Source organism: Gavia stellata, chromosome 34, assembly GCF_030936135.1.
Source record: "Gavia stellata isolate bGavSte3 chromosome 34, bGavSte3.hap2, whole genome shotgun sequence".
Taxonomy (NCBI): Eukaryota; Metazoa; Chordata; class Aves; order Gaviiformes; family Gaviidae; genus Gavia; species Gavia stellata.
Window position 1 is genome coordinate 3,405,460 of NC_082627.1, and position 69,610 is coordinate 3,475,069.

The 69,610-nt window shown below is 53.0% G+C and overlaps 4 protein-coding genes and 1 non-coding gene across 5 annotated transcripts; 2 read left to right on the forward strand and 3 right to left on the reverse strand.

The window, feature by feature from the left end:
- The first annotated feature begins 3,216 nt into the window (after positions 1–3,216).
- LOC132320280 (antigen WC1.1-like) lies at positions 3,217–11,420 on the forward strand. Its single transcript, XM_059832553.1, has 12 exons — positions 3,217–3,454; positions 3,813–4,127; positions 5,062–5,388; positions 5,474–5,788; positions 6,124–6,438; positions 6,788–6,850; positions 6,935–7,249; positions 8,010–8,147; positions 8,905–9,000; positions 9,425–9,508; positions 9,725–9,877; positions 11,329–11,420. Exons 1-12 carry the CDS (start codon positions 3,217–3,219, stop codon positions 11,418–11,420), a joined length of 2,451 nt encoding a protein of 816 aa, XP_059688536.1.
- A 3,510-nt stretch (positions 11,421–14,930) lies between these two features.
- Positions 14,931–15,003, reverse strand: TRNAF-GAA (transfer RNA phenylalanine (anticodon GAA)). Its single transcript has one exon. It is a non-coding gene; the product is annotated as a tRNA-Phe (tRNA).
- A 6,604-nt stretch (positions 15,004–21,607) lies between these two features.
- On the forward strand, positions 21,608–22,522 carry LOC132320281 (olfactory receptor 14A16). The gene has a single exon (XM_059832554.1). It carries the CDS (start codon positions 21,614–21,616, stop codon positions 22,520–22,522), a length of 909 nt encoding a protein of 302 aa, XP_059688537.1. The 5' UTR covers positions 21,608–21,613.
- A 9,208-nt stretch (positions 22,523–31,730) lies between these two features.
- LOC132320282 (olfactory receptor 14A16-like) lies at positions 31,731–32,723 on the reverse strand. Its single transcript, XM_059832555.1, has one exon. The coding sequence runs from the start codon at positions 32,721–32,723 to the stop codon at positions 31,731–31,733; it is 993 nt and encodes a 330-aa protein (XP_059688538.1).
- Positions 32,724–49,648: 16,925 nt separating this feature from the next.
- Positions 49,649–50,437, reverse strand: LOC132320283 (olfactory receptor 14C36-like). Its single transcript, XM_059832556.1, has one exon. It carries the CDS (start codon positions 50,435–50,437, stop codon positions 49,649–49,651), a length of 789 nt encoding a protein of 262 aa, XP_059688539.1.
- Between the last annotated feature and the right edge of the window lie 19,173 nt (positions 50,438–69,610).

The following is a 69,610-nucleotide window of genomic DNA, read 5'->3' on the forward strand; positions in this document are numbered from 1 at the left end:
GTCACGTCACTGATGGCACCTCATGGCCGTGGGTCTCGGTGCAGAACATCCGTGTGCATCACAGGGGCATCACGGGGGACAGGAGCTGCCCGGCCCCGTGTCTGCGAGGCCGAAGGAGCAGCCCCCGCAGCCCTGGCTGGAGCAGTCGGGGTGGGGGTGGCTCGGGGGCACCGCGGGGATGTGCCTGGGCACGGTGCCAGCAGGAAACCACAGACTGCCTTCCCCGGGCGCTGCGGGGGGAGCGCGGCGAGCGCTGCGAGGCCACGTGGGCTGTGGTTTGTGCACCTGCAGGCTCCAGCTCCCGATCCGCCCGTGGGGAATAACGGCCCCTCGGTGACAGGCTGAGAATCAGGGACACGTCTGAGGCTCTGGGCTGCATGTCTGCTGCCAGGGCAGGGACAGGTCCCAGCTCTGGCTCCTGCGAGGGACCCACCGTGGGGCTCTCTGGGGAGGGACGGGCGAGCCAGCACTCCTGGAAGGGAGCTCTTCCCCTGGCCAAGGACCTTGCCCAGCTGCTGCTCCCAGCACAGCGGGGTCTGTCGCAGGGGCAGGGGCTGTTTCCTTCCCATCCCGACACAGACCCCGGTGCAGCCCCAGCTCCATGGTTCCCACATCTCAGGGGCAGCTGGACGCTTGCCTCTTGGGTTCTTGGATGAGCCCAGCATAGGAGATGCTCAGTGCTCCCAGTCCCCACAGCAAGGTTCGAGGGGTGACAGACCCATTTCCCCTCCACAGCCAGCTTGTCCCGTGACGATCCCCTGCCACAGAGACCGTGACACCCGCAGCGGGACATATATGTGCCTCATATATGGTCATGAACGGCGCTGGAGAAGTTCATTGGAGGGCTGGGCCGTGTCGGAGGGGAGATAGCTCCCGATAACGTCTAAAAAGGTGCTGCTGCTTCGATTGGCTCCTCCTGCAGCTGGGCCAGCATCTGCAGAGATATAGTCCCCTGCCATTGCCTGAGTCCCCGGCAGCCGTGAGAGGGAGTGGGGCACAGCAGGGCTGTGCCAGCAGGGCAGGAGGCTCAGGATGGGCACAGGAGGACTCCTGTCCCCTCAGGTGCTGTGGCTGCTCCTCTGGGTGCAGCTGTGCAGGGGTAAGTGCCGGCTTCCTTGTCCCACAGCTAGGGACAGTGGGCACCAGTGGGCTCATCGGAATACCTCTGGGAATGGGGTTTCTTGGCATGTGCCACTGAGATGAGGGGCAGAAGGTGCTCAAGTCAATTGAACTTCTGCCTTTCCCTGTGCCTCTCTGGGTGGGAGAGGGAGCTGTGGGTCAGGGGGCACGGGGCTGTACAGGGTTTGCTGGGCTGGTGAGGAGACGGTGCCCTGTGCAGGGCCGGGCACGGTGTGCGGGTGGGCATGGGCAGGGGGTGGTTGAGGTGGGAGGAGGCGCCGCAGGCTGTGGGGCGGTGAATGGCACAGCAGGTCTGCCGATGGGCACCCCCAGCCCTTCGCAGCCCATGGGGAGAAAAGAGACCCCCACACTGCCCTGGGGACAGCCCAGAATGGGGAGGGCTCCCACCCAGGTGCCTGTGACTCAGCCTGGGCAGGGGGGACCTCCAGACCTACAGTTTGGGGCTCTGAACTCTCCTGATGGGTCCCATGTCAATGTTTGAAGGGGCTGCGGAGGTGAGGCTGGAAAATGGTGGCGAACGCTGTGCTGGAAGAGTGGAGGTGCAACACCAGGGCCAGTGGGGGACCGTGTGTGGTATCTCCTGGGACATGGCCGATGCCGCAGTGGTTTGTAGGCAGCTGGGCTGTGGGTCTGCTCTTGAAGCTCCTCAGTACGGACACTTTGGGCCAGGATCTGGCCCCATTTGGATGGATTATGTTCGCTGTCGTGGCACCGAGTCTGCCCTGTCTGACTGTACACACGACGGATGGGGTCAACACGACTGTGTTCACAGTTGGGACGCTGGAGTGAGGTGTTCAGGTAAGGGGCCAGCCTGTTCCCCACCTCTGTGACTGGGATGGGGGAAGGGGCCTGGTTGTGCCCTCAGGGAAACAAGGGTGTACTGGAGAAGGGCCTGGTGGGGCCCGTCACACTGCCGAGCTGGGACTGTCATTGCTGGTTTCCCCAGTCCCTGAGGACACTCCAGTGGGAACCCACCACTGCCTGACCCCCAATGCGGCTCAGCCCACCCTCCATGGGTGCCTGGGGCTGGGAGATGAATGCCCGCCCTGCCCCGCAGTCTCTGTTGGTTCCCAGCTTTCTCCTCCTGTTCACACAGGAGCTATCTGGCAGCACCAAGGAGTAGGTCCCCCCATGGCAGAGGCATCGAGAGCCACTCACACGGCCACCCACAGCCCCAGGGAAGGGCCCAAGGTGGCCGGGGAATTCTGGGTTGTGTTCCCTGGCTAACACAAGTCCCCCAAAGCAGAGGGGCTGCTCAGAGGAGAGGAGCACTGGGCTTGGGCAGCAGAGCAGCGTGGCCTGTAGCTACCTCATTCCTCTTCCAGGGTCACCCCAGGAGAGCCAGCCCCCAGGGAAACAACCCTGTGCCGGCAGTGCTGACCTGCTGCCCAGGCTCTCCTGCCTACAGCCCCTGGCTGCCCTGTGCCACAGGACATTTGCCAGCACTTTCTGGCTCTCCTTGGTGCCAGTCCTTGCATTGGGAGCTTGTATCAGTCCAGAGCTGCTCCTCTGCCCACTCTCCTGCCCTCTGCCCAGCTGTTGGCCAGGGCTGTACATGCCTGGCAGTGCCCTCTGGCCCTGGCTGAGGAGCCCTCCCCGGGTAGGTGCTGGAGCTGGGGGCTGGTGGCGACAGCAACCGCAGGTACGCTCACACGGCATCTGTGCCCTGAGAGATGTCCCATATAACAGGAGTTCCCCAACAGCCCGAGAACCACCCAGGAATGAGGTGCATTTCTGGTGGCTCCAAGGGGTTCTGCAGCCTGGCCCTGAGCTCGGCCGGCAGAGCAGGCTGCAGCAGCCAACAGCTCCAGGGCCCCTCTCCTTGGGCTCAAGTGCTCCGGGTGCTGCAGTGCCTGGGGCCAGTCCTGGGCCGCCCAGGGTCTCCAGGGCAGCAGCAGTTTGTCTGAGCAGTTCCTGCGGCTGGGGATTTGGGAGAGAAGCAAACCCCCAAGTGCTGTGCTGATGTCTGAGGAGCAGCAGGGTGTCCCTGCTGTGTTTGTGCCATCTGCACCCACTGGGAGCTGCTGGGGTCGTTGTGGGGCTCTTTGCCTGCAGCCACCTTGGACATGAGGTGGGATGTGGGCATGTAACTGCCAGGGAGATCTAGGAACGCACAGGAGTTTGGTTTCTTTAGGATTTTTCCAGCTGGTCGGAGGGGATAGTCCCTGCTCAGGACGTGTGGAGATCCGTGATGGGAACCAGTGGAAAACTGTCTGTGACTCAGACTTTGGTCCCAAAGCCGCCAACGTGGTCTGCAGGGAGCTGAAGTGCGGCGCAGCCCTGTCCGTGCCCGGGTCAGCTCACTTTGGAGAAGGTGTGGGTCCCATCTGGGACAGAGAGCTGCAGTGTGCGGGGCATGAACCCCTTCTCGCCTCCTGCCCCAGGGGGTCCCCCAGGGACCAGCCCTGCACCCACGCAAACGATGACGGTGTCACCTGCACACGTAAGGACTCAGGGTGGGGTGTTGAACCCTGCGTGGGAGCTGGGGATGGGGGAGCAGGACAGGGGCTGTGCTGTGCGGGGTGTGGTGACAGAAGGGGTGATGTGGTTGTGTGCAGCCCTAAAAGAGTGCAGAAGGAGCAGAAAGGAAGGCTGTGCCTCTGGCCTCTCCTCCAGCTACGGAGGGTGCCAGAGCACCAATGCACCCTTTCTCATCTTTCTGTGTTTCCCAGAGTACACAGGGTTCAGGCTGGTGAACGGCAGCACGGCGTGTGAGGGGAGGGTGGAGGTCCAGGTGCTGGGGACCTGGGGCACCCTCTGTGCCTCCCGCTGGGATCTCTTGGACGCCCACGTTCTCTGTCGTCACCTCGACTGTGGATTTGCTGAGTCTCTTCCTGGAGGAGGGCATTTTGGGAGAGGCACCGGCCCTGTCTGGACAGACTCATTCCACTGTGATGGGACTGAAGCCCACCTGGGACAGTGCCCAGTGACTGCCCTGGGGGCCTCGCGATGCTCCCACGAGAACGATGCTGCTGTCATTTGCTCAGGTGAGTGCTGGGAAAACACTGCAGTAACTCCATTTGCGCCTCGGGTGTGGCATGGCCATGCAAAGCAGGGGACCCCATGGCAGCACCAGGGTGAATTTCTCCCTGGAGAATACCTGGTTTCACCAGGAGCAATGTGGAGAGCTTTGCCTGCTAGAATGACTGCTCTGCTGTGGGAGAGCTGAGGACGGAACAGAGACAGGCATCTTTGCCCCCCGAGGCGGCGGCTCAGGCCCTGGGGCCACCGCCAGGCCCAGGCTCCTCTGCTCCTGCTGCAGGACAGGCCAAGAACAGGGCTGCAGGGCTTTGCTCCATCTCTCCGGCTGCAGACAGCCCTGACCCAGCCCCACAGAGAGCCCCACAGAGCCCAATTCCCCACCCACAGGGGTTGTCCAGGTGCCCCCAGTAGCAGTAGCACACCTGGGGTGTAGGTCGCAGAGCAGGGCTGGGCTTTGCCCTTGCTTCTGGTCAGCACAAGTCCCAGACTGACCCCCCTCGCTCTGCTCCCTGCCAGGGACAGAGGATCCCAGTCCCCGATCCCCAGGGGTGCAGAGGGGCAGAGACGTGTGGGCTCTGCCTGGTGTCTCAGTGGTGCCAGTGCCAGCGCTGAGGTTGGGCAAGGCTTGTCCCAGCGCTGCCTGTCCCCGGGTAACTGCACCGGCTGCTGCTCCTTCCTGTGGCAGCTGCTCCATCTGGCGCAGCAGGGACCTGTTGGGTGGCTCTGCCCCACCAAGAGCAAAGAGAGTGTCTTGCTCCGGAAGGCTCAGGGACTGGGAAACAAATCCTGTGGAAACGTGCTCCTGAAGCTCCCTGCAGAGGGCTGGGGGCAGGCGGGTGAGCTCCAGGGTGTTGTGAGGGTTCCAGAGCCTGGAGAGGTGCTGCAGATTTGTGGGCTCTCTGGTGCCGCCAAGGGCTGGGGCCTGGCTGCTCTCCGCAGGCTCAGCCGGCTCCATGTCCCTGCGGCTGGTGGGTGGAGGGAGCCGGTGCGACGGACGAGTGGAGATCTTCCAGCACGGGACGTGGGGCAGAGTCCTGGATGACCAGTGGGACGTGCAGGAGGCCAGCGTGGTGTGCCGGCAACTGCAGTGCGGAGAGGCAGAGACAGCCTACAATCCCCCGAAGGCTGAGAGAGGGACGGGTCCCGTGGGGCTGCGAGGGGTCCGGTGCGCAGGGCACGAGGCCAACCTGACCCTCTGCAACACCTCCCTGCCTGCAAGTGCACCAGGAGCAGGGATTGCAGAGGACGTGGGGGTCGTTTGCTGGGGTGAGTGGCACTGCACGGGCCCCCCAGGCTCTGAGCTGGGTGGGCACCAGCCCCTGATGGCAGATGGGGTTTCTTCCCGCTGCAGGGAGCCGGCAGGTCCGGCTGGTGAATGCGACTGGGCGCTGTGCGGGAAGAGTGGAGATCTACTACCAGGGCAGCTGGGGGACCATCTGCGATGATGGCTGGGACCTGTCTGATGCCGCAGTCGTTTGCCACCAGCTGGGCTGCGGAGGGGCGGTGGAGGCAGTTGGCTCTGCTAAGTTCGGGGAAGGCTCTGGTCAGATCTGGCTGGATGGTGTGAACTGCTCCGGGGCCGAAGCTGCCCTCTGGGACTGCCCGGCAGGGTCCTGGGGGCAGCACGACTGCGGGCACAAAGAGGACGCAGGAGTCGTCTGCTCAGGTCTGTGCTGGGAGCAGGGGCATGAGGCAGGTGCCTGGGGAGGCCGGGACGTGGGGAGAGCCGGGAACCGCTAAGGCTGTCCCTGGCTGTCCCTGAGCTGCTGTCTGAGTCCGTCCTGGGGACACCCATGCACAGACGCCCTCGGTCCCACTGCGGGTCTCTGGGGAGCTCAGCCATCCCCAGCAGTTAACGGGGAGGGCAAGGATTTCTGTCCATGCTTGCAAGGGGCAGTTGTTAGCTGTGCCCCTGCCTGGCTAAGGGCCTGGGGGGTGAAAAGGCTTCTCTACGCCCACAGCCCCACACCAGCCCCTTCCCCCTCTGTGCCTTTCTTCCAGAGTTTGTGGCCCTGAGGCTGGAGAACAGCAGCAGCTGCTCCGGGCGCCTGCAGGTTTTCTACAACGGGACGTGGGGGAGCGTTTGCTCCAACTCAATGACTCCCGAAACTTGGTCGCTGGCATGCAAAGAGTTGGGCTGCGGGGATGGAGGGTACCTGGCTACACCCCCGCTCTACCACAACTTCTCTGGTCCCACCTGGTTGGATCGTGTGGAGTGTGGGGAGAGAAACAGCTCCTTCTGGCAATGTCCCTCCGCTCCCTGGCACCCGCAGTCGTGCGATGACCTGCGAGATGAGACCCACATCACCTGCAATGGTAATTCTGAGCTACCTGGGCACCAGCACCACCTCAGCTCCAGTTCCCTGCTAGGCACAGTCAAGCGTAGGGACAAGGCCCACAGGGGCTTTTGCTTTGCGTGCCAGACCCTGCTGCTTCTGGGGACACAAATGGGACTTCAGCTCTCAGAGCCACTCACATTCCCCAGGTTCCCTTTGGGGCTGAGCTGTCAGGGTGCCCCACATTGCCCTGCGTGTCCCCTGAATGACCAGGGTTCAGCTGCTGCCGTGAGTGAGGTGGCACGGGGAGGCACGAGCAGAGCTCAGCCCCACTCTCTGCTGCATAACCCCCTGCAGCACCCCCTTCAGCCCAGCATTTCCTTCTGCAGGGAGACGGCCAGAAACACCCCCGGCCCTAGGGACCCTGTGCCCTAACTCCACAAGCTGCACAGGTAGCTGCTCCTCTGCATGCCCCTCTCACCTGGCAGGGCTCTGCCTGCTGTCCCGCTGCCCTGGGAGCTCTCTCCCTTCTCCAGACAGGGAGAAGATTCGTGCCGTGGGAGGCGAGAACAGCTGCTCAGGCAGAGTGGAGATCTGGCACCGCGGCTCCTGGGGGACGGTGTGCGACGACTCCTGGGACATGCGGGATGCCGAGGTGGCATGCAGGCAGCTGGGCTGTGGCCCTGCAGTGTCTGCTCTGAATGAGGCTGCATTTGGGGAGGGGACAGGCCCCATCTGGCTGGAGCAGGTGGAGTGCCGGGGGACAGAGCCGTCTCTGCAGGACTGCTGGGCTCGGCCTGGGGACAGCGGTGCCTGCCGGCATAAGGAGGATGCTGCTGTGAACTGCTCAGGTGAGCGGAGGGGCTGAGACCCCTCACAGGGTTATTGGCAAGGAGCCGGGGCAGGTGTTTACGCTGCTGGGTCCCATCATGGCCCCAGAGATCCTGAGAGCAAGGCCATCCCTGCAGATTATGGCAGCCTGTTCCCAAGTGGGCAGCAGCTTCTGTGGGGCTGGATGTCCTCCAGCGTCTGCCCACAGGGCTCTGCAGCCCCCCGGGACATCTCCCAGGCTGGTTGTGCCATCCTGCCCACAGCCCAGAGCAGGGCCCTGGGCTCTGTCCCAGCCACCCTGAGCAGCCCGGCAGGAGAGGCAATTTGTGAGGGATATGTCAGGGATGTCTGCACGCGTATGCACGCGTGCACACGCACACACATGGCATGTGAGAGAGGAGGGTCCCTGGTACCCTCACACACATCCTCTCAGCCCAGCTCTTTCTCCTCCTCTGCAGCTGCACCCAGGATGGCAGCACCAACCCCCCGAGCAGGTAACCTGTCCTCCTCACCAGCGTTGCGACTTCTCGGGCTCAGGCTGTGACCCAGAGCCAGAGGGAAGGGGATCCTTGCTGGGGTGTGAAGCTCCCGAGAGGAGGCACTGGGTAGCAGTGGAGGGGGTTGGGGAGGGCTCTCATTTTCCCATCAGGGTGGGAGCTTTGCCATCACTCACCCCTGGGGTTCCCTACCCCCGCTGTAATGGGGGTCAGTACTGGGGTGCCCTGGCCCCCCACCTCTCCCGAGCCTGGTGCTGCCCCTTCTGTGTTCCTGCCCACGCAGATCCCACGCGGGGCCGTCCGACCGGCAGCAGGAGTGTCTCATTGCCCGTCATCATCTGCATCATCCTGGGAGCCCTTCTCTGCCTGCTCCTGGCCCTCCTGGCAGGGCAAGTGCGAAGCGCCAGGGCTGGGCGCAGAGGTGGGTCCTTTCCCCACGGTCCCAGGGGAAGATGCCTCCTGGCAGGGCCAGGGGTGCTGTGGGGTGTCAGTGAGTGGTACAGGTAAAGCTGCGGGGAGGAGAGAGTGTGCTGCCTGCTGTCCCAATGTCCCATTGATGGGCTGGCCATGGGCCGTCGGCAGCAAGGCATCGTAGAGAGAGTGCAGACGCGGGAGGAGCCAGGGATGGGATGAAGAGAGAAATGGCAGAGCTGGGCTGGGGGAGATGGGAACAGAGGAGAAACAGAGGAGGACATGCCACCAGAAGTGCTCTGGACAGCTCTGGAGGGGGCTCTGTGTCAGGGGAGATGCCAGGAGGAACGTGGGGCAGCAGGGTCCATCCCCGTGGTTTCAGGCCCCTGGGCTGTTCCTCCATCCAACCCTGACCTCTTCTCGTCAGGGTATGGGCCGTGCTATGGTTCCATGGGGCAGAGAGGAGGCAGGTCCAGGGGGAGAGGAAAGGTGGAGCTGCTCCAAGCTCAGCACCACGGACCTGACCCAGAGGCCAGAGGGGCACAAGAGCTATCTCTGAGGGGATGGTGGGAGGGTGTCGCTGCCCCAGACCATCTCCATGGGGACATTGCCCTCACTGAAGAAGTGGCAGTGGGGACTGGACAGTGCAGCGGGGATATGCTGTGGTGACAGCCCTGGGGTGGCCCAGGGGAACAGGGCTGGGGGAGCAGAGCGGGATCCCATCCCCTCTCTGCCTGTCCCTGGGCCAGCCCTGCCTCTGTCCGCAGGCTCCGAGAGAGCTTGGGAGCCCTTCCCTGAGGCCGTCTATGAGGAGATTGGTTACAGCCCAGCTTTGGAGAAGCAGGCAAGGTTCAGCCGCTCAGGTGGGTGTGTGTCCCTCCTGGAGGGCACATGTGCAGGGCTCTTTCCCCACTTCCTCACCCAGGGATGACCCCCTGCAGCCCCCTGACCCACAGTCACTGCAGTGCTGGGGCTGTGGGGGCTGTGGGGAGAGCAGCCAGGTCCTTGGCCCAGGCCAGAAGCTTCCTCCCCACCAGCTCTGCCCGTCCCAGCTGGGGACAGCCCCTCACTGCCTGCCCCTGCATCCTGAGGGCTGAGGGAAGGGGCTGTCCCAGGGCATGTCTGGGAGCCCCTTTGAGACAGGGTTTGTCCCAGGGGAGCAGGGTGAGTCCTGAGCCCTCCTCCCCACTCAGCCCTGGCTCTGTGGGTCCCCCGTCCCCAGCAGCACTGACCATGAGCTGGGTCAGCAGAGCGCACTCCCATCACACCCGCTGCACATCTCGCCAGGCTCCTATTCAGAGGGGTCCCTGACCAAGCTGCAGCCCTACCCCGGGGACAGCAAGGAGGAGGATGGTCCAGGGTCAGCACCAGGTAACAGGGGGCCAGAAGGGGTGGATCTCTCCTCCCTGCAGACGTGTGGGGGACAGCAGTGTCACTGAGTGTCACCGTCAGAGTTGGGGAGGACATGGGGAGTCTTCTGTGGTGCTGCCAACAGCAGTGCCTGAGCCCCATGTCCCTGTGCATCCTCCCGTCCTCTGCTCTGCAGGACGTATCTTCTTACTGTCACCAGCTCCCCTGTCCTTTCAGACATCCCTGTCCTGGCCGGAGGTGACCCAGTGGATGGCTATGATGATGCCAGGGAGGCTTCTGACCCTGGGGAGGATCCTGCCCCTGGACAGGAGGGCTGGGAAATGCCCAGGGCACCAGAGGAGGGAGCAGGGCCCAGGGATGCACGTGGAGGTGAGAGGGAAAGATAGCGCTGCTGGTTCCTGGGGTGCCATCCCTGGTGCTGGATGAATCGCTGTCATACTGAGAGCCCAACCTCCTGGGACAGGGGAACCTGGCCTGGGAGTTTTCCTTGGGGGGACCATGGGTGGGAGAGGGAACTGAAACTCTCAGGACTGCTGAGGAGAAGGGAGGAAGGTGATGTACTGATGAGGAGGGGCACACCTCCCAGAGAAGTGCTGGGGCCCCTGGAGCTGAGGGAGATGCCTGGTGCCTGTCCCCAGAGAGCACGGGCTATGACGATGCTGAAGAGGTGTCTCTGGCACATCCCCCTGAGGACACAAAGGCTGTGACAGCAGAGCTCAGTGCACAGCAGTCCCTGAGCCGCGGGCCAGGAGAGCCCGTCCCTGCCGTGCAGCTGGGTGCAGCCGGGAGGGAGGAGAGGTCTGTGCAGCTGGGAGAGCCGTGAGCACCAGGGAACTGTCTCCCTTTTCCACGGGCAGCAGAAACAGCCGGGCATGTCCTCCATTTTTATTCCCCTGCTTTTACATGATTCTTATTCTTTTATATGTTCTTATTAAAAGGCTTTGGGGTTAGAGCCAGAGCTGGCGTTTGCCTGCCCAGGTGTCGGGGTGTCTCCCTGAGGCTGACTGGGGGGAGCAGAGCACAAAGACATGGCAGTGGGGAAGGGGCACGTCTTGGGGACAGTGGGCTCAGGGTCAGGCTGTGGGGCTGCAAGAGCTCATGGTCCCTGGGACATATTCCTGCTGATAAAGACATTTCCAACCTGTCAGCCACAGCTCTCTGCAAGGTCCCGTGATGCATCCCAGGGGGAGCACCCACCTCCTCACCCCGGGGTTCCCCAGTTGCTCTTTCCCCTGGCCCCGCCTGGGCCACACTCGTGCCACAGACCAGAGGTCATGACAGAGCTGCTGTGTTGGGGTGAGCTGTAGCCCCACAGAAGGGAGTCCTAAGGTGGCTGTGGTGCCTTGAACACCCGAGCCAGCCCCAGGGGGGATCACAGCCCATGCATCACCTCCCACAGTGGTCCCTAGAGTTTTCCTGCTGGCAACCCCTGGCCCCAGAGCCAGCCCCTGCATCCCCAGCCCTGGGCGCATCTCTCCCTGTGGAGATGCAGGGCTGGAGCCTGCCCCAGTGGGAGTTTCCCAGGGGATGGAGGCTGTGTTTGCAGTCCCCATGTATGTCATCCACCACTTGGGGGTCTCACCTGGTAACGCTGCTCTCCCGTGGGCTTTCCACAGCCGTGCTGTGCCCAGCGTGGGGCAGCAGTGCAGAGGGTTGAGGTCTCACCACCACAGACATTGGGTGGGTGCTTGGGGGTTGCAGGAGCAAGCACAGGTCTGGGGCACAGTGATGATCCTGCATTGCTCTAGGGAATGGACCCAGCCTGCAGGGCCAGACCGTTCAGGCCCCAAAATGTCATGGAATGGGCTCTTTCTGCTCAGATGTGCTGCCACCTCACACACACCCAGGGCCGGTGGCTCATCTCCCCGAGGAGGAGGAGGAGGAGGCAAACCTCTGCCAGGTTCCAGAGTAAGGGAGAAACCTTATAACTGCAGAGGGCAATGACAGCAGGGAGGTGGCACAGGACAGGCGCTGGGCTCTTCTCCACAGTACCCACCTGGGGTGGCTTGAGTCCGCAGGTCAGTGCCCATACTGGCACCCACCGTCATGTTCAGAAGATATCCCCACCCCCACCCTCCTTCTTCTTTGCTTCACTTTTATACCTTATTTCTCAGAATCTGGGCCCACCGTTCCTGGGCCTGGGCACCCCTGCAGTGAAAGACCATGGCTCACCACCCCATTGTGGTTGCAGGTTTTGCCAGGGGAGCAGCCAAGGCACCATGTCCTTGCCCTCCCGGTCTCTGCACGGCTGTGCACTGGCCTGTGCCTCCCTGTTCCCACCAGCATGGGGTGGATGGTGACACCAAACCCCCCAGGAACAAGAGGTGGGCACTGGCCCCACCAGTCCCACCTCTGCAGGGCTGTGCCTGACCTCGGGAGCTCCAGGTTCCCTGAGTCGAGGCTCTGCTCGAGCAGGGGGTGATGGCAGAGGGAAAAGGACCTGGAGACAGGGTCAGGGTAAGGAATGTCACTCTTCAGCTCAGACACCCCTACCCTCTGGCACCGACGGCTGCTTCCCACGTGGTATGGGTTCTCCACCTGGAGACAGGATAATCTCACACCCGTCCCTCTGGAAAGCCACGGGGGAAGTGTGGCCCTGGTGCCGAAGGACACCTGGGCTGGACCAGCACCCTCACATCCCATCTCTCAGTGCAGCCAGGAAGGATTGCCAGCACCCAGGGTGCTGCTGATGTCTATCCCCTCCCTGAGGGCCACCCCTCACCTTCCCACAGGGGCTGTGCTGCCAAGCAGGGACCCCGGCTGGTGTGTGGGTGGGTCTGTGGTGCAGGGCAGTGACCTGCACTCAGGTCCAGCACAGCTGCCTGCCTCTCCTCTGGGAGGGGGCTCAGCAGAGGCAGCACACACAGCCCTCCTTACCCCATAACCAGGCCCTGGGAGGGCAGGGCAGGCCCACAGCACCTGGAGAGGAGCAGAGCCCCAGCTCCAGCCCTTGCCCAGCTGACCCTGGCGAGTCAGAGCAAAAACACCCCTGAAGATGGAACCCGGAACCTCTTGCGTGGGAAACGGGTGCTCTTCCACTGACCTACACCCCCTTGACAGCTGCCAGCAGGCGAAAAACTCTCCTCCCATGACATATCTATGACAAGCACAGCCCTCTTGTCCCCTGGGTGCCCAGGGACCCTCAGCAGAAAACAGCATTTGAACCCTCCTGAGATGGGGGAAGTCCGGACTGCCTCCGCACTGGGGCCTGATCCTGGCACGGGGATGCACTGCCGAGCATGGCCCCTTCACCGTCTCTGCAGGGTGATGGGGCAGAAGGCGGCTCTTGCTGCAGGCACCGCTCCCACCCTCTGGCCTACCCTGAGCCCCCTCTGCCACCCACGGAAACAACCCTCTGTGTCACAACTGTCCCCAACTCCACATCAGGAGCAGAACAACAGGGTGAGGGAAAGACCCTCCCTGGGATGAGGTGCCCCCACGCTCTGATGGCACCCCAGGGCATGCGGAAGGGGGACATGGGGGCAGAAATCTCACACCCCCCTCATGCAGGCACCAGGTCTCCCCTGCACCCCTCTGCCCCCCAGCACCCCTGGAGATGGGGTGAAGGGCAAACTTCCATCTCCCTGGGGCTGCGGGTTTGGGTTGGGCTCAGGGACCTTCCCATTCCTGCAGCACTGAGCACTGTCCTGAGGGCAAAGCCGTGCCCTGGGACAGCCCTGGCTGGGGTCTCTGGGGCAGGGTGGGTGCGCATGTTCAGCTGTTAACTGAGAGGTCGATGGATTGAGCACACACAGGGATGGTGTCCTCGCGGTGCTACAGCTGGGACCATTGTCTTGCCCAATGCCATAGAATTTTCCCCACGGAGGCCCTGCCTGGCAGAGAGGGTTTGGGGGAATCCAAACCAGAGCACAGTCACTGTGAACTTCTGGAGTGGTTGAGTGGAGTGAAGGGGATGGACTACTCGTCTGTTCTGCTTTGCACACATGGCCCCAAAGCTCAAGAACAACCTCGAAGGACTTTTGGAGCAGTGATAGCTCTGCAGACACCTTCCCTGTGGCTAAGCATTTTCAACCTCGTGCTCAAAGCTGGCAAGACAGTAACCTTGCTTGGACGGATGGTCTCTCCTTCTCCCTCCTTCACTTGTGCTCAGTCAGGACAAAAGCCAAACTTCTCTGAAGGAGAATCCCTGGGGAACTGGCTGAGACATCAGAGCTGCAGGGGTCTAGGACATGCCCATTGCTTTGGGACTATAGTCCAGGATGTGCCATTCCTTGGCCTGACTGGCTGACCTGGGAGAGGCTGAGACTGGAGACAGAGGGGGGTGTGCTGTGTTGCCATCATCACTGTGTTCCTAATGGTCAAGCAGGGTTCCATAGCAGCAGGAGGTTGCAAGAGGGGACCCCAGCATCTTGTTGGAGCTCATGAGCAGGTCTTTCTTCCTCTGGGCAGGGACTGATGGCTCTGAGGGTCTGCATCTGGGCTAGACAGTGCACTCTAGTGTGTGAGCAGGTTGGGATAAGGCAATGGGGGAAAAACTGAGACACTTGTGCTGTGGGCCCTGGGTCTGGTGCTGAGGGGATGGAAAACACAGACACATGTGCGATGTCAGGATGTGCAGAGGAAAGTAAATTTGGAGAGGTAAAGTGACATCCAGTGTTTGAGCTGGGGCTGTTGTGAAGACACTGTGACAGTTGGTGACCTTCTGTGCAGGACTCCAGGCAGCCACTGCTGGCATTTCTGTCCCGACTTGTGCCCTTGCAGCAGGAAGGAACTGATGCAGAGGGATGTTCATGTGGGGCCCCAGAGGGATCCCCCTGTGCTGTGTATGTCCCAGCTGATGCCCAGAGAGGAGCACATATGTATTTCACCGATCATTGCGGCAGGGGGCAATGGGGGCCAAGAAACTCTGCTTAGGACAGCGCATGACTAAACAACACTGGTGCCCAGGCACTACAGTGGATGATCCTCAGCACGGCTTTGTCAACTGTCCTGGGCACATCAGAGGTCTCACTGCGACAGACACCTGGAGGGAGGATGCTGCCTTTCAGGCCTCAGCTCCAGGGAGTGCCTCTCCCTGGGACTCAGGGGATGGCGGCCTCTGGTCTGCAAACTGAGGAGCAGGTGAAGGTGTGTGAGGAGGGGAGCAGTCAGTGCAGCATCGAGAATGGCAAAGAGGAGAGAGACAGGGTCCTTGCAGAGACCCCGCAGAGGAGAGATCCCGGTCACTTTGGAGCAAGGAAGTAGGGACAGCTGGAGACCACCCCAACGGAGCACTGACTGGAGAGTCCTGCCCAGGGGGAGGCTGGGGACTTGTGCTGCTGGAGGAAGGCTCCTTCTAAGCTGCAGATCTGCAGCTGCAGAGCAGGGACTGTACTCTGGCAAGAGGTGAAGGAGCAAGCAGGGCTGGGGCAGGCTGGAAGAAGGCAGATGGGCTCTGCCAAAATCTAAGGGAGAAAATCATTGCTGAAGCCCGGGGTTGAACCAGGGACCTTTAGATCTTCAGTCTAACGCTCTCCCAGCTGAGCTACTTCAGCCCTGCCCCAGCAGCCCTTCTCCCTCTGCCACCCATGCCAGGCCACAGGCTGACACACAGGAGGAGCGCTCCTCAGGAGGCTTCCCAGGGAAAAGCTGTGCCCAGCCGCGGGCAGAGGGAACCTGGCCTCTCCCTGCCTCCAAGGCCAGGTGGGCTCCAGGTTTGGTGGAGGCCAGCTTACACTGGGTGTGCCAAGATGTCTGAGGGCCTTGCACAACCGTGACAGTGGCAAAGGCAAGTAGGCAGATGGGGCATGTGCAGTTGTAAAGGCTGAGGGTGGAAGAAGCGTGGGGCTGGTGGAAGACCTTGTCTCCTTCCCCATGGAAGGTGTCCTCCCACCCTTTTCTCCCTGGCTCAACTTACCTCCTTCGTTCCCAACACTTCTACCTCCTCCTCCCTGAGCAGTGCAGGGGGATGGGGAGTGGGGGTTGCAGTCAGTCCGTAACCGTTCCTCTCTGCATCTCCTTCCTTCTGACACTTCTCCCATGGGGTCCCTCTTACCGCTACAGTCCTTTGAGACAAACCTGCTCCAGCATGGGCTCTCCTCAAGCCACCATTCTTCCAGGAAATAGCCAACATCTCCAGTGTTGGGTTCTCCACAGACTGCAGGGCTTACCTTCTCCACTGTGGTCTTCTCCAGGGGCTGCAGGAGACTATCTGCCCTGGCACCTGGAGCACCTCTTCTCCCTCCTTCTTCACCAGCCTTGGTGTTTGCAGGGCTGGTTCTCACACTTTTTTTCCCTCACTCCTCTCCCACTCTGGCTGTTGTGTCCTTTCTTAAATACACTTTCACAGAGGTTCCACCAGCTTCATTGACGGGCTCAGTTTTGGCCAACGGTGGGTCTGCCTTGGAGATGGCTGGAACCAGCTCTGTCTGGCACGGAGGCAGCCCCTGGTCTCTTCTCACAGATGCCAGCCCTGCAGCCCTCCTGCTACCACAACTTGGACTGGGACACCTGTTGCGTTAAAAGGAATGCAGTAATAAACAAGTAATAAACAAGCTCCTAAAATAGCACAAACAATTCCTTTACCCTTACAATCTTTAACCTTCTGTTCACTCCTGCACTGTTGAATTCGCTCTATTATTTTATTTTCATTTTTCCAGAATTTCTGGGCCCACTCTAGTCCCCAATGGGACGGCGCACATTTGTATTTTTGTAGTAGTTTATCCATGGCAATCCTGCCCATGACACCAATTTTTACTGTCACGTTAAAAGGAATGTAGTTTCGAAATTTGTCTGTCAGAGTCCCAGGACTTTCACTGACCCATTTACCAGAGCCCCAGCAAAAGGACTTGCACTGAGCAGATGCACAAAAATCGAAATTAGTTATTTTATTGAAAGCGACAGAAACAGATTCGAGATTGCCATTGATAAATTCACTAACTATAATAGTGCTACTAATTAAGGTTAATATTGCTAGCAGACTTGATAGTAATACAAGAACCTGGGGATAACTTTCACCCAGAGGGTGAGAGGCGCAGCGCTTACCCAGAGAGGCGTCCCTGCCTGGGGTGGAGGAAGAGAACACAGCCCGTCGACTGGTGCGTCAGGCGTTGAAGTTCTTCTCTCCCACCTTAACAATCATTTTCTCCATCTTTTATCCCCAAAACTATGAGTTTCCCCCCCCGTATGTGACGTGTAGCATGATTTGGGTGGAGAAACGAGTGCTATAGTCATATAAGTTTAGCATGACCTCTATAATCTTCATTAGCATATGCAGGGGTGTGAGGTGTAATATGCATTTCACCAGTAATGAGGCAAAAGTCAGTTATCGGACATGAAGCCTTTTCAAAGAAACAAAGGACCCCTCACATTCCTGTTATTTTACTGTCTTTGCTGACCATAAGCAGGGCTGTCCTGCCTCCATGGGGCCCCCTCCTTATCTGCATCCTGTGTTAGCCAGGCAGGTCTCCACTCCCCCGGGTTGCACAAGAGATAGCAAGGGCAGTCTTAACTGCTCTTTGTGCACAGGAATCCCACCTCATTATCCAAATTCCACAACACCAATGCACAGTGTAAATTGTTGCCTTGCTGAATGACGTCCCCTGCTCTTCCCTCGTCAACAAATGCAATTTCCTTACTGGGGGGGAAGAGAGAGAACTGAGAAGGCCTTGATGCTGTGCAAACATGGTTCAGCAATAGCTACAACACCGGTGTGTTGTCAACACTGTTTTGGTCACAAATCCCAGACACAGCACCATACTGTTACAAATCTGTAATATAAAAACTCATCTACACAATGTATGTGGGTGAGCAGGCACGTCTTTATTGCAGCGCTGGACGCACAGGGGATCGCTCCTCCTAGTGTACATGCCTAGCTTCTCCGCTACCAAAGTTATATACAATCAAAGTATACTTTATCCCGTGAATATGACAGCCTAAGTGAGCCTTCTTTGAGCTCTCCCTGCTAGGCAGCATGGCTGCATGGCAGTGATCTCCCCTTGAGCTGGGACACCTCTCACGGTTACTCCTCGAGGTTGAGAGACCTCTTAGCAAATTCAGATCTTTGGTAAGTGACTGATATCGCACAAAACCTTAGTGCACTAAGATTTGGTATTGGTAGCTTTGAATCATTGTTATATCCTTTGTGCAGTAAGCAATTGAGTGAGCCTGGCCGTCAAACACGTTACGTTTCAAGAAAACCACTTTTGCCGATACCTTTGGCAGTGGTTCTTTAAGCAGTCTAAATTGCCCATCCACGACAAATTGGTGTAGTCAGCAGGATTCTGAATGAGGATCTGCGACAGGAGACCTTATTGCAGCCATGCAATATATAAAGGAGGCTTATGAGAAGATGGAGAGAGACTTTGTTCCAGGGCCTGTAGTGACAGGACAAGGGGCAATGGTCTTAAAGTAAAAGAGGGTAGATTTAGGTTGGACATAAGAAGAAATGTTTTATGGTGAGAGTGGTGAGACACTGGAACATATTGCCCAGAGAAATTGCGGATGCCCCATCCCTGGGAGTGTTCAAGGTCAGGTTGGATGGAGATTTGAGGAACCTGGTCTAGTAGAAGGTGTCCCTGTCCATGGCAGGGGGGTTGGACTAGATGATCTTTAAAAGTTCCTTTCCAACCAAAACCATTCTATGCTTCTATCAGTCTATGATTCTATGACAGTATTATTACCAGCTTCCCTCTTGTTAGCATCAGGCAGGTGAGTAGAGGTGCAGAGAGAGGAGAATAGTCAAGGGCTGAGAAGACAGGTACAGGGGAGGGCACCATGGTGGGGAGCTTGCAGCAATGCCGTGGTGTTGTCATTCAGGTCTTGGCACACAGTCCCTGGGCCCCTTTGAGAGGCCTTGGGGTCTCTGCCCCACACCAGCTCTAGCAGGGCATGGCTCTCCTGGAGGTTTGCTGCTGTGTTTGCCTACTGAGTGGAGTTGTGTTTGGCATCCGGGCACCTGGCATGGCACTAAAGGCTTTTTTTCTTTTAATGGCATTAAAATGAGAGCCCTGAAACAAAAGTCTTCAATGCAGGGATGTGGATGTGTCTTAGCTTTAGAGTGACTCGAGCTTCAGTGAGTACATTGGAGAGAGAGAGACCAGGGTCTCCTCCTGGGGCACTCCTTGGTTTGATCAGCTCAGGGGGACACTTGACAAGGCACATTCAGGTGCCCTGAATGTCTGGTGTGATTGGGGGTGGCCAAGGATATCCCCCTTCCCCCTGTGGCCCTCAGCTGATGCTCAGGAAGGACCTGGGTATGCTCAGAGATTTTCCATCAGAGCTTGCAAACACTTGCACATGTCTTGGGCCACCTCTGGCACCTTGATCATCACAGAGTATCTGTATGCGAGCACCTGAGTCCCTGCTGAATAAAGGCAAGGGGCTCAGAGCAGGGGCTCACACGCTGGCAAGTCTTTTGTGCACACCCGAAGTGAAGCAGGAGGATTCCCAGCTCCTCTGGGTCTGTGGGGTGCATGGGGGGAGTCGAATTGTGCTTCAACGTGAGGGCTTCCTGGTCAGGCGGAGATGCCTGCACCGCCTCAGATGAATCCCTGCCCTGCACAAGGGAAACCAACCCCTCCCTGTCCCTGTCTGTGACTCCTTTTTGTTATGGGTCAAGAATGTTGGTGTCCAGAGGGGAACATTGACACCTGTCATAGAGAACCACACTCGGGTAGGAGAAACCATGCTGCTGGAATCAGTCTCTCTCCACTGTTGGTGATTACTTGAGGTGATGTTGCAACACATTCCCCAGGGGTGACCCTGCTGCCTTTCAGGAGCTGTCAGCCCCAGAGCTGCAGGGACATCTCCAGTGAGTCCAGAGTGGGCAGAGAAGGTGCTGCCTTGGTCTGGACCTCTGCTGCTGAGCTGGGCTGGGCTCCTGGGACGGAGGAAGCTCATGGCAAGCGGGCAGCAGTGCAGAGAGACAGCTCTGCCCAGGAGCAGCTCCTGTGCAAAGCATAGCAGGGCTGAGGGCACTGCCTGCAGGCACCGAGGGGAGAGGAGTGAGGCAGAGAGAAGTTCAAGGCAGTGTGGAGTAGGAGGAGGGAGGAGAGCTTGTTGTGCGACAAATCTTCAGACTCTTCACACGGTAATTGTCTGTCCACAGGGCAATGCACAAGGGTATCCTGACGGGATCTCCAAATGCTGGCACAACGCACAGCTTACAAGATCTATAAGTACAACTATCACAACATTTCTACCGTAGAGGTGAAGGACGTGCTCCAGAGCAGGGATTCCCTGCACCATCAGAAGGACAGGGCGTGATGGCTGCCTTTTCCCGGGGATGGCTGCAGGGGTGCAAAGCCATTTGTGCAGCCAGGGCTGCCCTGGGCTGTCCTTCAGAGGAGGGTCCTTGTGCCCCAGGGGCCTGTGTACCAGGACCAGGATCAGTAGGTCTGCTAGGAGCCTCTTAAAGTGCGTTTAGCCACTGCTCTGCCTGTGGACAGCACCACCTTTTCTGGACCCATCAGGGTTGCTCTGACCTGCGCTTTTCCAGCTGCAAACAGGTACATGCACCCAGGCACTGCCCTGCAAACAGGCAGGTTTCTGTAGGACCAAGGTGAGTGCACAGAGGTTGGAATGGGGTCTGTGAGTGCTGACAGGAAAAAGACATGGCACAGGGAAACATCTCCGAGGAAGAAAATCTCCAGGCAACAGGGATACAATCAGGGAATGAAAAGAAACTAAAACCAGAAATGTTGTGGGAGGGAGAATTCAGAAAACTCCTGATGATCCCCTTCAATGCAGACCCCTTCCTCTGAGCAAGCCCCCTGGCCTCCTCTCCCACCCAGCACAGCCTCTGCCTTCAGGGCCATGGGCTCCAAGGCATGAACCACCTCCTCTGCAGCCAGAGCTCCAGCGGAGCCGAGGTGCAGCTCTCCAGCCATGTGCCCAGTTCCCTCCACAGAGCACAGGGGCTGAGAACATCTGCCCAGCAGTGTTGGTGTCTGGGAGGTGGTCTGAGCAGTTGAGAAAGGGCAACGCTTTCCTGAGTGCCCGGCTGCCTCTCCCCCTGCCTCTCTCAGCCAGACCCTCACTGTATTTCCCCACATTTCTCCTATTCTCTGTGTTATTGTTATTTCATTCTTGCTGTCAGGCTCTGTGGGGATGGGAGTTCCAGCTGCAGAGTCACACACTGATCTTGTGGGTCCTCCTGTGCAGGTGTGTCCATGGAAATGAGGTGTCCCAGCTTTCACTTGTGGGGCTGTGGGCAATGCAGCCTGTGGGGCTGTGGAATGAGCTGGTTTTCCCTTAAATAGATACAATAATTAGAACATTGGCTATCTCCTTGGGGTGTCCTTCCAAGCTGTGAGCTGCCCTCAAACATGCAAAACTTTCCCACAGCCTCTTTCTGTTGTCTGAAAGCTCCAAGGGAGCAGCACAGATATGCTGCTTCTGAGGAAATGCTGTTGGGTTGGTGACATGAGCCATGTGTGTCTGTGGCTAGAAGTGGGGTGCTGAGACCTTGAGAAAGGGTGAGGCATTTAGTGGTCTGCAGTGGACCCCTCTGCTCTCAGCATCATCTGGTGGCTTTTATCAGTATCATGAGAGTGCGATCGCCCTCCATCTAAGAAAGTTGGAAGCCCAGGGTAGTTGGGAACCAGACCAATCAGCTCCCACCACTAAGCCACAGTGAATCCCTTTGCCTCTCATATCTCACAGCCGGTCACTCCGAGTGCAGGAGAAATGCTCATGATTTCTGATTTCAGAGGTCACTCACAGGCCATGAAGGGGGAAGCAGGTGAAAATCCCCAAAGCCCTACAACTTCTTTCTGCCACTCACATTCTTTAACGCTGGGAGTGCAGATGCTGACAAGCCCTTCTGCGTTATGAGTGATTTTATCTGACATACTGTGAATATCAAACCTCGCCCCCCTGCCATGGTCCCATATCCCCACTGCAGTGGGGCTGGGCTGACTCCTCAAGAGACCATGGGCAGAGGCCCTGCTCCAGCACACATAGCCGCAGAAAATGAAGCTGAAGTCAGGAGGCAGAATGAAGGTTTCTCCCAAAGAAGGGAAAAGGGTGGGTGTATGGCAGTGGGAGGGTCTATGAGAAATGTCTTTCGTTTTGCTCAGAGATGTCTCTGGTAACTTGTCACTGCCTTTTCCTCCTTGGACAGGCCCCTGTGTCCAGAGGAAGCAAATGTGCAACAGCAGTTCAATGACGAAGTTCCTCCTCCTGGCATTGGCAGACACACGGGAGCTGCAGCTCTTGCACTTCTGGCTCTTCCTGGGCATCTACCTGGCTGCCCTCCTGGGCAATGGCCTCATCATCACCACCATAGCCTGCGACCACCACCTCCACACCCCCATGTACTTCTTCCTCCTCAACCTCTCTTTTCTCGACCTGGGCTCCATCTCCACCACTCTCCCCAAATCCATGGCCAATTCTCTGTGGGACAGGAGGACCATTTCCTTCTCAGGATGTGCTGCCCAGGTCTTTCTGTTTGTCTTCTTGATGTCAGCAGAATGGTACCTCCTCACCTTCATGTCCTATAACCGCTACGTGGCCATCTGCAAACCCCTGCACTACGGGACCCTCCTGGGCAGCAGAGCTTGTGTCCACATGGCAGCAGCTGCCTGGGGCAGTGGGTTTCTCAATGCTCTGCTGCACACAGCCAATACATTTTCACTACCACTCTGCCAAGGCAATGCCCTGGACCAGTTCTTCTGTGAAGTCCCCCAGATCCTCAGGCTTTCCTGCTCAGACACCTACCTCAGGGAAGTTGGGCTTATTGCTTTTAGTTCTTTTCTACTTTTGGGGTGTTTTGTTTTCATTGTTCTCTCCTATGTGCAGATCTTCAGGGCCGTTATGAGGATCCCCTCTGAGCAGGGACGGTACAAAGCCTTTTCCACCTGCCTCCCTCACCTGGCCGTGGTCTCTCTGTTTATCAGCACTGCCATTGTTGCCTACCTGAAGCCCAACTCCATCTCCTCCCCATCCCTGGACCTGGTGCTGGCAGTTCTGTACTCGGTGGTGCCTCCAGCAGTGAACCCCCTCATCTACAGCATGAGGAACCAGGAGCTCAAGGATGCCCTGAGGAAACTGATTCCATGGACTCCTATTTAGCAGAAGAAGCATCCCAACTCTCCACAAATGACTCCCGGGGTATTCTACACCAGTCCTGACCTTTTTCTTTCTTCTCTTTATTATTATCATCATTATTATTTTTTTGTTATAATGTTCCCACAGTAGTGTTTGGATTCTTCTTACTTCTACAGAGGGATGAACCCCCTCTCTCTTATCTGGAGCCTCTATAGAGGTGTCCAATGCTTGTTGAGTCTGAACCTGTCACGACTGCTCTGTAATAAAATGGGATCTCTTCTGTGCTGTGTGTTAACACTGGATTGGTTTTCCAATGCTGGTGTCAGGAGTAGGCAGGAAAAAGGGCTGTTGCTCAGGGTTCTGCATGACTGCAGGAGCAAAAGCCTCTCAGTCCCCTTGTGACATTCTGGAGATCATGGATTGGATTTAGGACTCCCCTGTCAGTGCCTTGTGCCAGTGGAGGCCATGACTGGTCACTGAGTGACACACCCAAGGCTGTCACATTTTGGACATGGCAGACACCATTGTTCCCAAGGGGAAACTGGAGCTGCCTGGAGATCCCCCAGGCTCTCCGGGGACAGAGGGTGCTCAAGGTGGGCAGTGAATGGAGCCCCACAAAGGGAGAGAGCAGCCAAGGTGGAGTCACCAAAGGTGAAGTGCTGAATTGGTGTGTCCACAGGGAAACAAGGACTGTGCAATGCCAGAAGAGACAGCGTGGACCCGGCAGCATGGGGAAGGGAGGCTGGAGAGTGATTAATGTCACCCTCACTCAGTGGAGTCCCACTCATCTCTGGTGCTGATGCAGAGGAAGGCTGTGGGTCACTTCGAATTGCTCTGTCAGGGCTTGCAGACACTTGTACATGTCTTGGACAGCCCCGGCACCTCAAATGCCACCAGGACTTTTGTGTTGTGCTGGTTTTGGCTGGGATGGGGTTAACTTTCTTCATAGCAGCTAGTATGGGGCTGTGTTTTGGATTGTATGGGGCTGTGTTTTGGATTTGGGCTGGAAACAATGTTGATAAAGCAGGAATGTTTTAGTTACTGCTGAGCAGGGCTCACACAGCACCAAGGCCTTTTCTGCTTCTCACCCTACCCCACCAGTGAGTGGGCTGGGGGTGCACGGGAAGTTGGGAGGGGACACAGCCGGGACAGCTGACCCCAACTGACCAAAGGGATATTCCATACTATATGACATCATGCTCAGTATATAAAGCTGGGGGAGGAAGAAGGAAGGTGGGGACATTCGGAGTAATGGCGTTTGTCTTCCCGAGCAACCACTACGCGTGATAGAGCCCTGCTTCCCTGCAGATAGCTGAACACCTGCCTGCCGGCGGGAAGTGGTGAATGAATTCCTTCTTTTGCTTTGCTTCTCCGCGCGGTGTTTTTTGCTCTACCTATTAAACTGTTTTTATCTCAGCCCACGAGTTTTCTCACTTTTACTCTTCTGGTTCTCTCCCCCACCCCACCTGGGGGGAGTGAGTGAGCGGCTGTGTGGTGCTTAGTTGCCAGCTGGGCTTAAACCACGACAGTCCTTTTTGGCGCCCGACGTGGGGCAGTATAGAGACAGGGTGAAGGAAAAGTCCAGGAGAGGGGATAGCGGTGGGTTGTTCCTTGTAAGGCCCTGTCAGTTGTAGCAAAGTGAGAGTCCATCAGGTACATCAGCATCACGCGGCCATCGAGTGAACCAGAGCATGGGGGAGGGCAGTGGAGATGCCGGTCATGGTGACATGACTGGGAGCTCAGGTTTGTCAGGGGGCAGCAAGGGACAACTGCTCTGGAAGGCACAGGAAGTTGGGAACCCAGGGGTATCCCCAGGTGAGCAGGGAGGGGGCTCACCAGCCTGAGCTCCCAACAAGGGAGCAGGACAGGCAAGGGGCCTCACAGCTGGAGGCAGTTCAGAGTCCAGATCATCTGGCAAGGTTCTGATGAGGGAGCAGGTCCAAGGTGAAGCCAGGAAGTTGATCCACAGGTTGGGGTCAGGATGAGGCCCAGTAAGGGATACTGGGGTCAAGCACAGCCCAGAGCTGCCTCCTCCCCAGCAGGACCTCAAGCAGAGGAGTGTATCTCCTGCACCTCTCCCACCTTGTGCCCCTTCCCTTCTGCCTGACAAAGGGGCTGAAAGCGACTGTGCTGTGGCTGTGGAAGGTGGTGTGCAGAGCTGGGTAAGGTGAAGGCCCTCCTGAGTGCCCGTCTGTCTCTCCCTTGGCAGGAGGATGACACTGTTGCTCCTTGTTTTCCCCACCTGTGTCTGCTGCTCTTGTTCTAGCTCCCGGGCTCTCTGGCATGGGGCGTTCAGTTGCCTTTCAGACACTTAACCCTGTGGGTCCTGCCATGGAAGTGTCTGCATGGAGGTGCCCAAGCCCTCTTCTAACCTGTGGGGCTCCAGGCAATGCAGTCCATGAGGTCTACGTCTATAGCCTACAGCATATGGCTATGAGGCCTACGTCTCCTTTAAACCACACAATCACAGAATCACAGAATCACTGAGGTTGGAAAAGACCTGTAAGATCCTCAAGTCCAACCGTCAACCAAAAAAAAACCCACCACCATGCCCATTAAGCCACGTCCCACAATGCCACGTCCACATACACAATGCTACTGTCTTCTTGTGGGAGTTCTTCCAGGCTGTCAGTTATCCTCCAGAAAACAACAGCTCTCCCTTTGCAATAGCTGTGATATCTGTGATATCTGTGATATCTTGGTTTTGTCCTTTGAGTCAGGGGATTTATGCATCACTCCTTCTTGGTCACTTTCTCCATGGCTGGGCTAAGAAAGGCAGAGGAGTTGGGAGATGTGCACTTGGAAACCGCACTCCTCCTTTTTTAGCACACTACAGTTTCTCTTTTGGGAGGAACTCACGAGTATGACTGCCTTTTAGCTGAGAGCACATGGCAGCAGAAGTCTTATGAGCAGATCAACTCTCCTGACTGCATTAAGCCACACCTCCAAGGCTCACAACTTTCACTGATAGCAATGGAAATGCTTTCTACCCCTGCAGAGAACACCTTCCCAGGGGGATAGGGTCATCTAAGAGGTAATTCAAGGTAAAACTAAGCCCCTCTGCCCCACCTCATGCTGTAGAGACCAGCGTGGGAGGAACTTCCTCTGGGGATGAACATGGACATCAAAGCTGGTCACCTCCATTCCCCATAGAGTGACTGCAGAAAGAGGACAGGCACTACACTGACGTGAGGACAGATTTTGTCTCATTGGAACAATGACCCCTAGAATGGGGTGGGTCACCCCTGACTTCACATCCCGAGTTATCTCCCAAGGCTTGAGTGGGAGCTGGTGGAGATCAGCACAGTGGTTACAGACACAGTTTTAGGCCCAGAAGTCCAACAACCTCCAACTGCTGGAAAGAGGGAGTCTGCTGAAGACCATCAGATAGCACTGGGCCAAAGAGAAGCTCTTGCCAGTCCTGGGCAGGCAGTGTTTTCACTGCAATAACAAAGTCTACAGGAAGTCCAGTGGACTAACTGATACCCAGAGACAGACTTCTCTTGCTAAATGCTGTCAGAAGAGTGCTTTGTACAAGGCAGTCTTTGTTGGGCTCTGGATTGTGCCATAAGTCACAAGGAACCAGATCCCTGAGAGTGAACACACAGGATATTTGAATGCAAGTGCATGGCAAAAATGGCTGATTTCTGATTGTGTTGCACATTCTTTATCACCAAACGCTGACTAGGTTGTTACGATTCTTACAGTACCTGGGAGACTACTGGCAAGCAAGCCACTGAAAACCTCTCAGGAAGCATCATTAGTTCTCTCTGCTAAAGAACAGCCCTGCATGCTGTCTTCTGCTCAGCCTGGAGAAGGGAAGGCTGTCCCAGGGGAGATACCGTCCCTGTCTACAGCTGTCTTTTGGGATGATGTAGAGGAGAAAGAGTCAGACTCTTCTCAGGTGTGCGCAGTGAAGGATGAGAAGCCATGGGGAAAAGCTGGGACATGGGAAATTCTGACTAGACTTAAGAGGAAAGAATCTGCACTGTGAAGTCTATCAGGCACTGGGAAGAGGCCCTCAGAAAGGCTGTGTGATCTCCACAATGCAGGTAGTCAAGCCTCAACTAGATGTAGTGCCACAGGGGTTTTTGGATAGTAATGGGTGACTACCTCATGCAGGGGACAGAGGCACCCATCTGTCAGCCCTACCAACCATCCAGAGAGGTTTGCTGCTTGCTGCGGATCAGGGTCCAGGATGTTGTGATGGAAAGTTCAAAGCTCGTCTTGCGTTCTGACTACTACCCCCTGCTCTTATTCCAGGTGGGCACAAATGACACTGCCAGGGCAAACCTGGACAGGATCAGAAGTGGCTACAGAGCTCTGGGGGTGGTAGTGAAGGGCCTGGGGGCCCAGATGGTGTTCTTCTCAATCCTGTTGGTGAGGGGAAGGGGTGTGAGCAGAAAAGCTCTAGTAGGACAAGTTAATAATTAACTGCGGAACTGCTCTGGAGGACATGGTTTTGGCTTCTACGACCATGGGACCTTGTCTGCAGACCAGCGCCTGCTTGGGAGAGATGGGATCCACCTCACTAAGCAGGGCAAAGCTATTCTTGCCAACAGCCTGGCTGACCTCATAAGGAGGACTTGAAACTGAAGCGGGGAGGGAAGGAGTAAAGAGCAGTCCTCTAAGGGAGTGACAGACAGGATCAATGAGCAAAGGGCGTGGAGTGATGTAATGGGAAGGGATCACAAAATCAACAAAATGGCCTCAAGTAGGGTCACCTCCAGCACTTTCAGGTAAGCAAGAAAATGCCTACAAAGCACCATGAGGGAGAAATCTCTCACACCCTCTACAAGAACTCCACACGCTGGGTTACCTCTCTAAAGCATCTGTACTTTAACACATGTAGTACAGGGCACAAACATGAGGGTTTAGAGATCTGTGTGCAGCTGCAGGGCAACAACCTTGTTGCGATCATGGAGACATGGTGGGATGGCTCCCACATCTGGAGTGTTGCAATGCAGAGAGAGAGGCTCTTGAGGAAGGAGAAGATGGGAAGACGAGGACGGAGAGTTGCCGTTTACATGAGAGAACAGCTGGAGTACATGGAGCTCTGTCTGGGGATGGATAGAGAGCCAAGGGAGAGCTTAAGGGTGAGGATTAAAGAGAGGACAGGGTGGCATTATAGTGGAGGTCTGCTGTAAGCCACACGACCAGGAAGAAAAAGTATGTGAGGTCCTCAAAGGACAGGTAGGAGCAGCCTCACATTCGCATGGTCCTCATGGGAGACGTCAATTACCGCGATATCTGCTCGAAGGACAACACAGCAGGGCATAAGCAGTCCTGGAGGTATTGATGATAAATGCCTCACCCAAGTGACAGAGGAGCCAATGAGGAGAGGTGCTTTGCTGGACCTCCTCCTCACCAACAAGGAGGGGTTTGTTGGGGATCTGAAGGTCAAAGGCGGCCTTGTGACCATGCGATGGGGCTGTAGTAACCACGAGATGGTGGAGTTCAGGATCCTGAGGGGAGGGAGGAAGGTAAAAAGCAATCTCAGAACCCACGATTTAAGGAGAGTAGAGTTTGGCCTCTTCAAGTATTCACTTGGAAGAGCCCTATGAGATGTGGCCCTGGAGGGAAGGGGGGGCCCAGGAAAGCTGGCTAATATTCAAGGATCACCTCCTCCAAGCTCAAGAGGGGTGCATGCCATGAAACGTGATGTCAGGCAAAAATGCCAGGAGGCTGCGTGGATGAACAAGGAGCTCTTGGCCAAACTCAAACACAAGAAAGAAGCATACAAAGGGAGGGAACAAGGACAGGTAATGTGGGAGGAACACAGAGATGTTGTCTGAGCATGCAGGGACAGAGGTAGGAAAGCTAAAGTCCAAATGGAATGGGATTTGGTGAGAGATGTCAAAGAAAACAAGACGACCTTCTTTAAATAGATGGGTAACAAAAGGGAAACTGGGGAAAATGTGGACCAATTGTTCAAGGAGACTGGGGACATGGTGACACTGGACATGGGAAGGGCTGAGGCACTGAATGCCTTCATTGCCTCGCTATAGCATCATAGAATCATTTAGGTTGGAGAAGGCCTTTAAGATCATCAAGTCCAACCGTTAACCTAAAACCGCTAAGTCCACCACTAACCCATGTCCCTAACAAGTCCCAGTAGTTGCCAGCAAGACAAGCCTTCAGGAATCCCAGCTGCCAGAGAGCAGGGGGCAAGTCTGGAGCATGGAGATGTGCCTTGGTAGAAGAGGATCGGATAAGGGAATACTAAGGCAAGCTGGACATACTGAAGTCCCTGGGCCTTTGCTACTCCTGATGACTTCCTTGTCATGTTTTCTATTGGTCCAAGGCTATCCACTGTGGGAAGTGGACTTCAGAGGAGGTAAAATGGACTTAATATATACAGCCGATGAGTGTATCACATCCCCCTGTGTCTGCGTGCAGTCATTCTCCAAGTAAAGCAGGTGGGAGTTGGTGCCCACGTGCTGAAACATGCAGCTACAGACTTCAGTGCAGAAAGCTCTGATTTGAACGAGGCTGCTCTAAGTGCCAGGTGGTTGATGAGAGAAAAGGTGGGGCTGGGGGTAGGGCTGAAGAATGGCCACAGATTGTCAACATAAAGGGTCCTGATTTTTGTATACATTCAATATGGATTGAGGATTTCTGATCTCACAGAATCAATATGGATTGAGGATTTCTGATCTCACAGAATGTGTAAGCAGAAAAATGAAGAAAAGGGGAAAAATTGAATCCTTTCTTACTGTTTGGTATTGACATCTTTTGACTTTGACTGCACTCCTGAAACCTCTCGTATTAACCATATAAGAATTGAAGACCTGAAGGAAAATGATGCACAGAGCCTTGGCTCCTTAGGGAGTTTTGCATGTTAATGAGCCCTCTGGTGCCAAGTTCCTGAACTGTGGATCCTGAGAGATTGGACAAGCCTTTGAAGAAGTAGAAGTCAGCAGCAAACGTCCAAGTTAATGAGACTGTTAGTGGGCTCCACTGAAGACCGTCACTGAAGAGACCATCAAGGGAATGACTATGTGGCCCACCTCCATGTGGAGGTGGCTGTGAAAGCCCTAAATATGTTTCAGCAATCACGATGGCCAAGCCCTGACCCTCGTCCCCTGAGGAGGGGGATCCCTTCCCCCATGTGGCGCTAATGGCTCTTCCTGGGAGCAGTGGGATATGGGGGTGTGTGATGCTAATTGCAGGACAGCAGTAGGGCATTTCCTAGGCTCTGTGGAGTGAGGGTGAGGAGGCAATGAGGCTCTGGGCTGTATGGAACCAGTGTCTTCTCATGGCTGTCAGTGGAACAGACAGTTGCCATAACAGGGACGACAAAGACTTCAGTTCTGTTGTCCACAGTCCAGCCTCTCGGCCATCCCCACCACAGATGGTCCTACACTGTCCTATGCCTCTGCCTGTTTCCCTGCAGATTTTAGCCAACCCGCTGCTTCCCACCTTGCTCTGACCCCATGATATCCCAAGTTTTACTGATGGCGTTCTGTCCTCACTGGCTGTTGCTTCAAACACAAAGCTGAAGATTTGCCAGTGCCTCTGAGTTCCCCACAACCTATCCGGTTTCTTTCAAAGCCCTCATGATGCTCCTCTAGCTCCCAGGATGTCCCAGCCCCACACTTGCTTGAATCCTTTATGTATATCCTCATCCCAGCACTGAGATGCACATCGATCTTCTCCTGCATCCTTTAAAGTCAACGCTCAACCTATTTCACTTCAGCATGACAGCACACACACCCACACCTCCCCTGCTATTTCAGGTCCTCTTCCTGCCCTTAGCACACTCACTGCTGGGCACACACCGCTCTCCCCCTGCACTCCCATGGGTCTCACAAACCCTTCCCGCTTCCCCTGCAGTTATGGGACCTCCCTCTGGGAGGGTCATGCATTTTCCAGCATCATGGATGGTTCTTGTGGTCCATCCAAGTGTGGGCAGTGAAGGAGGGGAAGAGAGCAAGGCCAGCTCATGAGGTGTGACTGAACACAGCCACCCCCAGCAGCGGGCATTCCCTCTCTGCCAGGGTGAGGCATGCACACAACATGGAGACATCTTCCTTATCTTTGCTGTGCACAAGAGGGGACTTTCTTCATGACACCTTCCCAGGAAAAACCTCCTCCTCCTCCTCCACCCGCACAGATACACTGCTTTCCGTTTCTGGGCTCAGGCATGGCTGGAAGGATTTGCTAAAGCCATCGGTCATCACCTTGTTTCTCAGGGACATCTCCCGACCCTCTCTCCCAGGCCTACACATGGCCAATCACTGCTTCTCAGGGCCAATCACTCTTCAGCAGCAGCTGGTCAGAGCTGGCCATTTCCCCCCATGCAGGCACTGAGCCCAGCAGGAGAATGGAGATGGCCTCACAGCCAGACTTACCCATAAACTGGGTGAACGGCCAGCCCTGGAAATGGCTGGTGACAGAGTCAAGAGTGTGAAAAAGGCCCTGGGCCACCTTCCCGGTCTGTCCATGCCACCAAGGGCACAGACTGGCCTCCTCTCTCCTGCACCTGCGCGTCTCAGCTCCCATCCAGGAGCCCTGTCTGTGAACCACTAGCTGCCCAATGTGAGCCCTCACCCTGCGCAGTCATGCAGTACAAGCTGTACACTGATGTTTTTCTCTCGCAGGAACTTTCCAGCTCAGCCCAGCTCCCTCCAAGACCTCCTACCTCCCCTGCCCTCTCTCCAGCCCAGCTCACTCTGGTCTGGCCCCACAGCACTACTTGCCACAGGGTGCTGCAGAGCTCTGGGCACTCATCCCAGAGCCCCAGCCCCTCTGAAGGGCACAGCAGCCCCTGGGGGGCAGAGAGGAGTCAGCCTCAGAGATGGGGGGCCACAAGGACTAGGAGGTCAGTGTCACCCTGTGTCCACTGTTCTTCTCTCCAGCATATCCTGAGAGGTCTGCAGCCCCTCTGGGCCATCCCGTCTCCCCAGGCTGGCACAAGAGTCCTAGTCCTTCTGGTCCTCAAGAGCTCCTGATTCCCCCAGCACAAAGCAGCCTGCCCCAAGCTGGTGCAGCCAGAAAGACGTTTCTATTTCCCATTCATTTCTGCTACGCTGAAGGTGCATCATAATCCAAGAAGTTGCTGCAGGTTCTTTTATTTTCTTAAAGAAAATGTTTTCCCATTTAAACAAAGTCTCCGGGTCACACAAGATGGGTGGATCACTAAGGGGAGGCATAATTTTATGTATTTGAAGACAATAACATAAAAAGTGGAAAAAGGAAAAAAAAATACAGGGAAGGCAGACTTGGCCTGTCACGACATCATAGACTGGGAGTCAGCTGCAGAGGAAGGTGGGCAGCCTATGGCTGCTGAAAGACGTCCAGTTACCAGTTTGCTCAGGGCATCCTTGAGCTCCTGGTTCCTCATGCTGTAGATGAGGGGGTTCAGTGCTGGAGGCACCACTGAGTACAGAAAAGACACCACCAGACTGAGAAGTGGGGAGGAGATGGAGGGCGGCTTCAGGTAGGCAACCATTGCAGTACTAAGAAACAGGAAGACCACGACCAGGTGAGGGAGGCAGGTGAAAAAGGCTTTGTACCGTCCCTGCTCGGAGGGGATCCTCAACACGGCCCTGAAGATCTGCACATAGGACAGCACAATGAAAACAAAACACCCCAAAAACAGAAAAGCACTAACCACAATAAGCCAAACTTCCCTGAGGTAGGTGTCTGAGCAGGAGAACCTGAGGATCTGGGGGACTTCACAGAAGAACTGGTCCAGGGCATTGCCTTGGCAGAGTGGTAGTGAAAATGTATTGGCTGTGTGCAGCAGAGCATTGAGAAACCCACTGCCCCAGGCAGCTGCTGCCATGTGGACACAAGCTCTGCTGCCCAGGAGGGTCCCGTAGTGCAGGGGTTTGCAGATGGCCACGTAGCGGTCATAGGCCATGACAGTGAGAAGAAAATACTCTGCTGACATCAGAAAGAAAAAGATAAACAATTGAGCAGCACATCCCCCATAGGAGATGGCCCTGGTGTCCCACAGGGAATTGGCCATGGATTTGGGGAGAGTGGTAGAGATGCAGCCCAGGTCAAGGAGGGAGAGGTTGAGGAGGAAGAAGTACATGGGGGTGTGGAGGTGGTGGTCGCAGGCTATGGTGGTGATGATGAGGCCATTGCCCAGGAGGGCAGCCAGGTAGATGCCCAGGAAGAGCCAGAAGTGCAAGAGCTGCAGCTCCCGTGTGTCTGCGAATGCCAGGAGGAGGAACTCGGTGATGGAGCTGCCGTTGGACATTTGGTCCCTCATGGCATGGGAGCCTGTTCATGGAGGAAAAGACATCAATGAGTTAGGAATGATTTCTCTGAGCAAAATCTATTCCATTTCTTGTAGAAGTCCCCATATCACCTGTCCCTAATCAAGAAGACGTTTGGCAGGTCGCTTTTGTGAGCTATGGTTGGTGCTGGCTGAGGGTGACCCTGGCAGCAGTGCACTCTGCGGTGGGCTCTGGGGGAGCCAGCGCTGCCCTACAGCAATAGGGAAATAGGAAATAGGTTAAATCTGCTCGTGATATCAAAGAGCTTTTCCCCACTGTCTCTCCCAAGGCACCCAACCCTGGAGCAGAGCTGGGAGGATTTTGTTTTGTTTATTCTGCTCTAGTGGTCCCACCACCCCTGAGGAGTGTTTTTAAGTCAGAAATCCTTGGCATTAGTACTACCCTTCAACTGAAACCTTGTGGGTCCTGAGAAGCAAAGGGGCCGTCCCTTAGTGCAGAGTGAGGACAGCCAGTCTGCCCATCAGCCCTGGTCTCAGCTGCCTTGTGCTGGCACCTCTTTGAGCTGGAGGACGATAGCACTCAAGTGTTCCCCCCAAAAGAAACTGGACACTGCTGAGACCAAAAGAAATGCAGTTGCCAAGTGCAGACCTCCAAATCCCTCACCCTGCCTCAGCGTACCCAAGGAGGAGCTCAGCTCTCCCCTCCCTGCCAGGGGCACAGAGGGCTCACTGCCGCTGCCTGCGTGGAGCCACCCAGCAGCATTTCTGTGGCCTTAGCGCTGACTTGTCTTCTCCATGGGGCTCCTGCGTAACACAGAGATGCCATGGGTGACCTGTGCCCTTCTGGAGGGCACCCTGCAGCCCAGCAGAACACCCCAGGGAAAGAGTCAAATGTCCTAAAAATGGAGCATCCATAAGGAGCATTGGCTCTCTCCCAGCCCTTAAAATGCATTGCCCAGAGCTTCCGATTTAGGTGGGAACTACAGCAGCATGGGCAGGAGAGGAAACATGCATAAATGCCCCAACGCTCCTGTCAACAGAGGCAGGATAGACAGATGGGTACTCAGGTCTTTCTCCTCATGAGGGACCCTGCTGCGAAGGAGTGACTCAGCCTGATATCCCATGGCCTTGGGGCCACAGGCTGTGCTACATCTACATGGGGGATGAGACCTGATGGGGGGGGTGGTGGTGTGTGCTCCAGGGGAGGTTTCTGCACTGCATGGGGTGGCAGGGAGGTACCCAGTTCCCCCTCCCACAGTCTTTCTGAGAGTAGCTCCCTCTCCCTCCCTGCCCATGTCTCTGCTGCCTGGAGCTCTCCCTGCCAGGAGCTATTTCTCTGTCCCCATGTGTCTGCTCCCTGCCAGTGCTCAGAGACCCCAACGCACCCGCTGTGTGCTCAGCTCTGCCCTGCAGACACCTCCTGGCAGCAGGGCACTGCCCAGGGACATATCTGTCTGTGCAGAAGCTAAGGAGCAGCTCAAACAAGTCCCACAGACACCACCGAGGTGATGCTGTCGTGCTGTCTGTAGGCTGAGCAGTGCCTTAGGGGACTAGATGAGGTTCCTTGCAGACCTACCCATCTCTCATTCCAATGCTCTGGGAGTCTTGGTGTCTTGTCCAAATTCAACACCTCCATCACTCTTTCCCTGCCCTCTCTCCTCTCCCTCAGTGCAGGACATGAACTGAGGGTCGGGAAAGCAACTTTGTCTCAAAGAGCAACTTCATTGACCTTCCTATGGCAAAGTCTCCTCTGGAAAGGGTCACTTGGTGAGCTTGACCTGGGATCTCTCAGTGTAACAGATAAGGTGTCTCAGAGTTGTCCACACCTGACAGATCCATTTCCGTTCCCACCCATCCAACTAGTATAATCTTTAGTGCAAAGACTCAGGAATGCACAAGCTGAAGCAGGAAAGCCTTGCCTTGACTGTCATTTTAGAAAGATCCTCTCCAGAAATGTGCTGGGGGTGATGTGGAGCTGTGAGCAGCCCTGACACACACAGCACCCTCTCAACAGCAGAAGGACCCTGCCTGGCTAGCGGTCACTCCTTCCACCCTGAGCTTCTCCCCGCAGTGCCCTGGGGAGCTCCCTGGGCAGGCTGAGTGCTGACCCTGGCAGGCAGCGGAGTCCCTGCCCCAGCTCACAGTGCCCTGGGGTGCAGGGACCCTGCTCTGAAGGACAGCCCTGGGCACCCCTGGATGCACACCCACCTTCACACCCCTGCAGCCATCCCCGGGAGAAGGCAGCGGTCATGCCCTGTCCCTCTGACAGTGCAGGGAGGAAACACTGCTGTGGAGCACATCCTTCTCCTCTATACTAGGGAATCTGTGAGAGTCCTCCTGGAAGTTCCTACAGGCTATGGGATGAACCAGGTCTAGGAGAGTCCTGCAGAATACTTGTTATTATTGCCCTGCAGCTCAGAGACTTACCATATAGAGGGCTGTGAAGATTTCTCTTCCAGTCAACTCTCAGCTGTCCTCCCACTCCACACTGCGTTTAAGCTCTCTCTGCCTCCATCCTCTCCCCTCGGTGCCTGCAGGCAGTGCCCTCAGCCCTGCTGCACTTTGAAGAAAAGCTGCTCCTGGGCAGAGCTGTCTCTCTGCAGCACTGCCCACTTGCCATCAGCTCCCTCCCTCCACCCCAGGAGCCCAGCCCAGCTCAGCAGCAGAGGACCAGCCCAAGGCAGCACTTTCTCTGCCCTCTCTGGGCTCCCTCCAGGTGTCCCTGGGGCTCTGGGGGAACCTGCTGTGAAACAGGCTGAAGGAATCACTGCTGTTCCCTTCCTCAGCTGGGGAGAGACGCTTCTCTCCAGCACTGTCATTTTCCTGCTCAGAGAGAGAGTTCAGTCTAAATATCACCTTTCCTTGTCCCATCAGTATGCAGAATACCCAGTGAGCGTGAGGGATCTCCTTTACCACTTCTGAGGGAAGAGATTCAGCTGAGGCAATCGAGGCATCTCATCCTGGGTTTGTAGTCCTGGGGCTGGAAGTGGTCTCAGCTCCCTTCCATGACTGCCACAAACCCACAGGAGGTGGGATTTCTCTTGCCTCTCTTCAGGTGTGCAAAAACTGACATTTCCATGTGAGCTTTTTGTCTCAGCTCCCCTGCTAATTAATGGTGATGGAGGGCAGGACTGAGTGCTTCACATGCAAATACCTGGTGGCATCTGAGGTGCCAGAGGTGGCCCAAGGTATGTGCAGGGAACTGCAGGCTCTAGTGGAGCATTTCTCATGCACAGGGCAGTGTCCATCTTGGAGGCCATTGGGAAATTCCTTTGGCCAACTGAAATGACAGCAGATGGCCACATATAGGAGAATGAACTTGTCCCCACTCGGTATGGACAGGGCAGCCTATAGAGGTATTTGTCTGCCACAGTGGTGTTATTTTGCACCAGAAGAGCTAAGTTTCTCTCTTTTGCTTCTCCATCACCTATATGTATTAGATCAGCATTGACTATGGTGTCTCATGGTGTCCTGCCAGGGCTGCACAGCCCAGGCCCTCTTCCATCTGGATTCAGTGGCAGCAGGGTTTGCTCACTCTCTGAGCACCTCATGTTGCTTTTCTCATCATCTACATCTACATCTACAGCTGCACCTACATCGCATATCATCTTTTACGTTGCCATCTGCAATCCATTTCGAGCATATCTCTGCCATGTAGCAAAGCCTTTACCTATATGGGGTCTTGGGACTCAGTTCCCGTTTAGTTTGTGACAAGTCTGAGGTGGGCCCCAGCGGGCAGCAGCTGAGGTGCAGCAGCCCAAACGTGCACCAATGCCCTCAGCCTGGGGCACAGACAGGAGGAGCTGGAGCCCCGCGTGCCATCACAGAAGTGCCACATTGATGGAAGAACTGCCAAGGTGTGGTGGTGTTACCGAAAATCGTAACGAAGAAAACCGTCCAAGCCAAATGACAGTTTAGAAAGCCGACATTGGTTTATCGCAGCGCTGGGTGCATGGGGGATTTCTCCTCCTAACATGCACACCAGGGTAAAATCATGACAGGTATTTAGAACAGTTAACATAGTTAGTTATGCCTACTGGTTCTACCCCTTAATTAACTATTGGTTAATACTTTTCTTACTTCATCTTAAAGTTACAGTTCTCTTAATTCACCACGCATGCTCGGAGAGTCGGGGGCTTAACTGGGTTGGGGGCTTTTCTAGCTAGGAGGTGTGTTCTTTAGCATTAGAATGAGATTATAATGAACCAAGTTAACTCAAGGGCACTATTTTGGCAGTCCATTCTATTTTTCTAAGACTTGTCCTTGTGTTAATCATTATTGCATGTTAGCAGAGAGTTAGTGAAGGCAGTCTTTATCTCTAATCGCAGGTGCAGTTGTTATGAAGCATCTTCTCTACATTCTTCTTACTTGTTTTCGACACTTGTTTCCCAAGACGTTCTCACACTCTCTCCCAAGATGTTCTTGCTTGCTTTTAACACTCATTTTTCAAGATGTCCTGTAACTTTCCCCTCTTTGAGACTTGTGGATATATTCTATAATCTCATAAGTCTCACTTTTTACTTAGATTTCATCAATTAGAAGATGATTAATCTTACCACACAGTCTTAGATCTATCTCATTTTCTTATAATCTAATAGAATATGAAATACTTTAATTCTTAACCTAATTCATTAAACATGCAATAATACCATTAATACTATCACTATCGATTTTCTTAACACTTGTCAAATACTATTACTTATCAATATTCTTATCTTATTAAAGAGCCTTGTAGAAGTCATTTTATGGAAAAATCAGTTATCTTATACATAGTTAGTATGGAAATTTTCAGTGATTCAGATACTAGCTCAGTTTGACGTTCTGGTATTATTATATCAGTTTTGCGATGCAGTCAAAGTGATTGTTTGTAGTAGTCATGTTTTGGGTTAGTCAAATTTTCTTAGGTTTCAATCCTCTCTTTTGAAGCAGTCAATTTTTCACTATTTCCATATGTTTCTTTCAATGGCCCTTTTAGTACAGCCTATGCAGATCCCTATAATAATCGCAATCATGATCACCTATATTACTCCTAACAATGTAGCTAACCATCCTTTCAAAGACCACCCACTTAATTCTTGGAGAATTTTGTTGAACCAATTATTTTCAGCTACTTCTCTTGTTGCGCTACTATCTCTTGCTACCTTTCTCATTTTGTCTAATTGTTCTTGCAGATTTCCAGTGATATTAGGGATGTTGATACAGCAGTGTCCTTGGTCTAACTTAAGATATCCACATACTCCTTGTTCCTTGACTAATAGTAAATCCAAGACCAGTCTATTCTGGAGTGGTATTTTAGTGTTAGTTTGAATTTGCTTGTTTACAGTTTGGAATCTTTTTTGAGTGGCTCTCGATAAGGCTTCCACCTGCCAAGTTAGATTTTCTATTAACATTCGATTTTCTAAAGCCATCAGCCCTGGTAACTTTGAAGTCCCCATTCACATTGCACTGCTGTGGAAGGCTGCGTCCAAATATCGGAATCTTCTTCTGTCTCAGTATTTCTTTTAACTCATCCCCAATATTGAGCTTTGATTGGACTCTTTTTCCGTATGGGACATAGGGTCAGTAATCCTAAAGTTATTTGTCTAGTTGTTGTACTAAGTCGTAATTGGGTAGTCCAATATCCATCTGATGTAATCCAGGTTGTGTAGCCTGGGGAAGGAATATCATGTTTGCAATCATTAATCGAAAAATTTTGACTTTTGCAATGTTTCATCCTTGTTAAGGTAGAATTTAGGATTGATATTTTACTAGAATTTAAAACATTGGAGCACATCCAATTGGTTCGGCTAACATAAGTGACTTTCGTTCCCCAATTAAAGCACCAATCCACACTCCCTGTATAGTTCCAGTATCCCTCCAAAGGTCTAGTCCAAGTTTTGAGTTTTGTTCTAAGGTTGTTGCATTCCGGAGCAGTGGTGACATTGGGTACCCTCTTATTAGTGACACAAAGTTTCAGTAATCCTGCAGCCTGCCCACCAGAGGCTGCCAATGCTATTTGGAGAAACTGGGCATCTAAGGGATGTGATCCCTTGGGACATTGTTTTTCTGAGCCTCTCCCAAATACTGTTCTGCTGTCCCCTGATCTCCAAGAAGTAGCATCTTGTAAAACATCGTTTCCTCTTTGTCTACGTTTATTGTCTTTGTCCAAATAATAAGAAACATTGGCCTGTTTAAAGGCTCCTGTGATATTGTCATAGTCTTCTAGTAAAGATAAATTCACTGGTATAGTGCCCCGTGGAATAGGCTGACTGGCCGAGTGAGGGATCGGAATGCATATTGTAACATTGGTAAGATTATGCATTTTGCCAAACCCTTGTATTAAAGTTAGAATGAGGTTTTCATCCAAATCTGTATTGACCTCTTCATCTATATCGATTTCTGCATTTCCTGACATCGCTGCAAGAGATATAACCCAGAACTTCAGGATTCCCATGTTAATTTTAAACGTAAAGGTCCCTTTTGTGTAACTGTCCATTGTGGTGATGCAGCTGGCTTTATCCTGCTGTGATGTATCCACGGAGCGACTCCTTCAAGCTTGACAGCAGTGTAGGTGGTGAGTAAAACTTGAAGAGGTCCTTTCCACTTCTCTTTTAACAGCTCGTCTGACCATGTCTTCAGCTACACCCAGTCCCCTGGTTGGTAGTGATGCACAGGCACGTCCAAAGATAGCGGTGCCCTCACAGAGACGTATCTGTGAAGAGAGGACAAAACCTTTCCCAGAGAGATAACATATCCTTTTAAATAATGTCTCTCTGCAATGTCAGGATTAACTCCTGTTTCAGTCATTTGATAAGGTTTACCACACACGATCTCAAAAGGACTGACCTTTTCTTTAGATCTAGGTTGGATGCGCATCCGTAGCAAAGCTAAGGGTAAAGCCTCGAGCCATTTTATCTGAGCCTCTTGACAAATTTTACTGATTTGTCTTTTTAAACTTCGGTTCATTCTTTCTACCTTTCCACTTGATTGAGGTCTCCATGGGGTATGGAGATCCCATTTTATCCCCAATGCCTCAGTTAGACTTTGAACAGCTTCTGCTATGAAGTGTGGGCCCCTATCTGAAGACAGTCCTATGGGTACCCCAAATCTTGGTATTATTTCCTTAAGTAGCACTTTTGCTTCCTCTTTTGCCTTGTTGGTGTGACAAGGGAAAGCTTCTGGCCAACCTGAAAAAGTATCTAGCGTTACTAAAACATACCGGTACCCATTCTGTCGCAGTAATTCAGAAAAGTCTATTTGCCAGAAGTCTCCTGGACTGTTTCCTCTTTTAGTCACCCCTGGTAAAGGCCTTCAGGGTAAGTGAGGATTATTCCTTAAGCATAACTCACATTTCTTTACAATGCTCTTAATTATTCCAGACATTCAAACACTTAGCACTTGTGGTTTTAATGCCTTGACCATTGTTTCAATTCCCCAGTGAGTTTCTTGGTGTTTTCTATTGGCTATTTCACGCATGATCTCTTGGGTAACTATTACTTGGTGTGAAGGGGCTACCCACCATCCTTCTTGGGTTTTGGTTGCCTTCAGTAGGTTAGCTAATTGATTACCTTCTGGTGTATATTGTGGACTTTTAGGTCCCAAGTTCTGAACTTTTTCTGGCAAAATGAGCAATATTTGACCTTTAGTTGCTTCTTTGGCAGCTTTATCTGCCATACGTTTCCCTATATGCATTGGGCTATTTCCAATTTGATGTGCCTTGCAATGCATAATTGCCACAAATCCGGGTAAATTAATTGCCTGCAGTACTTGTTGGATTGTTGGCCCATATTTGACTGGGGATCCCTGAGATGTTAGAAGTCCCCTTTCTTTCCAAATGGCTCCATGAGCATGGACCACTCCAAAGGCAAATTTTGAGTCTGTCCAGTCATTAACACTTTTGCCTCTTGACAGTTCTACAGCTCTCAGCAAGGGTGTGAGTTCTGCTTTCTGGGCTGAGGTATTAGATGGCAAAGCTTTAGCCTCAGTTACTTCCTTAACAGTTACTACTGCATAACCTGATTTTCGTGTTCCGTTATGCATAAAGCTACTACCATCTACGAACAGGTTCCAGTCTGCATTTTCCATTGGTAGGTCTTTCAGGTCTGGTCTGCTGGAGTATGTCTGTTCCACAGTTTGCAAACAGTCGTCTGCTAATTCTTCCCCACCAGGATCAGTAGTTAGGAAGGTCGCTGGATTCAGAATTGTGGTTACTTTCAGCTCCACATCGTCTTGTTCCAGAACAGCTTGCCGGGGAAGATTATGGAGAGGCTCATCTTGAGGGTGCTCACGGGACACGTGCAGGATACTCAAGGGATCAGGCCAAGCCAGCACGGGTTCATGAAAGGCAGGTCCTGCTTGACCAACCTGATCTCCTTCTATGACCAGGTGACCCACCTAGTGGATGAGGGGAAGGCTGTTGATGTTGTCTACCTGGACTTCAGCAAAGCCTTTGACACTGTCCCCCACAGTACTCTCCTGGAGAAGCTGGCGACTCATGGCTTAGAGAGGTGCACTCTTCGCTGGGTTAAAAACTGGCTGGATGGCCAAGCCCAGAGAGTTGTAGTGAATGGGGTGAAATCCAGCTGGCGGCCGGTCACAAGCGGAGTCCCCCAGGGCTCAGTTTTGGGGCCGGTCTTGTTTAATATCTTTATTGATGATCTGGATGAGGGGATAGAGTGCACCCTCAGCAAGTTTGCAGATGACACCAAGTTGGGAGGGAGTGTTGATCTGCTCGAGGGTTGGAAGGCTCTGCAGAGGGATCTGGACAGGCTGGATCGATGGGCCCAGGCCAACTGGAAGAATTTCAGTAAGGCCAAGTGCCGGGTTCTCCACTTTGGCCACAACAACCCCAGGCAACGCTACAGGCTTAGAGACGAGTGGCTGGAAAGCTCCCCCGCAGAAAAGGACCTGGGGGTGTTGATTGACAGCCGGCTGAATATGAGCCAGCAGTGTGCCCAGGTGGCCAAGAAGGCCAATGGCATCCTGGCCTGTATCAGAAAGAGTGTGGCCAGCAGGAGTAGGGAGGTGATCATGCCCCTGTACTCGGCGCGGGTGAGGCCGCACCTCAAATGCTGTGTTCAGTTTTGGGCCCCTCACTACAAGAAGGACATAGAGGTGCTGGAGTGTGTCCAAAGAAGGGCAACGAAGCTGGTGAGGGGTCTGGAGCACAAGTCTGATGAGGAGCGGCTGAGGGAACTGGGGTTGTTCAGTCTGGAGAAGAGGAGGCTGAGGGGAGACCTTATCGCTCTCTACAACTACCTGAAAGGGGGTTGCAGAGAGGTGGGTGTTGGTCTCTTCTCCCAAGTGACTAGTGACAGGACAAGAGGAAATGGCCTCAAGTTGCTGCAGGGGAGATTCAGGCTAGATATTAGGAAAAAGTTCTTTACTGAGAGAGTGGTAACACACTGGAATAGGCTGCCCAGGGAGGTGGTGGAGTCACCCTCCCTGGAGGTATTCGAGGAGCGTGTGGATATGGCATTGTGGGACATGGCTTGATGGGCATGGTGCTGTGTGGTGTGGGTGGGTGTGGGGTTTTGGTTTTTTGCATTTTGGTTTTTTTTGTTTTTTTTTTTTGTTAATGGTTGGACTTGATGATCTTACAGGTCTTTTCCAACTTAGTGATTCTGTGATTCTGTGATACTTCAGCATCCGGCTTGGTGACAACCAGTGTCCTCCTTTTTGTTCCAGTACTGCTGTAACTGCATGGGGTACAAATACGGTTAATTTCTGCCCAAGTGTCAATTTTTCGGGCCTCTTGGATCAATAATACTGTAGCTGCCACTGCTCGGACACATGCTGGCCATCCTCTGCTAACATTATCTAATTGTCTTGAAAAATACCCCATGGGTCTTTTCCATGATCCCAACTTCTGGGCCAAGACCCCTAAGGCAATATGCAGCCTTCCATGCACAAACAGTTCAAATGTTTTTTCCAAATTCGGAAGGCCTAAAGCTGGAGCATTCATTAAGGCCTGTTTCAATTTTATGAATGTATCTCTGCGCTCCTGAGTCCAGACAAGGAGATTTCCTTCCCCTTGTACAGCTTCATATAAGGGTTTGGCAGTGAGTCCAAAGTCTATTATCCACAGGCGACACCATCCGGCCATTCCCAGAAATGCTCTGAGCTCTTGTTTTGATCTTGGTTCGGGGATCTGGCAGATGGCCTCTTTTCTTTCAGTTCCAAGACTACGTTGGCCTTGGGAAATTGTGTACCCTAGATACATTACCTCTTGCTGGGGATTTGTGCCTTTTTCCGGGACACCTTGTACCCTGCTGACCCCAAAAAAGTTTAGGAGCTCTATAGTCATTCGTATGGAATTCTTCTTGTCACTTGTGGCTAACAGTATGTCATCTACATATTGTAGCGAGGTGATGTTTTATGCATCTTTTGCCAATCCTCTAATTCCTTGGCTAATTGATTTCCAAAGATTGTAGGACTGTTCTTAAATCCTTGTGGTAATACTGTCCAACACAACTGGGTCTTTCTACCTGCCTTAGGGCTCTCCCACTCAAAAGCGAACAGTTCTTGACTTTCGGTTGCTAGTGGATGGCAAAAGAAAGCATTTTTTAAGTCCAGTACAGTGCACCATTTGTCTGTTTCCTTCAAAGTGGTCAAGAGAGTGTGTGAAATTGCCACTACTGGGTGAACATCCTGTACAATTTGATTTATAGCCCTTGGGTCCTGGACCAGTCTTTATTCTTCTGAATGCAGTTTTTTAATTGGCACTATTGGGGTGTTGTATTCTGACTGACACTCCTTTAACTATCCAAAATTTATAAATCGTTCTATTAAAGGTTCTAATCCCTTTCTTGCCTCTAATTTAACTGGATACTGTTTTCGTCTTACCGGTCTGGCATCTGGTTTCAACTGAATGATTACTGGTTCCGCCATTAGGGATAATCCTGGTACTCCTTAAGCCCATACTAGAGGTGTTACAGCCTGTTCAACTTCTTCTGGTATGTGCACACTCTCAACTTCCTTCTGTAACATAAAAACTTGAGCATCCAATCCTTTACTTTCAGGAACATGAACTTGGATTTTTCCTTCTTTGAAAGTAATTTGTGCATTTAATTTGCTTAATAAATCTCGTCCTAATAGCGGCACAGGGCTATCTGGGATATAAAGAAATTGATGGGTTAACACCCTTTTCTCAATTTTAAACTTTAAATGCTGGAAAAACAGCCGATTTTCTCTCCGCCGTGTGGCACCAATAATAGAAGTACTCTGATTACTCAAATTAGCTTCACATGTATTTAACACCGAATAAGTAGCCCCCGTATCTATTAAAAATTTTACGTTTTCATTCCCCAACTTTGCTATAACCAGGGGTTCTGTTGGGGCGGGTTCTGATTTTTCCCGCAGTCTCCCTCAGTCTGAATCTATTGTCATCATTTTAGCAGCCTGATTTGGCATCTCCTTATGACTCTGTCTTTTCAGCTGCAGGCACTCCCTTTTCCAGCGTCCTTTTTGCCTGCAGTAAGCACACTGATCCACCTCCAGCAGTACTTCAACCCTTCGCAATCCACCAGGAAATCTTTTTCCCTTTACGGGGACTGTGAATTTGCTAGTTTCTTGGGCTATGGCTACTGACAGCATCTTATTATCTTTAAGCCTTTCTTTTCTCTGCTTCACTTCCTCCACGTTTTCCCTGTTGTTATACACTTTCCAGGCATGCTCTAACATTTTATCCAATGAACGACCGTCTGCTCCCTCTAGTTTCTGTAATTTCCATTTTATGTCCGCATTAGACTGTTCCATAAAGATGCGGATCAACGAGACAACATCTGCTTCATTGTCTGCATTCAAATCAGTATATTTTCTCGCAGCCTCCATGAATCTTTCAAAGAAAGAAGAGGGATCCTCATTCTTTCCTTGAATGACCTGATACAATTTAGACCAATTCTTTGGTTTTGGAATTGCATTCCGGACACCATACAAAATCAGTCACTGGTATTCAGATAATAACAATCTTTGAGCCTGGATGTTAGGATCCCAATCAGCTGGAGTCTGGCACTTGGAGGGCCACGGTGTCATGTCATTGAACATCCCATAAAGAACCAAGCTGGGAAGTGAGTCTCCAAGCCCAAAACAACAAGGTCCATGGTCTGGCAAGGCTGTGTCTATGGCTGTGTCTGTACACCTACAGCATAGATCAAGCTGGGGCTGAAACTCGGGCCTGGGTTTAAATGGTCTGCTGGGCCCATGGATGGAGTTGTGGGTCGAGGCCACAGGTGAGGCTGGTCAGGGTCATGAAGCCTTATGGATGCTCTCAGGGCCTTGGCACTGCCCCCATGGGATCCCACCTGCCAGTGCCCCCAATAGGCCAAGGTCTCATTCCCTGATGTCCAGGGTCTGTGCTCTGTTACTCTCCTTCCCACATCCCCGGGGATGCGGGAGATCACAATTTCATGGTCACCACAGTCAAGGTGACCACTGGTCTTCACGTCCCTGACCATCTCTTCCTCTTTTGGGACTACCAGGTCCCGGTGAGCAGAAGACTGAAAGCACCATTTGGCGGCTGTGCTAAGAACGTTTCTGCAAACACCACAAGAAACCTCCTGGATGGTTTGCATCCTGCCGTCTCACTTGACCAGTGACTACCAATGGGAGTCCCCCATAAAAGCCATGTTCTGCGATCCACAGATTTCCTCAGGTCATTTAAATAAGACACTGTTCATTCCTCACCCTGACTCTATGAGCTGTAACTCGGTCCTGGATCTGGCTGGGAGGGAGTTAATTTACTTCATCGCAGGACATATGGTGCTGTGCTTTGGGTCTGTTACTAAAACAGCGCTGATAACACACCGGTGTTTTTGCTGTTGCTGAACAGTCATTGCAGAGCATGAAGGCGTTCTCTCTCTCACACTCTGCCCCCACAGAAAGTAGGCTGGGGGTATGCAAGAAGTTGTCAGGGGCACCGCTGGGACAGCTGACACAAAATGACCAAAGGGATATTCCATACCTATGATGTTAGGCGCAGCAAAACACAAAAAACCCCAACCCTCAATGACAAGCGGCTGCTGCTGAGAAAGTCACTGGGGAGGACGTCATGCTGGGGGCTGACTCGTTAGACAGCAGCTCTGCAGAGAAGAAACCTGGGGTCCCAGAGGACAACAATCTGAGCATGAGCCATCAATGCACCCCCACGGCAAAGGCCAACAGCCTCCTGGGCTGCATCAGGAAAAGCATTGCTGACATATTGAGGGAGTGACCCTCGCCTGCTCCTCAGCACTCGTGAGGCCATATCTGGAGTGCTGTGTCCAGTGCTGGGCCCCCCAGTACAAGAAAGTCGTTTGACCTGATAAAGCAAGTCCATCAAAGGACCCCAAAGCTGGTTTAAGGGACTCTAGCATCCTTCACAGGAGGAAAGGCTGAGAGATCTGGGACTATTCAGTCTGGAGAAGAAAAAGCTAAGGGGAGGGGTTATTAATGTGTATAAATACCCGGGAGGGCATGAAGATGAGGGAGCCAAAGTCTTCTCAGTAGATCCCAGTGGCAAGACAAGGGGGAACGGACACAGCTAAAAATACATGAAATTCCATCTGAATGCAAGAAAACACTTTTTGACTGCGAGGGTGGTCAAACACTGGAACAGGTTGTCCAGAGAGGTGGTGGAGTCTCCATCCATGGAGATATTCCAAAACCACCTGGACAAGGTCCCGAGCAATTTGCCATCACTGACCCTGCCTCAGAAGGTGGGGATGACTAGGTGATCTCCAGAGGTCCCTTCCAACCACAATGATTCTGTGACTCTTTGAGTATGGAGGAGAAAAGTAAGACTGAAAGCAATGAACAACACATAGTCCTGAACACAAATACCATGGAATCCCATGGAGAGGACCCACGCTGGAGCAGAGGAGAATTGTGAGAAGGATGGAATGGCAAAGATGTTATGTACTGACCGTAACCCCCCATTCACCATCCCCACTGCTCCTCTTTGGGTTGGGGTGGGTAGAAGAATTGGGAATAATGGAATAATTTGAGCCTGGGAAAAAGGAGTGGACTGGAGGAATGGTCTTTAAGATTTTTGTCATAGCTCTAACTCACTAAATCTTTTTTAATTGGCAATAAATTAAATTGACCTTCCCCAAATCAACTCTTCCTTGCCCATGATAGTAATGACTAAGTGAACTCCCTTTTTGACCTTGGCCTATGAGGTTTTCTGTCTTATTTGCTCCCCTTGTCCCTTTGAGTACGAAGAGTGGGTGAGCAGCCAGGTGGGTGTCTGGCTGCTGGCCAAAGTTAACCCACTACAGGACAGCATTGGGACTGCTGTATCAAGTAGGGAGCTCTCCAGCACAAAAAAGACCCTGACAGACTGGGGCGAGTCCTGCAGAGGCCAGAAGGGTGATTGGGGCCTGGAGCACATTATGTGCAAGGAGAGGCTGAGAGAGCTGGGGTTTTGAGAAATCCCTCAGAGCCAAACACTGGAGCAAAGACCAAGGATGACTGGTGGGATCTCAGTCAATGGAGTTTTTCAAAATTCGTAGAGACAAGGCATGAGCACCTGATCTAGCTGGAGCTCTCTGGGAATGGGCTTGGCTGAGAGACCAGCTGTGGCACGAGCTCTGGGACTTGGCGTGTAATGAGAGTCAGTAGGAAACCAGTTTCCTTTTTCCTAATAATGGTGGTTGAGTTGGGTATCACTGAGCCCCGAAGGAGGACAGAGGTGACCATGCAGCAAAGGTCCCCTCCTCAGGGCTAGCGTGTATGGTCAGAGATGGAAATGATGGAAATGACCAGTGTGTGGGTCTGGTCTGGGACAATTTCCCTGGGACAGATTCCCTGGGGTGTCCAGGGAACTTGACACCGATGGGGACCCTCTCTTTTGCACCTATGGTGCCTTGCTTCCTTCACCATGTCACCTTGCTCTGCACCGTGAGCACCCTGCTCTGTGCCCCACCCTGCACACTCACAGAGCTTAGCTCTACACCAGCATTGTCCTCTCCTGAGCACACTCCAGCCCAGCCCAATCCCTCCCCAGCTCTCCCCATCTCCCCTAGCCCCATGGCAGTGCTGACCGCAGAGTGCTGCAGTGCTCTGAGCACTTTACACTTTACCTTTGGGTGACACTATCCTGGACACGCTCTCACTTTGGGGAGCTCCATTCTCTTCCCACGCTAGGCACAGGCTGTCCATGGAGATCCCCCAGGCTCTCCAGGTGGCTCGGGATTCCTCTCTTGAAGGACATCGGCTGCCATGTCCCATGTGGGAGAGACCTGGGTACGTACTTCAGTGAGCAGTCACCAGCTCTATCGCCACTAGACACCAACAGCTGAATGTTAAATCCAACCTCCATCTCTAAGAGGTCACAACATGACAATGAGCTTCTTGCCCCTGAACCCAGAGAGCAAAGGGCCCCTTCTGGGATGCAATTCCTTGGATCTGTTCCTGACACCAAGTTTTGAGGAGGAGCCCAGCCATCAGGCAGTGCATGGGGAGATCCCTTTTTATTACTGAGATGCTGTTGCGTTAAAGGGCAAAGCAATTTGGCAGAAAATAAACCCCACTGCGTTCCAGCTTGTCCTCAGGTATCAGAGGGGCTGGGGGCGGCTGGGCTTAGATTCTGAGTGATGCCCAATTCAGTGTTACAATCCCGGTCGCATTCAATGTATTGAACTCTCACGATTACGGATGCACTCGTAATACCATACACTTTCAGTCTAGTTGCACTCCATGAACTAGCGCAGCCACACTTAAGGAATTTGGTTGCATTTAATGAGAAGTCACTCAGCTAGATTAATGAATAGTGCAGTTTATTGAAGCAACAGATGCACAAGTTCTTTTGGATTGCCGGTGATAGAATTACTGCCTGCAAAGCATGTGCACATACCAAGAATGTGAGTAATATAGCCTGGCTAAAAATGCATTAAGTTACAGAACAACTCTACAGAGATTTCTGTCTGCCGGGGAAGCACTCGGTATAACCAAGTGTTCAGATCTTACCCAAAGGTGTCCCTATTGCGGGGTAAGAGAGGCTCAGCCTGTCGACTGATCCCAAGTGTCAAAGGTGGTCTGTGTCCCGGTCATCCCTCCTCTCTTAAGCCATTTTATACTATTTTCACATTTCAGGTGGAGTTTGAGTGACGCTAGTCATACGTATCTTTGTTGTAATTGGTGTAAAAGTTTCTTGCTTTGCTTTTAAAGGTATTGACTAAGAAACTTTTAGAGCACAGGCTCAGTGAGGGGTGGTCGCACCTTGGAGGCGGGTAGCTTTTGGGATGGAGGTGTGTTTCAGTATTATAATAAGATTATAATGAGCCAAATTCACCCAAAGAATAGTATTTTGTCAAAAAATGACAGACTGTTGGCCCATTTCCAGGAAAATCAATGCACATTTATCAAATTCTAATATAGTTCACTACACACCATTACACACACTAAATAGGTTATTGTATACTCGAAAGGTCCTTGTACAGTAGCATTGTCTTTGACCAGGTACGTATCCTAATTGTCAGGATGAGTCTCCACCTCTATGTTCCATAGTACCTTCCAGTTCCCATCTTATCACAGAGCCTGGCCGCGGTGTCTTCACTCCGCTCCACCCTCCGTGCAGTTTCTCTTAGAGTCAGCACACCAAGCTCCCCTGGTGTTGCCAACACCTAAAGTTGCCTGGGGAGCTTCTGTGGGATGGAACCCTTCTGTAACTGCCATACTCCACCCCAAAGTTCCTTCAATGCTGTACCTTTCCTTAAAATGCAAATATAAATTTAATTTCGAAGTCACCTCCAGCAATAATTCCACAGATGCTAGGGGGGGTCTCAGATCTGACTCAGTGTTAGACACATTTTTAAATGGGTTCCAGGTGAGATATTGTAGGTTCATGCTTCGGGTGAAGTGAAGGAAATCCAAATATTTCTCTAGGATTATTAAATTCACAAATAACATTATCACTAATGACAAGAAAAACCAAAAAATACAGAGAAAAAACAGCTAAAAATACCACAAAAGCATGGGCCTGGTATGTGATAATTTGGGATTCATTTGTGAACAGAGATTGGAAGTTTGTCAGTATTGAAAAACATCCATGCAACCACTTTCCTAATGGCATTCTTGAGCTCCTGGTTCCTCATGCTGTAGATGAGGGGGTTCACTGCTGGAGGCACCACCGAGTAGAGAACTGCCAGCACCAGGTCCAAAGATGGGGAGGAGATGGAGGGCGGCTTCACATAGGCAAATATGCCGGTGCTGGTAAGGAGGGAGACCACGACCAGGTGAGGGAGGCAGGTGGAAAAGGCTTTGTGCCGTCCCTGCTCAGAGGGGATCCTCAGCACAGCCCTGAAGATCTGCACATAGGACAGCATGATGAAAACAAAACACCCCAAAAACAGAAAAGCACTAACCACAATAAGCCAAACTTCCCTGAGGTAGGTGTCTGAGCAGGAGAGCTTGAGGATCTGGGGGATTTCACAGAAGAACTGGTCCAGGGCATTGCCTTGGCAGAGTGGTACTGAAAAGGTATTGGCCGTGTGCAGCAGAGCATAGAGAAACCCACTGCCCCAGGCAGCTGCTGCCATGCGGACACAAGCTCTGCTGCCCAGGAGGGTCCCGTAGTGCAGGGGTTTGCAGATGGCCACGTAGCGGTCGTAGGACATGACTGTAAGAAGGCAGTACTCCCCTACAATGAAGAAGAGAAAGAAAAAGATCTGAGCAGCACATCCCCCATAGGAGATGGCCCTGGTGTTCCACAGGGAATTGGCCATGGACTTTGGGAGAGTGGTGGAGATGAAACCCAGGTCAAGGAGGGAGAGGTTGAGGAGGAAGTACATGGGGGTGTGGAGGTGGTGGTCGCAGGCTACGGCGGTGATGATGAGGCCATTGCCCAGGAGGGCAGCCAGGTAGATGCCCAGGAAGAGCCAGAAGCACAAGAGCTGCATCTCCCGTGTGTCCGCCAATGCCAGGAGGAGGAACTCGGTGATGAAGCTGCCATTGGACATGTGCATGGAGGCCTGTCCAAGAAGGAAAAGACACAGAGGAGTCAGGACAGGGTCTCTGAGCAAAGCCCTCTCCATTTCTCATAGACAGCCTGCACACACATTGAGTGTCTCCTTCTCAGGATGACACACTTGCAGCTCCCTGCCTTGAGCTCTGCTCTGTGCTGGGTGAGCGCACTAACTCTGAGGACTCAGCCCTGCTCTACAGAAGTGGACACCTGGAGGCTGCAAACAGCTCATGGTTTGGGGACGGCTCCTGCAGACGGACGCTCTGAGGCGAGAGAAGGGGATTTGTAGCAGTGACTATCTGGGAATACTCTCCAAGCCCTATAGTGAAAAATGACATTGGGACCCGTGCTCATCTGCCCCTGAGAGACATGATCCCCGTGAGGGATTCATCTCCTTCACCTTCACCCTCTCGCACAGCCAAGAGTCAGTAACGACTGAGAAAGACCCTTTCTCACCTCAGTCTGTCACCTGTACTGCATCTCCAGGCATAGTAGTATGAGTGAGGGGGGTGGAGGGTGAGGAAACAGCATTGTCACTATGAACACCTCCTCGCCTAGGTGAAGTGCGCCCATCACACAGAAGGGCTGCTCTGTAGCTTCATAGCCCATTCTTCAGAAGATGGGCTGCAACACCGGGTCAGTCATTGCATACTGGTGCAATTACGTAGGTTTCAGATGTTCCCATCACACCGGGAGCATGTTTTTTGAAGGGGTAGAAAGCCTTGGCTTTTTCACTGCTCTCAGAATAAACACTGGTGAATACACTAGTGAGTCCCAAGAGATGGAAGGACGCCCTGCGCCTCACTGCAGAGTCTGGAGAGATGACTTGTCTGGATGTTTGGGAGGGTGGGAGGTTGTGGGTTCCAAGGGAGATCCCCAAGCTCCTTCCTCTTTCTCGCCCCTCGCGTGCAGAGGGTGATGGAGAGAGGGTGACACACCTCCTGGCTCCAACAACTAGACCAAGGAGGCTCTGTGATGTGGGTGCTGACAGCTGAGGGAGGTCTCAGCACTCACATTCTTGCAAGGAGCCACGGCACTTCTTCAGGCTGCCTACGTACAGCTGCCTGGCAGCATCTCCATGACCTTTACACCTCTGCATCGTATCTTTGCAACATTCAGCTACAAGTAAATATCACAAGGGAGTGCTGTGGCCTTCGGGAGGGTAGCTGGCCCCTGGACTGGATAGCCCAGGGAGAACCATCTCGTTCCCCACCCCTCACACAGTGCGTGCTCGGAGCCTCACAGGCTAGAAGGGGACTTGGACTCCTTGCTCCCACACAGATCCCCGCACGGCAGGACCCTCAGGGGTGGTGTCTGGAATCCCTCTGAAGAACAACTATGAGACAAGGACAAGGATGGATGGGTGGGGAAACATGGAGCAATACCAAGACCCTTTTTCCTAAGGGAGGAAAGGGAAGAGAGACAGCCAGGCACTCAGGAAAGTGTTCACCTTCCCCAGCTGTGCCCCCCACCTCCCAGGTGGTGACAACGCAGGGCTGTTACACTCAGCCCCTTTGTCGGGCAGCAGGAAATGGGCACGTGGCAGGAGAAAAGCACCTCTGCAACAGTGGGGTCTGGCTGCCCTAGATCCCATGGCCATGAGGGTAGAGCGCGTTGCTGGGTGGGAGAGGAGAGATAAGGGGGGTTTGCTCAGTGAAAGGCATCTGCAATGGAGAGGACAAAGTGATGCTCCCACCTGCCCCAGCATACCATAGCAGTTCCCTTTCCCTCTGACCACATCCCTGCTGCCTGGAGTCACACCTGGGAGCTGTTCCTGTACCCCCCCATCTCTTCCCTGTCAGTGCTCACAGACCCCATCCCATACACTGAGCACTCAGCTCTGCCCTGCAGACACCTCCTGGTTGAATAGCACTGTCCCAGGGCATCTCGGGGGTTGAGGCACTGCAGGAGCTGCTCAGACCCACCCTGGAGAGGCTGGAGAGGTGAAGTTGGAGCTGTCTGCAGTCTCCACCTCCTTCACAGACAAAAATGTATTTCTCTTTTTCCCCTGCAGCAATTAGGAAACTGAAAGCACAGCCTCTGGAAGGGTCCTTCTGCTAATGTAATCCCTGCCTTCTCCATCCTCTTGAAAGATCCCCTCCGGACATGGGTGAGCTGGAGCTGGGGGCAGCCATCACCCATGCAACACCCTGTAGATGGGAAAATGAACCTTTCCTGGTGGGGCAGGAACTGGCTCCTCATTCCAGTGAGCACACCGAGGACTTCACGATGTGGGTGCCAACACCTGAAGAAAGGCTCAACCCTTTGTGCTAGCCAAGGACAAGCAGGGTTCCTATCAGCTGCATACATATGAAGCTTCCTAGGAGGCTGTTCACAGCCTTAGCATCTCTGCGGCTTCTCAAAATGGTTCTTGGGTATCTCAAAGAGCCTATGAGAGAGATCCTATGTTCCCCTCTGGTCAGCAGCATCATGCCTGTAAGGACACCTCTGGGGAGATAGTGAAGTGCCCTAAAGATCAGGACTGAGGAAGGGAGAGACAGATCATTTCCCAGCACCACTGACTGCGCTGCCCAGAGCCCCACACGTTTGGAGGGGTCTTGGGCACCTCTGCAGGACCCTCAGGGTCAGTGTCTGAACTTCAGCTGAACCCCATCCCCTCCACCCCTCCACACTGACATACCCAAGGGCCTCAGAGTCAGAGCAACACGGTGAGGTGGAATGAAAAGTAAAAATACCATGATCGTATTGCCAGGTGAGGGTAGAGGTGAGACAGACAGGCAAACAGAAGAGATTTCACCTTGCCCAGCTGGGCACATTGCCTCCCAGGCAGCGACATCGCCAAGCGGTTGCTCTCAGCCCTTTGCTGGGCAGAGGGAAACGGGCACGTGGCAGGAGAAGCACACATTTCTTCTGGGGGTCTGGCTGCCCAGGAGGCAGCTCATGCCCAGGATTTTGCAGAGGTGTGGGCCAAGGGCTGTACTGGGTGGGAGAGGACAAATGAGGGGGATTGCTCAGGGAACGTATCTGTACTGCAGGGAATGGCGAGGAGGTGTTCGTATTTCCCCTGTAACAGGGTTTCCCTCAGCAGTTTCATCCCTTCCTGCCCATGTCTCTGCTGCCTGGAGCTCTCCCTGCCAGGAGCTGTTTCTCTGTCCCCACGTCTCCTCCATGCCAGGGCTCACAAACCCCATCCCAGCCCCTGTGTGACCAGCTCTGCCCTGCAGAAACCCCACAGCAGCAGGGCACTGCCCAGAGGCACCTCAGTGTTTGATAATCTGCAGGTATGTGGAAACAGCCTTGTTGAAGCTTGAAAGGTCAGGTTGGTTTGTCTACATGTGACGGAGGGGAGGGACTTGCTGAGGTTCCCTGCAGACCTATAGATCTCTTACAGAGGTGGTTTAGGAGTCTCAATCATTTTCACTTCCCCCTTCCCAATCAAAGGGCAGAAAATTAAAAACAGAGGTTCCGAAAGGAAGGTTTTTTCTCAAGCAGCAACTTCATTGACCTTCCTTTAGGAAGGTCTCCTCTGGAAACATAAGCTGGGTCAGCTGGAGCGAGGATCTCACAGCGCAGAAGGACGGCTCCCCAGAGCCTTGTTCCAAGCATGACAGATCCATCACCACTCCCTCCTCTCCAAAGACCATAAAAATGAAAGCTCAGACTCAGGAATGCACACGCTGATGCAGGCAGCCCAAGTCTTGACTTTCCTCTTGAAAAGTCCCCTCGGAAATGTCCTGGCAGGGATCTGGAGCAGTGAGCAGCCCTGACCCACGCAGCACCCTCTTGACAGCAAAGAGACCCTGCTCTGCCCTGCTCGGTCAGGGGTTCCTCCTTCCACTCAACTTCTCCCCACAGCGCCGTGGGGAGCTCCCCAGGGAGGCTGAGCACCGACCCTGGCTGGCGGCAGAGTCCCTGCCCCGGCACACAGCCCCGTGGGTGCACAGCCAGCTTCAAACCCCTGCAGCCATCCCCGGGAGAAGGCAGCCGTCATGCCCTGTCCCTCTGACGGTCCAGCAAGGAAGCCTGGCTAGGAAGCATGTCATCCTTCTCCACACCAGAAAAATCGGGAGAGCAGTTCTGAAAGGTCCTATAAGCTGTGACATTTACCAACATTGGAAGACCCCTCTGTGCACTCATCTGCTTGCCCTACGTCCAGAGACTTACCATGTAGAGGGCTGTGAAGATTTCTCCCCCAGTGAGCTCTCAGCATCCTCCCACTCCACACTGCCTTTAACCTCTCTCCGCCTCACTCCTCTCCCCTTGCTGCCTGCAGGCAGTGCCTTCAGCCCTGCTGTGCTTTACAGGGGAACTGCTCCTGGGCAGAACTGTCTCTTTGCAGAGCTGCCTGGTTGCCATGAGCTCTCCCTCTGTCCCAAGAGCCCAGCCCAGCTCAGCAGCAGAGGACCAGCCCAAGTTGTGACTCTCTCTGTCCCCTCTGGGCTCCCTCCAGGTGTCCCTGGGGCTCTGGGGGAACCTGCTGTGAAACAGGCTGGAGGAATCACTGCTGTTCCCTCTCTCAGCTGGGGAGAGACACTTCATTCCAGCAATGTAACTTCTCATATCAGAAAAACAGTCAGGTCTAATAATCACCTTTCCTCAACCCACCATTAGGCAGGACACCCAGACAGTGACGGGCAGGGATTTCCTTTACCCTTGCTGAGGGAAGGGATTCGGCTGACTCATTCGCGGCATCTCATCCCAGGTTTGCAGTCCTGGGGCTAGAAGGGGACTCAGCTCCTTCCCATGCACACCACAAACCCACAGGAGGTGAGATTCCTCTCACTTCACTTCAGGTGTGCACAAAACAGGTACCTGCATGTGAGCTCCTTGTCTCAGCTCCCCTGGGAATTAATGGTGATGGATGGCAGCCGTGAGCTGTTCAGACACAAACACCTGGTGACATTTGAAATGCCAGAGGTGGTCCAAGATATGTGTAGCTATCTTCAAGCTCCAGTATAGCCGTGCTGAGAGACAGGGCAACATCTGGGGGCACTGTCTTGGAGGCTGGTGGGGAATCCCTTTGGCTGACTGAAATGACAGCAGATGCCCACATTTAGGATGACTGAACCTGTACCTATTTTTTTATGTTCTGGGCAGCCTACGCAGGGATTCAGTTGATCCAATGGAGTCATGTTCCCTAAGGAGATCAAAGTTTCTCTCTTTTTCACCAGCCGGGTTTAGTAGTTCGCCATTGATTATAATAATGGTGATTTCATGAACATCCCCACATTGCCTACTCTAATTCATAGAAGCTACTCAATTTCTTCGTGAAATACAGGCCTGTAGTGCTACATGAGATGCCAAAGCTCTCACGTGATGGTACCTCACTCAGGAGGTTCGTGCATCCTCCAGGCTCAGGGATGTTTCCTGAGGTCCATCCAAGTGTGGGGGTGAAGGAGGGGAAGAGAGCAACATCAGCTCATGGGGTATGACCAAGCACAGCCACCCCCAGCAGTGGGCATTCCCCGTCTGCCAGGCTGAGTCATGCACACAAGATGGAAACAGTTGTACCATCGATGATTTGAACAAAACGGGCTCTTCTTCTGGCCTTATTCCAGGGACAAACCTCTTTGTCCTCCTCCTCCTCTTCGCTCCAGAGCTCATGGTGAGCTTTCATGGCCATAACAGGGCCTTTATGACCATCTCTTAGGAAACGGTTGTCTTTTGATGATCTTCTGGGCAGAAAGAGTAGTCACAGTAAAGCACCAAATAAATCAAAACTGATGCCCAGTGGAATGTTGTAAGAACCTGATGAGCTACACCCACAGCTGTGTCTTCCTGGCAAGGACTCTGTCCTGAGCAGGGGATCCAGCCTCTGCCACTCTCTGGAGAGGGAAACCAGCAGTATCCATGCCACCGTGGGGACAAGGAGGGTGACATTTGCAAGACCACCCTTCATCTGAACTGCTTTAGCTGTGATCTTCAGGATGGGCTATCATGCTTTATATGGCAAATACTGATTTAATTGGCATTGCCCAGAGTTGCTACTACAGAAGCAGACTGCTACTTTTTCTTTTTTTCCATAGATACTGCCATTCTTAGGAAAATCACAGAAACACCTGAAGGATTATGGATGCCTTATCGACAGAAGACCCACGAGGTTTGCATCTCAACAAATGAGATGCCAGAGGCTGAGGGAAGGATGGTTTGGGCACTGTCATGGGATTTGGGAGGCTGAAGCGTGCACTCTTCTCCCTGTCTCCTGACACACTGCCCTCCTCGTTGAGATGTGCGAGAAAAACCATCAACTAGGTCTGAACTCACAGTCATGTCAAGAAAGTTATGTCTAACTGCAGCCAATGTTGTCCTGCCAGCTCAGGATTTGAGCTTCCATTTGAGGCCAAATGAATTAAGTTCACAGTACCTCCATCTTCCCCCTGACACTGGCTATTGTGTGACACAACTGCCCTGGATCTCCAGGCGGGATGGGCAAGAAAAATGTTTAACTACTGAACTGGAGGTTTTCCCCTTGCTAGAAACGTGAATGCAGCAGGTTCAAGCCAAGATGTCCGATAAACCCAACTTACTATAGGGCCAACTAATGAAAACATAACAGAGGCTGTGGGACGTTCTCTTTAAAGACAGGGAACTTGTGAGTTTGGACAATACAGCTTCACCGGTTTTTTCCTCTCTCTTTGTAACTCGGCCCTCAGAATTAATGAATTGAATCTGCTTTGCCACTCTGAAACTGTCTCTTTGAAAAACTAGCCCAGCATGGCTTTTTTCTTTTTTAACCCAACTCTGTTGGCAGTATTGAAGTGTGTTTCCAGATATGGAGCAGCTTTTCAGAATGTGTGCTCCAAGAGGGGAAATAACACAGCCTGCAATTGGAAATGGGTGAAGCTGTGTCGCTTCAGACAGTATTTGGTATGCATACAACACAAAAAGGTTGTGAAGGTGAATGGGCGTGAAAGAAACAGGAAAACTGCCCATCCCGTGGAGCTCTGCAGAAGGAGCAGATGAGGTGATACAAGTGGGATCAGCACATAGACAAGACTTTTGTAGGGGAGGTTGTGCAAGGGAGTACCCTGACTTCACACAGCTAAAAGCAGACCGGGCAGTGTGCTGAAGCGATGGGGAGAAGTCTCCTGGGTTAAAAGAGCGTGGCTGACAGAAGGGTGGAGAGATTTGGGTTGCAGAGATTTTTGAGGCAGTCCTTTCAAGGTCTGACCAGGCTGAGCTTTGGAACCAAGATGAAGTAAAGAAACTCTCAAGGACGTTTTGGAATTAGTGGTACTATCACCAATAGCAGTAACAGGAGAGTGTTGTAAGGGAACGCCTTCTTTTTCTTGATGTTGATGATGATGACGAACTAAAACTCTTTCATTTCCTTCCCAACAGTTATTATTCTACATTGGCAAAATAGCTACAAGTTCTCAGTAGCTAGCCTCTGGCATGAAGTTCTTAGAACAGTGGTTTTTCTTTCACTGCTACCTCTTTGTTATCATTTCAAGATTACACCTCTTAGACAGATTGGCCCCTACATGATCCCTGTTCTGTCTTTTCTCCCTATTTTTGGGAGGAGGGGGAGGTGGAATACAGGAAATGTTTCTTTTTTAGGCAAAGATGACCAAAGGACCGATCCCAAGTGAGTGCAAAGGCACAAAGGAAGCCAGAATTTCTGTGTGGTGTACCCAGTGGTTCATATGGTGCACACCATTACCTGCATTTCCCCTCTCTGAAGTGCTAGCTCTGCAGCAGAGAGCCTGGAAGCTCTGAGCTCCCTTCATCCGCCATGCATTTAGCATGGAAAAAGAAACTAACCTAGTCAAAAGGTTCGTTTCACTATCTTCACAGCCTAAAGCACCGCATGGGCCAGGAGACGTAGACCTGGGCACCTAAAGAGGAATCACACTTCTCTGGACAGAAAGATTAGGTCTCCCTAAGATTCTCCCAGGAATCTCAGGAGACATGGCATACCGATTCCTGGATTAAAGGCATTCAGGCTGGAAGGGACCTCAGTAGGTGTCTTCACCAACCACCTGCTCAAAGCAGGGTCAGACCTGAATACTCAGGGCTCCATTCAAACAAGCCTCGATCACATTCCAGGATAGACACGGTGCACACTCCCTGGGAAACAGCTTCCAGTGCTTGACTATCCTTAAGCTGGACAAGTTTCTCCCTATATCTAGCCTGACGATCTCTTGTTTCAGCCCATTGCCTCTTGTCCTTGTGTCTTCTACCATGGACGTAAGCATCACTTGACCCTCTTGGGAACCGTGCAATGCTGTTACATGTTCCCCCCAAGATCTTCTCTACTCCTGTCCGAACAAGCCCAGCTCTCTAAGCCTCTTCTCACAGCACAAGTTCTCCCACTGGGCTTGGTGGCCTTCCACTGAAGTGGCTCCAGTTTGTCAAGGTCTCTCTGGCATTGTAGGGTGTCAAAACCTAGGGAAGTATTCTGGATATGGTGCAAAATGGGCTGAGCAGACTGACTGTGCTCCTGCTCATACAGCCCAGGATGCTGTTGGCCTTATTTGCTCCTGGCTCAGGTTTTACCTAATGTAACCAAGGACCACCACAGCCTTTCCCGCAGTCTCTATCATTGCGTGAGCCTAGTCCACCTCAAGGTCAGGACTCATCGGCTCTCCTGAGGTGCCTATTGGTCCATCCCTCCAGCCTGGGTAGGTCCCTTGGGATGGCAACCCTGCCCTCCAGTGCAGTGTCTGCTCTCCTCAATGTCATGTCATCCGCAAATGTTATGAAAAAGGACTCTCTCGTCTTCTCTGGGTCATTAAAGACACGTTAGACAGGGCAAGTTACAGGATAGACCCCTCCAGGCGCTACTAGCTAGACGCCTCCGGCCAGAGTACCATGAACTAACCGCGTGACTCTGAGGCCGAGTGTCCAGCTGTTTTTTACCCATCCACCCATGCAGACCATAATATCCTATCTTGGACACAAGAAAATTGTGGGGGACAATGCTGAAAGCCTTGATGACTTCCAGGTAAAAGACCACTGCTGCTTTCCTGCGTCCATCCCAGAAAGCCAAAAGGATGGCCAGACACAATGTCCCCTGGGTAAATCCAACCACTTTCTCTTTCAGACACCCAGAAATTGGATCCGAGTGGAAATGCTGTGGAGCACAGACTTTCCTTCCCCTGCTCATCTGTTGGCCAATTTTGAAAGGTACCTTGAACATCTGGGTGCTGCCAGTCGCCCAGGAGTTCTCCCAATCTCCATCACCTTTCAAAGATGATGGAGAGTGGCCTCACTGTGACATTGGCCCTCTCTCTCAGCTCCCTGGGATGTTGCACCCCCTGTCCCATAGGCTGTAAAGGATTGTGTTTGCTCAAGGAAACCCTGACTTGATCCCCATCCACCGCTGGTTGTTCTCCTCTGGAGTTCTGCCTTGAGTCACAGAGCTCTGGGAGACCTTTCTGGGGAAGACCGAGGCAAAGAGGGCATGGAGCTTCTCAGATCTACCTACACTCACTCTTACTAAATTCAGCAGTGGCCACAATGTCGCTTCCTTAACTGTTCCTGAAGTAGTAAATACGCGTTATGGTGCCCTTGAATTGCTTTTCAAGTTTAGACTGACCTTCAGCCCGGACTGTTGCTGTGCTTGGAGGATGCTGTCCTTGAAGACAAGCTGTACTGAGCTCTGCCACCGCGCCCTGGCAGTTTATTCCATCAGTGTCACAGCTCTGTTGCCGACATTAATGGATCCATCCAGCTCATCCAGTCCGTGCCCCTGGCTGGGGGCATTGCTGCATGTTTGGGCTGAACCATCTCAGCTGTGGAATGAGGCAAGCTCACACTTGCCATAAAGAAATGTGGTACCAAGTGTCCCAGACCCCTACGGTCAAAGGTTTTGCTTCAGAGCAGAGACATGGCATGGACAGGAGAGAGCTGTATGTCTTTCTAGCCCTAGGACTACAAATGCAAAATGAAATGACTAAATTCACTCAAGTGAAGACATCCCCCCATCTGGGAGAAATTAGATCCTTCTCTGTCACCTTCCTGGTGTCCTGCCTAAATATGGGACAAAATAAGGAATTCTCATGCTCAACTCTTTTTCTAATAGAAGCAACGGCACTGCTAGAAAGAAGCGTCTCTCCCCAGATGAGGGAGGGATCATCAGTGATTCCTTGAGCCTGTTTCACAGCAAGTTCTCCTGGAGCCCAGAGGGAGCAGAGAAAGTGCCGCCTTGGGCTGGTCCTCTGCTGCTGAGCTGAGCCGGCTCCTGGGATGGAGGGAGCTCCTGGCAACTGGGCAGTGCTGCAGAGGGACAGCTCTGCCCAGGAGCAGCTCCTCTGCCAAGCGCAGAGGGCTGAGGGCACTGCCCGTAGGCACCGAGGGGAGGGGAACGAGGCAGAGAGAGGTTAAAGGCAATTGGGAGTGGAAGGATGCTCAGAGCTCACTGCAGGAGAAGTCTTCACAGTGCTCAACAAGGGATGTCTCTGGGTGCAGAGCAAGGCAGCTGCAGTCCTTGGAGGGATCTCCTAAAGCTGACACATCCCACAGCTGCAAGGACAGAGAGAAACTCTCAGTTTCTCTAGTGCAGAGGAGAAGGATGTGCTCTACAACAGGGATTCCTCCCTGCACTGTCCGAGGTACAGGGCATGATGGCTGCCTTCTCCCGGGGACGGCTGCAGGGGTGTGAAGGTGGGTGTGCATCCAGGGGTGCCCAGGGCTGTCCTTCAGAGCAGGGTCCCTGCACCCCAGGGGACTGTGAGCCGGGGCAGGGACTCCGCTGCCTGCCAGGGTCAGCACTCAGCCTGCCCAGGGAGCTCCCCAGGGCACTGCGGGGAGAAGCTCAGGGTGGAAGGAGTGACTGCTAGCCAGGCAGGGTCCTTCTGCTGTTGGGTGCTGTGTGGGTCAGGGCTGCTCACAGCTGCAGATCATCCCAGGACATTTCCAAGGGCACTTTTCAAGAAGGACATCAAGGCAGGGGTAACCTGGAAGGAAAGGTGCTTTGCAGGATCTGTACTTCCAGTTTCCTGCTGTGGTTGTGGGGGGAATGGTAATGGAGCTGTCAGGTTTGGACAAGAGACCAAGACTTCACCATTACAGCATTAATCATTCGCTCTTCAAGGAACCTGGTGAAGTCCTCTCGTGCAGCTCAGCCTACAGAAAGCACCAACATCACCTTTGTGGTCTCTTCAGGGTTCAGCTGACCTGATCCTTAGGACTTGCCAACACAGAGATACCCTCGGGCAGTACCCTGCTGCCGGGAGTTTTCTTCAGGGCAGAGCTGAGCATTCAGAGGGTGGAATGGGGTCTGTGAGCGGTGACAAAGAGGAGATGTGGGAAGAGAGAAACAGCTCCTGGCAGGGAGAGCTCCAGGCAGCAGAGACATGGGCAGAGACCGGGACGGAACTGCCACCAGAAATGCTCTGTCCCTTCCCTGACATCCCTTGCACTGCAGACGCCTTTCCCTGGGAAAAGCCCTGGTCTCCTCTCCGAACCAGCTGAACTTCTGCTATCCAGACTGCGAAGGCGTGGGCTGAGTTGCCTCCTCAGCAGCCAAGCTCCGAAGAGGAGAAACTCCCAAGTGCTTTCTGTGTGTCCCCGTCCTCCTTCAGCAGGAACATTGGGGCATTTTTCCATCTTCCTCTCCTGTCCGTGCTGCCCTTGTTCAGGAGAATCCCTGGGGTTCTCCTGCTGGAAGATGCTGAGCAGCCCTTCTTCATTAAAAGTGGATTACGGATGAGGAAAATGGTGAATTTCAGAAGCTGTCAGGCCCGTTCCCAGGTGCCAACTGCTGAGGAGCAGAGCTGACTCCTCAGGAACTACTGGGCAGAGCCCTGCTCCTCACGACACACTTGGCCAGCACAAAGAAAAAGCCCAAGGCAGGGAGATGAATGAAGGTCCTGAAAGGAAGGACAAAAGCCAATGCGTCTTTGAGGGGGAGTGGAGGGGAGGAATCAGGGACTTGGAATGGAAAGAGATCCTCAGAGCAGCCCCAACTAATGAGTGTGCTTTCCTCCTTTGAACAAAGGGAACCCCATGTCAGACATGCTCAGAGAAGGCTCCACGAAATTGTCTGTGTCTTTTTCTCCTTGCACAGGTCCTTATGCCCAGAGGGACGAAATGTCCAAAAGCAGCTCCATCACCGAGTTCCTCCTCCTGGCATTTGCAGACACCCGGGAGCTGCAGCTCTTGCACTTCTGGCTCTTCCTGGGCATCTACCTGGCTGCCCTCCTGGGCAATGGCCTCATCATCACCACCATCGCCTGCGACCACCACCTCCACACCCCCATGTACTTCTTCCTCCTCAACCTCTCCCTCCTCAACCTGTGTTACATCTCCACCACTGTGCCTAAAGCCATGGCCAATTCTCTGTGGGACACCAGGACAATCTCCTACTCTGGGTATGCTGCCCAGGTCCTTCTTTTTCTCTCTTTGATTTCAGCAGAGTATTCTCTTCTCACTGTCATGGCCTATGACCGCTACGTTGCCATCTGCAAACCCCTGCGCTACAGGACCCTCCTGGGCAGCAGAGCTTGTGTCCACATGGCAGCAGCTGTCTGGGGCAGTGGGTTTCTCTATGCTGTGCTGCACACGGCCAATACATTTTCACTACCACTCTGCAAGGGCAATGCTGTGGACCAGTTCTTCTGTGAACTTCCCCAGATCCTCAAGCTCTCCTGCTCAGACTCAGACTACCTGAGGGAAGTTGGGGTTATTGTGGTTTGCACGTTTTTATTCTTTCTGTGTTTTGTTTTCATGGTGCTGTCCTATGCACAGATCTTCTGCGCATCCCTTCTGAGCAGGGACGGCACAACACCTTTTCCATGTGCCTCCCTCACCTGGCTGTGGTCTCTGTTTGTCAGCACCTCTTTTTTTGCTTACCTGAAGCCCCCCTCCATCTCCTCCCTATCCCTGGATCTGGTGATGGCTGTTGTGTACTTGGTACTGCCTCCAGCACTGGACCCCTTCATCTACAGTATGAGGAACAAGGAACTCAAGGATGCCTTGAGGAAATTATTGGAGTACAGTGTACTTCTGCACCAATACGGTGCCTGTCTTGCTCCTATTACTCCCAGCATATCACGGTGTTGTGGTTTAACCACACAACCACTCGCTCATCCCCGTAGGATGAGGGAGAGAATCAGAATGGTAAAAGTGAGAAAACTCGTGGGTTGAGATAAGAACAGTTTTATAGGTAAAGCATAACCTGTGCACGTAAGCAAAGCAAAATAAGGAATTCCCATGGGTAGGCAGGTGTTGAGCTATCTCCAGGAAAGCAGGGCTCCATCACATGTAACGGTTACTTGGGAAGACAAACATTATCACTCTGAACATCTGTCCCTCCTTTATCGTCCCCCAACTTTCTATTGCTGAGCATGACATCATATCGTACGGAATATCCCTTTGAGGTCAGCTGTCCCGGCTGTGCCCCCTCCCAACTTCTTGTGCACCCCCAGCCTCCTCGCTGGTGGGGTGGTGTGAGAAATAGAGAAGGCCTTGATGGTGTACAAGCCCTGCTCAGCAATAACTAAAATATCCCTGTATTATCAAGACTGTTTTCAGCACAAATCCAAAACACAGCCCCATGTAAGCTACTACGAAGAAATTTAGCGTCAGTTGCGGTCAAAATCAGTACGCACAGGAAAAGCCAAGGTCATCTTTTGTTCATATGTTTCTTTGGTGTTTTTGTTTATTTGTTAGACATGTCCTAATATTATGCCTAATCTCTCTTCTTTAGCATTTATGTGTTGTTTCCTGCCCAAAGACCTGATGCACACGAGAAGTCAGGCTCCCTGTGTAATTAAATAAAATAAAGGCAGCATCAGAAAATCACGCATCTCAGGTCCTCTCCCTGATCACTTCTCTGGAGCAGCGACTGCAGGTCCTCTGGCTTTGTAATTCCCTGAAGTGCTTCAGCAACCCTTTTTGAAACACCACATGCCAGCGCTAGTGCAATGCCCCTGTGCCTCTTGTACATTGCAAATGCCCCATGGTGCCACCAAGCACCTTCCTCGTCCATAGCCCCATCAGGGAGATGGAAAGGGGCTCAGGAGAAGTCATCTGGCCAGCACGGCAAGTGTGGGGTCACCCCGTGGTCCCGGGCCACAACAGACCCTTTGCTCTGCAGAGCAGCACCTCCATCTCGGGAGCTGCAGGGACCATGGGCAAGGAACCAGGAACAGCCAGCTGGGACAGCACGGACACGCTCACCTGGGGAAAGGCTCTCTGGAGAGCAGGGATGTTTCTGGAGAAGAGTGGGACTCCACGTGTGTGTGAGAAACAAGACATCGGAAGGGCAATCTTGTTTTTTCTGTGCACCAGCTCAGGGAAGCTCCTGTGTCACCGGGGCACGGCGAGGGGGAAGGAGCACAGCCTTCCTCGGGGCTGTTCCGGAAAGGAGAGTAGGAAACACCAGGAGTGACCGAACCAATTCCTTGGGCCATGTCCAACCTCCACCCCTGGGGCTGATGGGGAGGCTGATCCTCCTCTTCCCTCCCCCAGGAGCTCCTGTGCCCTTCAGAGGGGCTGTGGGGTGAGTGCCCAGAGATCTGCAGCACCCTATGGGGGGCTCTGCTGTGGGGCCAGCCGAGACTGGGCTGCTCTGGTGGGCTGAGCTGGGGTAAGGGCAGGGGTGGGGGAGATCTGGGGAGGGGTTGGGCTGGAAAGTGTTCAGGAGAGGAAAACACCAGTGTAGAGGTCAACTGTGTGAGTGTGCAGGATGGGGACACACAGCCGTGTGTCACAGGCCTCCTGGCAGACACACGAGGACCGGCAGAGCAGGACCTGGTCGGTTCCCTGGACACCCCGGGGAAGCTGCCCCAGGGCAACTGTCCCAGAACAGCCCCTCGTGCCAGCACTGGCCGCTCGCCCCGGCTCAGAGAGGTGGTTTGTCCCTCCACGGAGCGACACCGAAAGGCTAGGTCAGAAGTTTCTTCTTGCATCACAGACTTTGCTTGCACATCTCATGCGTGCGATGAGATGAACTTGAGTGAACAGAAGTGCCATCAGCTGTTCCTCGGGGTGCCCTGAAGACGTGTGGGGCAGACGGTTTCCCAAGGCCCCTGCAGTTTGCAAGAAACATCCCCCAGGTAACCACCACGGGAATGTGCTGCTTTGCATCTAGGACCCCGTGTCCACTCTTTGCGCCGTGGGATACCTGAGACGAGTGCAGAGCAGGGTGATACACTGCAGGGTGATACACCGCAGGGCTGAGGTGCCTCCCACCCTCTGGGAATGGCAGCAGAAAGACAGAGAGATACTACAATTGCTGCAGTGTACTGCCTTTCATGTGCAGGGGAAGGACTCCTGTCTCTCATCACCCCTGGGTGCATGAGGAGTGCACGAGGCCAGCTCAGATGCGCACACCTGACAGAGCCCTGACGTTTCTCTCTGTGACCCCAGGAGCAAACCCCACCATCCCAGTCAGATTTATCTCATCGGCCTTGGACAGGTTGCTATCTGCTGTGTGAGGCAACTGTCTGCTAGGTCACCCTCCCCTGTCTTTTTGGCTGGCTCTATGTAACACCGAGAAACATATTCATCTCAATCGCAAATCAAATTCATGATTTTGAATTTAATAAAAATCAAATATGAAAGTATTTGATAAAAAGAGATTCCTCAGCATGTGACTCCAAGGCCATTCTATTCTCCAGGCTGAACTATCTGAACAAATGGACACTTCCATTGGAGAAAATCATCTTGCTGGAAATTACCTCCTCTGGAAGGGGTTCTCTGTGCTGTTGGCTATAACGTGGTGTAAGGCTACCCTGGTCCAGCTCAGTCATCCATTTCTCAGGCAAACAGCATAGTGACATGACAAGGTCCTTTTTTACCTTCCCATGCACTCTTCTCAACCATGAGATTTCTCTCCACACTCTTTCTGAGTGCGAACACAAGTGAATAACCCATGAACGGTCTTGTTCTTTCTGCAAATGAAAAATGTTTGTCTGTGCATGATACACCCTTGTATTCCTAATACTTGAGCTATCCAACACTTCAGCCAGGAGATTTTATTCTGCTTCCACAGCTTTACAGCACAAATAACCCCTTCTAGCGGAGAGTATCTCCAAGAGCATGGTTTTCTCCAATGGAAATGTCCATTTGTTTCAGAAAAGTACGGAGGGATGAGTCTAAGAAATCCAACTTTTAAAGACGTCCTCCAGTGGCTACAAAGGAAACAGAAATTACTCCATTACATCTATACACTGCAGATGTTCAAACCAAATCCTACCCAACATTTTACTAATCACAGGGTCGTTCTGTCTTCTTTGAACTTTGAACTTACCTGCTTCATCATGCTGGCTCCGTGCTGGAGCTCATTTTCACATCTAGCTCTCTCAGCCACTAAGCAGATGTTCATGTTGGGGTTTGAAGTATGAGAAAGAACATACTTGACAGAAGACGAAACAGCCCCGAGAGGCTGGATGTGACTGAACCCCATGAGAGTAGCTAAGGAAGGATTACACCGAGCTCAGGAGAGCGGCTTGTGAAAGTAGATGATGGCTGATATTCACTGGGTCACCAAGGAGATGTGATTCTGGGATCACTGGGACCTGAATTTCTGAAGCTTTAATGCACATACCAGAGCCATCCACATAACTGGGCTAATACTGACAAAGCCGGGGAGAGTGAGACCTACCACAAAGGCTACCTTCCATCATGCCCACATGCCCCAGAGAAGAATAACTCCCTTTGGATTAATAAGTCAACTCTTTCCTTCTTCACGCTGCTGCTACGCTTTAGAGGTGTCATTTCCCAATCTCTCAGAAACTAGAAGTCAAAAGAAGACCAGAAAAGTGCTTTGGGATTGGACACCTGATGCGTCATCTCTCCTATCTTGATATTCGAGGACTCAGTTATCTTTTCATGAAGGTACAAGTCTAAAAAGCTCAGGCAAATTATGGTGGAGAAGTTTGTGGTTCTTTGTGCTGCTTTTAAAGTGACAGCAAACGTGATGCTCAGCTGGAAGTGTAGCTATCAGTACTAGGCTGGGTGACGTCATTTTCATGTGCAGATAGAAAGGAAACCAAAAAAACCCAAACAAAATTGAGAAGGCATATCTTTTACTGCTTTTACTTTTTTCAGGAAAACCTGAAAGATGATTTTTTACTCTGCCTCTGGCAACAGAGTCTAGAGATCAGACTCAAAAGAAGGAACAATTGGAAAATCCTCCAATACTACAAGAAGCTGATGCCCAGTGGTTTGGTTTCCCTTTGCCCTAGGTGATGACATAGCTCTTGATGAGTAGTTCTTCTCTGTTTCCTTCATCATTTCTTGTCGGGTTTCAGAGGAAACACAGGAGGAGTCCTGATACTTCATGTGCATGCTTCTGAAAAAAACCGGATGAGTATTACTCAATCCATCCATTTAGAAGCACAGTTTGAATAGGGTGAAGTGTCCTAGGGAATTGCCCAGCGCTCTGCTCTCACTAGAGAATCAAAACTAAAAGAGTAGCTGAGATTTTGGGTCATTCTGTGTTTGGGGGATTGCACGGTGCTGGCTCAGACTGGGTCTGGCCCAGTGTCCCGCGTGGTCTCAGCACCTCATGTGCCACCCTTGTGATGGAGACACAGCTGATGTTTGTGATTCATTTTCAGGTCCCAGAGTCTGACATGAGGGGATGATCGCATCACAGCTTGGGAGAGGGTTCTCCCTGTGGCATGATCCTGCATGTCCCATATCCTGCAGTGTTGTGCATTAAGGGACTGAAGGTCTGCGTGGAGTTCTTTAGACTCAGATTTAGTGCTGCCAGAGGCCCTTCAAATCTGAAAGGTGGCAAGGGGGGTTTGGGGTTTTTTTGCCTTAAAATATGTATTTTGTGAACTTTCCAAAAAAGTACTCACTTGAAATTATGCATTGTAGGGTGAACTTTTTTCAGAAAGTGAATAAAGTGGTTGAGCTCTTCATACTAAACCTGATTTCCTTCTACGACAAAGTGACCTGCTTAGTGGATGAGGCAAAGGCTGTGGATGTTGTTTACCCGGACTTTAGTAAAGCCTTTGACACCGTTTCCCACAGCATTCTGCTGCAGAAACTGGCTGCTCATGGCTTGGACGGGTGCAATCCTCGCTCGGTAAAAAACTGGCTGGATGGCCGAGCCCAAAGGGTTGTGGTGAATGGAGTTAAAAGCAGTTGGCGGCCGGACACAAATGGTGTTCCCCGGGGCTCAGTACTGGGGCCAGTTCTCTTTAATATCTTTAGTAGTGATCTGGATGAGGGGATTGAGTGCTCCCTCAGCAAATTTGAAGACAACACCAAGTTGGGTGGGAGTGTTGATGTGTTTGAGGGTCGGAAGGCTCTGCAGAGGGATCTGGACAGGCTGGATCGATGGGCTGAGGCCAACCGGATGAAGTTCAACATGGCCAAGTGATGGGTCCTGCACTTGGGTCACAACAACCCCATGCAACGCTACAGGCTTGTGGACGAGTGGCTGGAAAGCTCCCCCGCAGAAAAGGACCTGGCGGTGTTGATCGACACCCGGCTGAAGATGAGCCAGCAGTGTGCCCAGGTGGCCAAGAAGGCCAATGGCATCCTGGCTTGTATCAGAAATGGTGTGGCCATCAGGAGTAGGGAGGTGATCATGCCTCTGTACTCGGCGCTGGTGAGGCCGCACCTCGAATGCTGTGTTCAGTTTTGGGCCCCTCACTACAAGAAAGACATTGAGGTGCTGGAGCGTGTCCAGAGAAGGGCGACGGAGCTGGTGAGGGGTCTGGAGCACAAGTCTGATGAGGAGTGGCTGAGGGAACTGGGGTTGTTCAGTCTGGAGAAGAGGAGGCTGAGGGGAGACCTCATCGCTCTCTACAACTACCTGAAAGGGGGTACCCTGACCAGCTCTGCCTTCTTGCAAGTATCAAGTCCAGGTTTGCGTTACCCTCGTAGGCCCATCTGGCAGCTGTGCTATGAAGTTGTCCCGAGACGCTCCAGAAACCATCAGGACTGTTTACATCCTGCTGTGTTCCCCTTCCAGAAACTGCCAGGGTTATTAAAGTCTCCAGAGAGACTTTGGGGTGTTGAGAGAAGACTATGCCCACTTCCTCATCCTGACTGTGCGTTCCTTATCTCCCGCTGCCGTGTCACTTTTACCGGCCTTTCCCCCAACCCTCCCCAAGAAGGGCTCACCCAA

Coding starts and splice junctions, on each gene's coding strand:
- LOC132320280 (XM_059832553.1), top strand. CDS start 3,217: ATGTGGGCATGTAACTGCCAGGGAGATCTAGGAACGCACAGGAGTTTG. Junction 5,789..6,123: donor CGCAGGAGTCGTCTGCTCAG/GTCTGTGCTGGG, acceptor CCTTTCTTCCAG/AGTTTGTGGCCCTGAGGCTG. Junction 9,878..11,328: donor GCCCAGGGATGCACGTGGAG/GTGAGAGGGAAA, acceptor CTTTCTGCTCAG/ATGTGCTGCCACCTCACACA.
- LOC132320281 (XM_059832554.1), top strand. CDS start 21,614: ATGACGAAGTTCCTCCTCCTGGCATTGGCAGACACACGGGAGCTGCAG.
- LOC132320282 (XM_059832555.1), bottom strand. CDS start 32,723: ATGAGGGACCAAATGTCCAACGGCAGCTCCATCACCGAGTTCCTCCTC.
- LOC132320283 (XM_059832556.1), bottom strand. CDS start 50,437: ATGTACTTCCTCCTCAACCTCTCCCTCCTTGACCTGGGTTTCATCTCC.